The sequence below is a fragment of the Lactuca sativa genome, chromosome 5, assembly GCF_002870075.4.
Source record: "Lactuca sativa cultivar Salinas chromosome 5, Lsat_Salinas_v11, whole genome shotgun sequence".
NCBI classification, from domain to species: domain Eukaryota; kingdom Viridiplantae; phylum Streptophyta; class Magnoliopsida; order Asterales; family Asteraceae; genus Lactuca; species Lactuca sativa.
In genome coordinates, this window is record NC_056627.2 from 355568108 (window position 1) to 355640196 (window position 72089).

Sequence of the window (72089 nt, forward strand, 5' to 3'; positions counted from 1 at the left end):
TTAAATTTGCTTAAGGGCAAGCAAAGCCTAAGTGTAGGGTATTTTGATATTGCCATATTTATACTTATTTTTAGGCAATATTTAAGTACATTTTTATTAATAAAGTGGTAATATGTTTAGAATAATGATACTTATGACTTTCAATTGTTATTTTCAGTCAATATAAAGGATTTTCGAAGAGAGGGACCAAAAATGCCAAAATGTGGAACATGGGAGGCTTGAAAGACAAGAAAAGAATAAATTCACAATAAACACTCAGTTCACGACGTGGCAATGAAGCCCACGACATGGCACGGGTGTTCCAGAAGATAAACATCGCGACGCGGAGGATTTCCTTGAAGGATACGGATTGCTTGAAGCCCACGACGTGGCACCTCTGGCCATGACGTGGCGCGGGTTTTTGAGGATTATATAAGTCCTCCTTATTATTACGAAAGGGAGAGCTTTTTGGCAGAAGAAAAGAGTTCCAGGAGACGATTAAAAACGAAAGAAAGGTTCTGGAAGAGGGTTTTTAACACCAAAAGAAGTAAAGGTTTATTTTTTAGTTAAATAAGAACATGTCTTTCATTAGTTTTAGTTGTTTTGGTTTAGTTGCTATGATGAGCAGCTGAATCTAGCTACTCTTGTTTAGCTAGATGAAGCTTTGAACTTATGAATAGTTATATGCTTATGGATTGAGTTTAGTTGGTAAAAAAATTGCTTGTGTTTGATTTGTATAACCTAGCATGCTATTATTTGTTTATCTAATTGCTTGATTGCATGTTCTGTGTAGCTTGGTGACCATTAAACTGCATGAACCTGTTTACCTAATAATTTAGTGAACATTGAATCGTTAGAGCTAGGATTGACTAATCTTAGTTAGTAATTAGAATAAATAAAGCTTAGCTGTGCTAGAGAACGTGTATTGTGACCATAATTGCGTTTATACAACAAATCTTACATAGCATATTTACATTCATAATTAGTTTTGTGTTTAATTATGTGTGAACATACATGGTTTGACATGAATTAGTTAATAATTGGTAAGATAGAACTAAATTACTAATACAACTAAAAACCCAACTTAATAATCCGTAATCATTAGCTAGCCATAAGGGAGAAATGGATTCAAAACTAAACAAGAGTGTGTTTTTATTTATTGAATTTGAATTAAGTTCATATGATCTTGTAAAACCAGATAAAACCCCTTATTAAACTTGTTAATAAATTAGGTTAATTTAATAGTAAGTAAATTAATTAGAACACCGTTCCCTGTGATCGACACCCGACTTACCCACGCTATACTGTAATCCGACTAGGTACACTGCCTATAAGTGCATAGTTAGTTAAGTTTGTTAGGTTATAAATATTAAAATTAGTAAGTACTTTTGTGCACATCAGGTTTCTTCCCCAAAACCCCTATCACCTGCTCAGTCTCTGCTTTCCTCTTCCTGACGTGCTCCAAATCGAGCTCCCTCTCCCGCGCCCTGGAAATCATAGACTCTAGGGTCGGACAGGCTGAATAGCTGACATGCTCTCGAATATTAGCCCTCAACATATCATGATAGTGGGTCTTCCGCATCTCCTCATCTCCCGCATACTGGGGTACCAACAATGCCCTCTCTCGGAACTTGGCGGTGATCTCCGTCACAGTCTCCGTAGTCTGCCTCATATCCAAAAATTCTCTAGCCAGCTGTTGAAGCTCCACAGTCGGCACAAACTCAGCCCTGAATTTGGTCACGAAATCTGGCCACGTCATAGCCTCGACGGCTGGAGCTCCCAACGAGTCACCAACCGACTCCCACCGGTCTCTAGCTCTGTCCCTCAAACATCCCGTAGCAAAGCGGACCTTCAACCCTTCCGGGCAGAAGCTCGTCAACTGCATAGACTCAATGTCTACGATCCATTTCCTGGCAGCAATGGGGTCCTTAACACCATGAAAACCCGGCGCACCATTCCCTCTGAAGTCCTTAAAGGACAGTGTGCGCGTACCCGCTTTGCCAGACGCCAAGTCACTCCTGAATGATGTGAGGCGATCCTCCATCAACTCAATAATTTGTAACGCCCGCAGATCCGGGCTAGTCAATTTAGAGGCAATAAGTGTCGAAAATGACTTTTCGACAAATGATTATTTAGAATAAATAATCTTAACCAAGTTGTAGAATATGTCTCAAGGTTTCCGTACGTATAAAGAACGCCGAAATCCGAGTTATAACGAAGAAGTTATGACATGTTGAAGTTTCGCGACGGAACCGGCACGACACCGGGGAGCGTAAATAGTGAATTTACGATAGAGCGAGATTTAGCCTTAGCAATATAAACGAAAGTCGTAGAGTATGTTAAACTAATAACATCGATAAAAAGAACGCCCAAATCTGACTTCATATGAAGAAGTTATGATTTTTCGAAGTTTCAAATTAGCGGTGTACAGCCCGAAATTCGAATATTAGATCGAGTATTTTTAGCCGACACGACCTAAACGAGAATCGAAGATCTCGATAAGAGTAGCGTAACGAGAAAAAGATGGGCGAAAACGGACGTCGGATGAAGAAGTTATGAGGATTTAACGGACCAATCCTGTCCCGACATGTTAATAATATAAAATTTAAAATCGAGTCAAAATTAGCCGACAAAGTTTAAACAAAAGTTGTAGAGTATGTTCCCACCTTCGCGTGGATATAAAGAACGTCGAAAACGGAGCTCGTATGCGAAAGTTACGAATTTTTAAAGTTTATGATCGAATTTGCGAAGGTTGATAAGGACTCGATGACGTGGCGCAATCTGGACCCTCCATCGCTGACCTTAGTACCCGCCTCGGATGCATGACACGCAACCCCTCGCATACGCCCAACGTTAGCATCCGACGCCTCGCGTACGAGGTTCGGAACGCCCTGCGTACGAGGTTCGGAACGCCCCGCGTACGAGGTTCGGAACGCCCCGCGTAGAAGAACTCTTCCTTGGTCCACAAGCCTCCACGTCTCACCATCCGAAGCTTGCCACGCCTTAGTCTTATCCGAAGCTACGCGCAGCGTAATGCTGTTGTACACCTAGCGTACCTCTGAAGGCCCGCGCCTATAAATAGGCTGCGAGGGTTGCCGAGCAAAACACACCAATTTCTTTCTCTCTCTAAGGGTTTTAACCCTCCCCTAAGCCTAGGTGATCCCCTAGCACCCTAAGGAAGCCCCGAGGCTCCCGGAGTCCCGAGAAAAAGAGTCTTTCGGTTTCGAAACGCTGCTCTGAATAAAGTTCCGATTTTCGATAAAATTCGCTGTAAGTGAGCTACGCTTACGCAATTTTTAATATAGCTTTCAAATAATTATAAGAATGTTATTAGGTCCTTAAAATAATTATTTGGGCTATTATTATGAGTTATATTGAGTTTTATTTAACACTTATATAATAACAATAATAGCCATGCTATTAATTTGTCGCGGTTATCGTTAGACTAAACCCTAGTGATATCGATACTAGGTTTTATCGAAGGAAAATTGTTTTGAGGGTATCGAAGTGTTGTTCGAGTGCTGAGTCACCACCTTTCAGGTGAGTGCATAGTTACTTTCAGCTTACACATGTATATGAAGTATTTTATATAAATTACGTGTTGTGCGTGCATGTTATATGTATACTTGTTATCTATGCTGGATGAATGATTTTATACACGTTTTAAATGATTTAAACTGTATATGTATTTTATATCTACGAAAATGTTGGGGTAAAACATGGTTAGATGTAATAGTTGTTGTGTGATAAAATAAAATAATGAGAGGCCTCGTTATAGATGTTATTGATGATCCAGTCATCTAGCGGAGTATAGATGACGACCACGGACTATTCTAGACAGTCCAGTGGAACACTAGCAGGCTCGCAACCTGTAGGTGTTTATTCGAACCGTGTGTTTACTTGAACTGTGTGCTCACCAGGTGTACTCCATCCCCCACATTGTTTCCTTTAGGATATTGATTGCTGAGGAATCCCCCTAGCAGTAGTGTCCATCCCGATGATAATCCTTAGACTAGGTCCCTTGTGTTAGATGTTTTAGGGACGTAATGTGAGGATAACGGGAATGGGTAATTGGGTTGATTGTTTGATGTTTAAACATAATAATTATATTATTGTGGGTTGAAAACCCTATGTACTCACCAGGTTTCCCAACCTGACCCACTCAGTTTATTTATATCACATGTGTTGATATGAAGTCACATTACACTGAGAGATTAAAGAGATGTAGATCACTAGTGTAAATATATGTAAGTTCTGTTTATGCTTATGTTTCTGTATTGACGATGACATCCCAAACGTTTTGAAATGAATAAAATACGTTCCTTCGAAAATGTTTTAATAACGTATTTATCATGTTTTTCTGGGAACAAATTCCGCAACATTTTATGAAAAGAAGTACTCTGATTTTTACAAAGCATAAACAAAATCGGTCTTTTCTGGCCGTGAAAATGGGGATGTCACATAATCCCCTCCTTGATCGACCCGAAAATAACTGGGGTTGACTCAAGGATACCTCTCGTGATCTCAGACGCAATGAACTCGTGTAGCCTGTCGTCAACCTGCTCGGACCCTGCACCCGAGCCAGAGCCCGATCCAGAACCTCCTACTCCATGTCGTGTAACCACCATACTGAAAATAAACACGCAATCATCAGGATCATACATACTCTCGAGAGGTCTCACACACTCTCCAAGTTTCCTGGTTCCATCTCGGCCCTCCCTGACTCGAGTACGGATCCTCTGCTTCCAGTAGTACGCGCCGATACTGCCTTCCACATCTATCTGTACTTTCTGCAAGGATTGCCTCAACATCGCCAAGTCCCTCAACCAATATCCCTTTCCAACTAATCTCATCCTAGGCTTTCCTAGGGCACTCTCCGACCTACTCTCTGCCATCAGCTACACTAGGAGTCCCTACCACCCTTCCTTAACTAGCTTGTGGATACTGTTACATATCCTCCCACTAGTTAGTTAAAGTTAGTCAGGACCCCTATAGCACAAAGCAAGCAGCATTCGTGCATTGAGTAACCGCATCAAGCATAGCCTAACCAGGCTATCCTACTGTTGACTAGATTGTCCTAGCATACAACTCATGTAACAGGCATTCAAGGCATCCTCCTAGATCCTTAGCCCTAGTCTAGCATGCGGTTCTTAGAATCATATATCAGGCATACAAGGCATCCTCCTAGATCCTTAGTCCTAGTCTAGCATGTAATTCTCATAATCATATATCACATGACATAACATAACAAGTATGGGTATCTTGGGGAAAACTTACTTGAGCTCGTCCGGTCGCACGCATCACACATCTTGTTCTTTCTCAATTCCTTAACTTGAATTTTAGAAAACCGTTTTCTTTGTGAAAAATCTTTTAATCCCTCGGTTTGAGTCCAGACACCCCTGAGGGTGTGTCTGAATCCCTCAAACCAGGGCTCTGATACCAACTTGTAACATCCCAAATTTTGAAGCCAAAACTTTCATTTTAAATTAAGTATTTCACAACTCAGTTTACCAAAACATTTCCCATGCCATGTCATTGTATAAATAAACATAACAAAGTGTCTGAAAATCATATCGTCAAAAGTAAAATAAATCAGAGTACATTCCCAGAAAACTCTATGTGGAAACCATGTGTATGTGTGATGCGCTGATACACCGCCGACTCCTTCCCCTTGGACGAAGAGGTACCTGAAACCAAAACTGAAATTGTAAGCACAAAGCTTAGTGAGTTCCCCCATCATACCACATACCATACAAACACATAGCGTACATATTGTCGGGCAATTATGGGGTGCCCGACCTACCCGGTGCGGCCATTCTGGGGTGCCAACCTACCCGGTACGACCATTATGCGGCGCCAACCAACCCGTGTCAAGACATACTGGGGTGCTGACCTACCCGTGTCAAGCCATTCTAGGGTGCTGACCTACCCGTCGGTCCTAACAACCGACCCTCGGGGACTATTCCACCCTTTACTGCTACTATCACATATATCATAACACAAACATACAATCAGACATATCTGGGGTATCCGAACTACCCTTTGGTCCTAACAACCGAGCTTGGGGACTATTCCCCTCCTACTACCACTATCGCATATAACATATCATGCCATCATATAAACATATCATCACATACTGTTAGACATAACTGGGGTGTCTGACCTACCCTTCGGTCCTAACAACCGAACTCTACTTCTATCACATATAACATATCATGCCAGCATATAACATATAAGGTAGTAGCAAACCTAGATGATATCACAAAGACAATCATCTAACATACAACTCCTACTGGTGGGCCGACATTGTGGCCGTAGACCCACCGCTACTGGAATGTAACTCACCTCGATGTCGTGTAGTGTCTGAACTGTCCTCGGCGTGAAGGTCGGCTCTCCTAGACTCCTCAATCCCTACACGACAACCTTCAAGTCATCAACCGAACATATAACCCAACAAGGGTTAATACCAAAACCAGACAAAGTCAACATTGGTCAAAGTCAACATCCAGTTGACCTTACTCGGCGAGTTGGTCTACCAACTCGTCGAGTCCATGCTCCACTAACCCGATCCAACCCTGACACCACTCGTCGAGTCTAGCGAGAACATGACGAGCTTTCCTTCATTCAAATCGTCGGGGCCATCTTCATCTGACTCGCCGGGTTCTTCCTTCAACTCGACGAGTTCATCCCCCTCATAAGAACGTGTCCAGTCTATGACTTGCCGAGTTGTATGAACAACTCGTCGAGCCCATCTTCAAAGGTTGGGAGATTGTCTTGGACTCGCCGAGTCTGTTCATACACTAGTCGAGTCCCATGATTCCCAGGTCCCTTTACGAGTCTAAACATTTACGGGACTTCCTTCCCGAACCATTGGTCCAGCCACAGAAGGGATTTAGTGGTCATTACACACCGACTCGCCGAGTTCCAGGAACAACTCGTCGAGTCCCTTCTTGAACCTTACTATACAGTCGATTTAAATGGGTCTTAACATGTCAAAACCATAGATTTGGCCTCCTAATGTCCATTTTATACGTAAAGTTCCAAACTTGGTGTACATGCATGGGGTTTTTGGCTCAAAAATCCATAAAAGGTGTTCTACAATGTGCATGGGGCTCTCATGACCATAGAGTTGGCACCTTTATGCCATGAGACCCCTCCAATGACTCAGATCTGAAAGTAGAACCCCATGAATCGCTTCCTAAATCCGAAAATGGCTTAGAAAGCCCTAAATGCATCCAAAATCTAAGCCCTAAAGATGAACAACCAAATGGAAGACCAAAACAGGGGGCATTTACCTTGATTGAGTTGAATATGGAATAAGATCTCTGGATCTACAACCCCAACTCGAATTCCCAAGCTTCTTCCTTCCTTTCAAGCTTCACAAACAACCCAAAAGCACCAAAAATGGCCTTAGATCACTAAAAGCGGCTATGGTTTCGACATGAGGTGTTATGGGAGCATAAGGGACAATGACGGCTTCAATAAGACGTTTAAATAGGGTGCAAACCCTCAAATTTAGGATTTCACTCAAACGGCACCTACTCGCGGAGTCAGCCTCCGACTCGTCTAGTATGTCACTTAAACTTCCCGCGGATCCGGTCTCTACTCGACGAGTTGTGCCACCAACTCGTCGAGTCCCAGAGAAAAAAATACATAAGATTCTTGAATTAAACACGTACTAGGAATCAGGTGTTACAAGTTCTTTTTGTTTTTAAGAGGTAAAAGGTTTTTAGTGTGTGGACTACATCTGCAGAATAAAAAGTTTACCGAACTTCTATAGCCTACAAGAAGAAGACTGCTTGTTTTTTTAAATCTGCATGCTGCTAAAAAATAACTTATTTTTTTAAAAAGTAACAAGACTTCAAAAACGTATTAATGAACAACATTTGACAATTTCCATTGTATTATCGAGTAATTAAAATGTTATATTTCGAACACAATAATTAACAAAATTTAACGATCTACATAGAATCAAAGTAACAAACAACATGGTCATCTTAATTAAAGATGGTAATAATAAAAACCAAAGTTAGAACAATATGACCAATTAATTTTGCTATTATACATTACATTACGTAATCACATAAAAATCCTTAAAAATGTATTCGAACAACAACTAAATGTAAAACTGACTTTAATCATCGATGTTTTATCTTATAACACTGTAATGTCCTTTTTCCTGTTTTGATCAGTTGGAGATTTAAGGATGCCAAATATAAGGTTTTGGGGAAAAACCTTATGACACGACATGATAGGTTGATGGTCTCAATGTGGTCATGCCACTTAAATGAAGAACGTGCCTAGTTGGTCACCACGACGTGGCGAGATGGTGATCGCAACGTGGTTGTTGTTGCAACCCAAGCCTAAGATTTTGGGTTTTTTTTCCATATTCAAAGGAACCAACTCTTGTGTTAGTTCATTTCCTTCGACATCCACCCTCCCAACTTGAAACCCTAACCTCATGCTTGATGAATAAGCTTGTTCCCTTGGTTTTGAGATTATCGTCTTGGTTTTTGTGACGCTTTAGGAAGAATTAACTCCATCTTGGTGCATGGAAGCATAAAGTTATCTTAGATCCATCGTCTTCTTTGAATTTCTGAGTCATTTGAGGTATAAAGTTGTAACACCCGGAATCCGGAAGACCAGGAAAGTGAAGGGGTAAAGCCTAACGTTAAAGAGTCAACTCGCCGAGTCTAGGGAGGAACTCGACGAGTCGAAGCGGGCTCCGTGTTGCATCTTAAGTGACTGACTCGGCGAGTCGGGTGAGTAACTTGGCGAGTCTGGTATGGGTTGGAAAACCCTAAAATCGGGTCCTTGTGCCCTATTTAAGGATCTTATTCCCCTTTTCTCAGCCTCATTCGTAGCCCCCATTGTCCATAAGCCATCCCACGAAACCCTAGTGCTCTCTTTGAGTGTGTGAGCCATTATTGAAGGATTTTGAGTGTTCTTGGAGTCTAAAAAAAGAAGGAGGAGTTGAGGGTTCAAGAGGAAGGTTGTGGATCCAGAAGATTCATCTCATCTGCTGCTCATTTTGGTAATCAAGTTCCTTCCTTGCCTTGTTATTTGTTAGATCTCTTCTTGTCCCTCTTTATGAAATATTGGACCATGATTGATGCTTTGTGGGATTTGGACGTCCCCAGGCTGGATCCCTTCAGATCTAGAGGTTTTTAGAGAAGGGAAAGCATAAAGGTGGGAGCTTTATGTCTCTAAGACTCCCCATGCAAGGTTTAAGGGGTTGTTTTGGCCTTTTGAGCAAAAAGGGCTATGCATGGGTGCAAAGATGGTGACTTTGTGTGATATCCTAACCCCCAGAGGCTAGATCTGGATCTTGGATGCATTGATCTTGTCTGAAATCATCTGAATAGGGTTGGACATAGAGGGACTCGGCGATTCGGACTAGTTTCTTGCCCCGAAACCCTTCTGCTAAGGGTGTGAGTTGGGTTGGTTAGAGACTCAGCTAGCTTGAGTCCATAATGGTTTTGATGATCATCGTACTTGACGAGTTCAAGGAGAAAATCGGCGAGTCCGGGGCAATCTCCTTAGTTATGAAGGCGGACTCGACGAGTTGTTCATACAACTCGGCGAGTCATGGTCTAGACATTCATGGGATGATGATGAACTCGGCGAGTCGGTTGAAGTTAGTCCCGAGTGTGTGGTTGAAGGAGGACTCGTTGAGTTGTTGCTAGACTCGACGTGTAGAGTCGGGGTTGTTTTTGAATTGGAGGACTAAGGACTCGACGAGTTGGTAGGACAACTCGGCGAGTCGAGTCAACTGGAAGTTGACCTTGACCGTTGACTTTGACCAAGTTTTACTAGGGTTGACTTTTGGATTATTGTGGTCTAAATGTTGTTTTGGGTATTGATAGTTTGGGAAGCCGAGGGATCAGCGGTTCAGAAGTGCCGGTTAACAGTCAGAAGTGTTCAGCAAGTCTTCAGCAGTGCAAGGTGAGTTTCCCTTTGTGTGAATGGGTCTACGGCCACAATGCCGACCCATGTAGTTATGAGTAGGAAGACCCGGGGGTTAGCCCTAGACACAATATGCTAGTATGACATTCGGGACTAAGGTCCAATGTTAGCGGGCGGGTGCCCAAGGAATGGTTTATATGATAGTTATACTTGTTGTCTGTGTGATACATGTATGTGCCTGGTAGGGAGGTGAGTGTGGGCGAGGTCCCGTATCTCACCAATAGCAGAGTGTGGATGGTGTTCCATACCTCATTAGCAGCAGAGCAGGAGCGAGGCCCAAGTTAGGAAAAGAGTGAGAGTGGGTTGGGCCCGTATCTCACTATCCGTAGGAGCGTGGACGGGGTTCCATGATTCATCAGTAGCAGGACAGGGGCGAGGCCCAAGATAGGCGAGGCCTTAGCACAGTAATCCAATAAAGTATGTTAGTTATGTGTTGTGATATGATTGTATGTTAGTATATGTTAGCAGGAGGGGCCCAGAGATAAGCGGGGCCTAAGGAAAACAGATCTGTACGCCGAGCGAGGCTCGAAGCCAGGCGGGGCCTGGTGACGGACGGGGTCTGATAGCGGGCGAGGCCCAATGCAGCGGGCGGGAGCCTAGTATGTGGTTATGTGCTCAGTATTATGTATGGCATGTATGGATCAATAGATATGTATGATATGTGGTAGGTTGGGGAACTCACTAAGCTTCGTGCTTACGGTTTTCAGTTTTGGTTTCAGGTATTCAGTTTTCGGAAGAGGAGCTCGGGAGGATTGTAGTGCACACACCATGATAAGTTAGCCTGGGATGTTTACTCTGATAATTAAACCCTTTTAGTATGTTTAAATGACTTAACGCTATGAATTATTCATGTTTTTAAAATAAATTTTTGGACCCGATTTTTGGGATGTTACAAAAGTTTATACCTTGACCTTTGTTCTTTTAGATTCAAGATTATGCTCATTTTGGTTGGTTTTAGTCTATTTTATGGATGTTCTTGGAGTTGAGGAACTACAGAGTTTGTTCTGGCACTTCCATGGCATTTGGATCCCTCTTAAGTAAGAAAGGTCCATGCTTTGGGTTAACTTGAGTTCATGCACAAGTCCACTTGCCTGTTAGAAAACTTAATGGACTTAGGATTTTAGATCGTGTTTTGTGGTTGTGTCTAATTGGATAACGTTGGAAACTTTATCCATTAAGTCAATAAGAAGAACCAAATATGAGTTTAAGAACTTTGATTTGCAACGATTAAGCTCTTAATGAAGAAATGACATTCTGATTGAAACCACGACATGGCCAAGGAAGGCTCACGACATGGCGGCGTGTTGCATCACAATTGTTTTGTCTAGACTTGGCCACGATGCGGTCAAGGACTCACCACGACACAATGGTCGTTGACCTGGTTGACTTATGATTTCCGTTGACCGTTAATGATGTTAGTCATAAGGATCATTTGTGTACAATGTTTGCTCCAAATGGACTATCTATGCAATAATAATAATAATAATAATAATAATAATAAACTAGACGTGTGCCCGCGCAAAGCGGCGGCGACAAATAGTGTCCGAATGGTGATTAATTTGTTTCGGTGAATAGTTCCATTGCGGCTATCGGATCAAACCATAAAACCTTTAAGTATAACTAAGTTAATCTTCAAACATTGAAAAATCCATTTATGTGTCACTTCTTTGTAAATTGCAATTAATCACTCATTCGTAATGTTAACTTCTAATAACCGTAACATCTTAACTTGTTTCACAACTTTGACCGGTTTGCTGGGTTGTAAATTCAATTCGTTTTTTTTTCAATCTATTTTATGTTGTTTTTTGTAGTCCTGAAACCATTTTAATTTATAAATTTAACACAAATGTTCACCTATTTATTTGTTTATTATAGCATTTTACTTTTATTTTTTAACAATGTATTTTTCAATTTTTTTATCATTACCTCTCTGAAAAATCCTATGGTGTGAAGAAAACCACCGGAACGTATCTCATCTGTATTTAAGATTTTTAACCTACTAAATATACAAACACCATGATATAACAATTATAGATTTGATACCAATTAAGATTTTCAACCTACTAAATATACAAATGTAATATGTGTATTGAATGGTAAGCATAAGTTGATTGTAAATGATGTAGTAGGTTTGGTACCTCTTAAATTTCAAATTTCAAGAAATGTTTAAAATGCTTTATACTTTATATAATACTAAAGATAAGTAAATAATCATAAGAACTATTTTAGGGAAAATTTGAAAAAAAGGACCATTTGTGAAATTTTGTCTAAAAAATCATAAAAAATCACGTCAAGATCTCCAGCTCTTCTCCGGCACTCCCTCGCATCTCCGGCGCACCTCTCGTTCTCTGGCGCACATCTTGTTCTCCGACGTCAGTGTAGTTATCCGGTACTCCGGATCGAACAAGGGCTTCATTCCCCCTGCACCAGTCATTTCGGGCAGCTGCTTCGTCACTATCATCTACGGCCAGTATCCTCTCCATCGTGTCATCTCTTTTTCTACGGTACTGATTCTTGCTTTCTAGTTGGTCCTCACTCTCCTCTTCCGGTATTGATTCGAGATTTGTAGTTGGTCCACTCCTTTTTTTCCAGTACCGATTCGCGATTTCCATTTGGTGACGTTGTGAAAATTGGTTTAGGGTTTGTGAAATATCTGTTAGTGTGAAAATTGTTTAAATCATTGCTGTAAAAATTGTTTCGATTATAATTTGTCTTCTCTGCACCGTTTGCTTTTTTACTCTGTGATTAATCTGTCTTCTCCAACACCATTTGAAAATTACAAAGATTTATTGATTTCTGAAAATGGGTGTTTATTGCTTAATCCTCTTTTCAAATCGAAGTGGACAGATGCTCTACTGCAAATTGCTGATGATATGCTGAAATCAATAGGCAGTAGATGTAATCTGCTATCTATCACATGAACTAATGATTTTGAAAACAACAGATCTTGAAGAAGATGACGAATCGAAAGAGAGACAACTTTTTCAGCAGATTCATATTAACAATAACAGCGATTATGATATCACTTTCATGTTCATGTGTGAATTTCTCACATGCTGCTTCCTCGACTTCTTCTTCTTCTTCTTCAGTGCACACCAACAACTGGGCAGTCTTGGTCTGCACCTCACGCTTCTGGTATTTTTCCTTTTTGTTTTTTGATTCTTCAGTCATTTTGATTTCTGATTACATGGTTAGGTCATGGTTTGGGACTGATTAAGTTTTAAGTTTGGTCTTCCTGTTTATAATACCTGATAGGAAGGTTCCTTTGTAGCACTCTTGACCTTTTTTGAATTAACAAAGTGTGATTATCTTTCAGGTTTAATTATCGGCATATGGCAAACACTTTATCCTTGTATAGGTATATGGTGCTTCATCATAATCTTATATTTGTGTAGACTTATTTATAGTTCACACCCTATTGACATTTCTCTGTCATTCTTTCACTTAATCATCTTGTATAGGACTGTGAAACGACTAGGGATACCTGATGAGAGGATCATTCTTATGTTAGCAGATGACATGGCTTGCAATTCCCGAAACAAATACCCTGCACAAGTTTTCAACAATGAAAACCATAGGCTTAACTTGTATGGAGATAACGTTGAGGTCAACTTTTGTGTCCAATTAATTCCTTATTTGCATAGCTGTTTTTTTTAGAGAAGATGTGCTGATTTTAGTAAAGTGATCTGTCAGGTAGATTATCGAGGTTATGAAGTGACAGTTGAGAACTTTTTGAGAGTTTTAACAGGTCGCCATGAAAATGCTGTTCCAAGATCCAAACGTCTTTTGAGTGATGAAGGAAGCCATATACTGTTATATATGACAGGACATGGAGGAGATGAGTTTCTGAAATTTCAAGACTCTGATGAACTTCAGAGTCATGATTTGGCTGATGCAGTCAAACAAATGAAAGAAAAGCGTAGGTCAGAAGTACCCATTTGAGTTTTATGTTATTTCTTTTGTCATTGGTTGTAGATTGGTAACTTTATGTGTTCATGTTTTTAGGTTCAAGGAACTGTTGATTATGGTAGATACATGTCAAGCTGCTACCCTCTTTTCCCAGGTATGGGTCCTTTTTTTCACCTAAAGTATTAAGTATGGAAATAAATGAAAACATAACTTTATTATTTTCTTTATTTTCAGCTCCATTCACCTGGTGTTTTGGCTATTGGGAGTAGCATGAAAGGGGAAAACTCATATTCACATCACTTAGATTCTGATGTGAGTATTATCTTGGATTCTATCAAGTTGAAAATTTTGTAATTTGATATACAGAAATACTCCATGATTTTTAACATCTCTTGCTAATTCTGTGTGATACATATAGGTTGGTGTCTCTGTTGTGGATCGATTCACATTTTATACGTTAGCTTTCTTTGAGAGGCTCAACATGTATGACAACGCATCATTAATCAGGTATGAAAAAATGTTGCATTTTGAAAATCTGTTTAAGTTTTCTCGGCCTATTTTACTTCATTTTTCTTTGTTGTTTTGCAGTCTTTTTGGCTCATTTAATCCAAATTTACTGCTGTCAACTGCATATTATCGGACAGATTTATACCAACAAGAATTGGAGAAGGTATATGCCATTTTTCATCACACCTCACCCTTCCTGAAAAGGGAATTTCTGTTTTTTAAGGTCTAGGCATTCATACCACTGTTTCTTTCTAGACTAAATTACAAAAGTAGTCCCTGTGGTATATTGGTTTCTATGGATATGTTCTATCACTTTCATCGGTTGTCTTTTTTCGTCCTTAAACCATTAAGTTGACCGTTTTGCCCTCATTTTCTCCATCTCGTTCATCTCTTTCTTCAAAACCCTAAAAAATTAGAACCCAAGAATCAAATTCCCCAAAAATTAATAGCACTTTTTTTTTTTTTTTTGCAAAATGATATTTGGTGGTTTTGATTTATTGAGTTTGAGTTGTGTGTGTTTGTTGTTTAGGTACCCGTGACAAATTTCTTTGGTTCAGTGATGAAAACAATCCACACTGGTTCTGCTTACAGAGTTAAACCCAAATCTGATGTGTCATCAGATCCAACTCCAAGAATAACAACTACCACTTCACATTCTGAGAAACAAGTTGATCATCTGGAGACAAATGTAAGGATCTTTAATTCCACTTACGAATCCATCTAAGCTAGTTATAACTAAATTACGTATACAGCAGAGTCAAAACTATAATTTGTATTTACATATGAAATTTATTCCATTCCTACATGAGCATGGAATGTAATTACTAATTACTCATATCATTCTTCATTCCTGATTCCATTCCATCCAACACCAAACTCTCGCTTATATTGATCTTAAGTTTGTGTTCCTTCTTCCTGTTATGTAAATGTTATCCAATGAAGGAAGGAGTGACAAGTGTATGGTGGTGGTGCAGGTGGTGAAAGTGAAACATGGAAATGGAAGTTGTCCTCATGCAGAATTATGGGATATGATGGTTGACAAGCTTCAAACTTTCAAAAATGTTGACACCATTGTCAATTACGGTTTGCTTGGATTGTTGACCCTTGTGGCACTTTCCACCTGGCAATCATCATCATCATCATCATCATCATAGATAGATATAAAGGTCAGAAATAAAGTGTCGTATTTCAAAAGTTTAAAATCAAATATCGTTTAATGTAAAATGCGCAAGTAGTAACAGGCTAAATATTTTGCATATTTTAGTCTTAAAATGAAACATCATTGCATATTTATGGATAATTAGTTTCAAAATTTTCCTATTTTATATGCCAATGTTTCATTTTAGCTCTAAAAAATGTGAAAGTAGTAACAGGAACAATTATTACATGTTACTAATTAGATGCTTATTTGAACAACAATGTTTCACCTTTTACCAGATTATGCCTATATCGTATATATAAAAAAAAAACAATTTGTTGTTGCATAAATGGGAAAAATGTGAAACGCTATGCGCATTTTAAACATATCATTATTATGCCCTTTTCTGATTCAAGTTTCAGTTTAAATGACAGTGTCATTTTACTGGTTACAATTCCAGGTGTTAATGAGAAAAATTGAGACGCTTAGAACATCCTGTTATATATGCAACTCTCAAGTAAATGCAAGCAAGCTTGGGCCTTGGGTGTGTCTTTACATCACATGGATGGATTCCTAATTACACAATTTATTTTTGTAACAATCATCATGAAACTTTTGGGGTTACAAATTTCCAATTTCTAATATGAATCAGTTTAACATAATCTACTCAAGAAGCTTGGTGCATATGTTTGTAGCGGTAATCGTATAATCTGTATATTATAGAAAGGATCATCTATAACTCTACATGATATAAAATCTTCTGACATATCTAGTTTTGTTTAGTACATTCTTTTCTTTTTGGTTGTTCATTGTTCAAGCATGTAGGTAGGTATTCATAATCTACATCAACATAAGTTAGTTTGTCACATAAAGAATCTACCCACCCAAGTCTTACCTCATGACCACCTACCAAGTAACCATCTCAAAGATTTCTGCCACAAACAATATTCCTCTCTTCGAACTATAATATATTTACAGGCATGTATCCATTCTTAGAGAAACTCAGAAAACATCGTCTTTGTGAGGATGGATATTAACGAGGATTTGATCGATTAGCAAGTTTTATGAAAACATGTGAAATCATCGATTTTTATGTACCCTGTGCATCACTATATGCTTACTATTATTATGAATAAGAGTAAATTACACGGATGGTCCCTGTGGTTTAGTGTAATTTGCGCATTTGGCCCCTAACTTATTTTTTTAACTCGGACCATCCCTGTAGTTTGATTCTGTTGCATCTTTGGTCCCTATCACACTTAGAATGACTATTTTACCCTTAATAATATATTTTTTTTGTTAAATCCTTTTTTTATTATTTCAGTTATTTTCAAATAATGTAAACTATTAATATATTGTTGAAAATGGGACCCACCGATCCATCCCACGTTAATCCTCTTCCTGTCCCGGCACCACATCCGGTCACCATCTCCGGCCCATAGATCCAGTTCCTGGCACCAACTCTGGTCATCATCTCAGGCTACAGATCCAGTACCATATAAATCATCCTAAACTACACACAAATCCAACAATAATGTAAAGTTCAACAGCAAATCTGAAATACATCTAAAATCGAACCTGGACTTCAAATACAAAACCAAAATCGTAGATACAAAAATCTCGAATACAATCCAGGTGAATCGACACAAGAGAACATTTTATGTCATTGAGACTCAACAGATTGATCAGTAATTGGAAAAATTGTTACAGACAGATTTGCGATTTAACGATATAACGGAGGGCACTCTCGATTCAATGCACCTGCATCCAATATTCTCCCTATGGGTTTGTCGTTTGTTTGGATTGGAGGGGTCTAACTTGAAGCTTCCAGCTGTTCCCCATCCTCCACCCTATAACGATTCGACATTGATACGGTTTGACATTTCAAACCTTAGATTAAACCTGTGGTGAAGAAATCGAAATCCAAAAATCGTTGGATGATTTGGTCGTAGGATGCTGGGTCTCGCATAATAGGTTGCTTCTTCTTGTTGGCTCCGGTGACATGGACTTGAGGTGGGTTGTGGGCATCGCCGGTTAAGATGAGAAGGCGACATACTATGTTTTGATGGTTTGTTGATTTAGGGTAAAAGAGGGAAGATGATCGGAAGGAGGAATGAGCAACCTACCTCCACTGAACACAATCGACAGACAACAAGACAGCAGTGTGAAGGTTTTCTTCATCGGCAACGTCGATTTCAATGGCATAGTGGAGGTGGCGCCGGAGAGAAGGGAGAAGGAAGAAGGCGGATCGGTGGTTTAGGTTTCCTTTTCATTCTTAAGAATATTAGAGAGTAGGGCCACATCTAATATAAACATTCTTTTATAATTTTATTTAATAAGTTAATAAAACAAAACAATTAAAATAATAGATAAGGGTATATCGGTCATTTTAAGTCGTCTAGGGACCAACAACGTAACCAAATCAAACTATAAGGACCGTTCGAGTTAAAAAAATAAGTTAGGGACTAAACACGCAAATTACCCCGGACCACAGAGACCATTCGTGTAATTTACTCTATGAATAAAGGGGCATATGTTTCTCTCAATATGGTGCCTTATGATGGGACAAAGGACATTCTAAAGGTTCTAGCTATGTTCATGAAACTTAAAGCTATAAGTAACTAAGCCATATGACTCTTTTGTGCCAACACCATGAGACATTTACCTAAACATATACCAAATTCAACACTTCACTCAAATGATCTAATAACCTACGTATATAGGATGAACATGTATGTGGTCATTGTGATGAAAGAGAGTGACACAATCCACACATATAACCTCCAAAGTATAATTATATTTGGAAGTCTGTTGAAGAATCATGACAAATCTAAAACCTAGCTATCCACTTGCATCAATGGATAAGTTGAATGATATTCAAGACATGACTACAACTCCAACTCTTGTCTCAACAAACCAATCATCTGACGCACCTTTTATTGTCAATAAACCATAATCTAATGAAAATGTTTAAGATTGCCTAGATAATTATGGAAAGTAGTATGAAAGACTTTTAGCTTAGACAACAATGTTTTAAAGGACGCACAAAGATTCAAGAGATACGGGAACAATGCAAGGGAACATCATGTGACAAAAGGAGCATGCATATCTGATGGAGAAAAGAAAGACAGATGATTTAATGGCTTTTGAAGAGGACAGGAGTTTCGAGCAGCCATACATGAAAAATCTCGGTAATAGTATTGCAATTGATTGAGATCTATTCACCATGTATCATGTCAAATCTAAAACTTTGTTAATTACTTTGAAAATGAAAAATCTACAATGTTTGACTATTTGCATATGTGTTAATTTACAAATTGATCATTTAAAACTTTGTTAAATTAAAGGCTAAATATGCAAAACTAGATAAAGAACTCCTTGCTATTGCAACTAGGGGCGAGCATAGCGGATACCCGCCTATTATTGGTCCTGGATTCCAGGAACAACTTACACCGGTTTCTAGAAATCTGGAACTGCTCCTGGAACCCCAAGACCGGTTCCGGGTACCCAATTTCTTGAATTTTATCTTTAAAACTTCTTACTTTATAAGTTAGATAAATTAACTATCATAAGTAAAAAATCAAAACGGTATAAATATGAATTATAGAGTATATTCTATAGATATTAGATATAAAACCAAAACAATTATAAAAACTTATATCTTTTAAATAATCAACTATTAAAAACATCTCCCATCAAATAGAATTTAACAAGTGCAGGTACAAATCGACAAATTACAAACTTCAAATATCATCCCCGCTATTGCCAAAAAAAAAAAGCAATAGCAAACACAAGCAACTACAGCACCAAGCAGTAAAAACACCAACAAGCAGCAAAAAAAGCAACATACAGCAACAAGGTTTCCTGTTTAATATTTGATATTAGAAGGAATAAAATTTGACAAAAAAAAAGCCATCATTTCAGACGCAGCAACAGACAAAAAAAAAACTAATATTACATCATTTATTGTGGTGTACCTCACAAAGCAATTACTTATTCCCTCCAAATGTATCGTCCATATTGCGACCTGATTTCTATAATTGAAATTAAACATAAAAAGTAAAATTAGGATAATAAGTAGTATTATACAAAAAGGCGAAATCTTATCTAAGTTCAAGTGATGAAACAAGCACATACAAGTCAAAAAGTTTATCTAAGTGATCAAATTTCCATTAATGGTTGTAAGCGAACCAAACGATCAAGGAACCTTTCGTGAACCGTTCAGCATAAAGGATTTGGTGATTATCCGGTTATTAGATTAGCATGGTTTATTTAGTTCTTATCTTTACTGAGATAGATATCCTATTTGTTAGTAATTGGTAGTTATCCTTTTGTGATCAGACTATATATGTAGTCTTCGTTTGTAACCTGAGATTATCATGATGAATACCAATTAAAGTAAGCTTATACCAATTCTTTGTGGTATCAGAGCGGGTCGTTTTCAGGGGACGATAACAATCTCCGGCGAGCATGGCGGGAGATATACCAGAAGGATCCGGCAAGAAAAGCGATGAGGGAATTGATATCACTTCGTCATTCTACATTCATCCATCAGATTATCCCAAACAAGTTCAAGTGAATGACTTGTTGAACGACAACAATTACAACGAATGGAAACAGGAGATGACAAATTTTCTCTTGGCGAAAAACAAGATGGGATTAATAGATGGAACGGTAAAGAAGCCCGAGTCAACATCACCCACGTACAAGGCATGGGTTCGAGCCGATGCTATGATAAAAAGGTGGTTAGCCACAACGATGGAGATGGAGATAAGAACAAGTGTTCGATATGCGAACACCTCCTTTGAGATCTGGTCAGACCTTGAAGAGCGATTCGAAAAAGAGGGTGCACCTCGTGCTTACGAGCTAAAACAAACACTCCATGTAACGAGACAAGATGGGAGCTCGGTGTCGAATTACTACACTAAACTAAGATCAATTTGGGATGAATTGCAGATGGTACTTCCCACGCCACGATGTACCTGTGAAGGTTGTGATTGTGGAATTGGAAAACAACTGAATGAGTTGAGAGAGAAAGAAAGGACTTACGAGTTCTTGATGGGTTTGGACGAAGATTTCGCAGTCATCAGAACACAAGTACTTGCTATGAAGCCAACATCATCCATCGGAACGGTTTACCATTTGTTAGCAGAAGACGAGCAACAAAGGGCAATCACGGGTGGAGTGAAAAGAACTGGGACTGAGGCATCAACATTTCAAGCTAACTATAGTTCTCAGCGGGGACAGCGACAACCATTGTCAAAGCAAGCCACTCAATCGGTGAATAAAGTGGCACAAAAATTCTCGAAATCAGATAATGACAATAAGATTCGATGTTCTCACTGTCAGCGAGATGGACACAACAAGGATGGGTGTTTCAAACTTATTGGGTACCCTGAATGGTGGCCCGGTAAGAAAGATAAACCCAAGGCAGCTTGTGTGGAGCTGGGCCCAAGTCCGATCCCCGGGCTTTCAGACGAGCAATACCGACTCTTTGTTGAACACTTCAAGGAAGGAACGAATATAACAAAACAGTTAATGGCAAACATGGTAGGTAGAAATGGAATCTATGATGGGTGGATTGTCGACTCGGGAGCCACCGAGCACATGACACACATAAGTGATTTTTTGATTAATAAAACCCAAAACCCAAAAGACTCACCTGTTGTTATCCCTAATAGAGACAAGGTTCAGGTCATGGGGGAGGGTGAACAAACTTTGCCAGGAGGTTTAAAATTAAAAGGAGTATTATTTGTACCAAACTTTAATTACAATCTTCTTTCAGTTGGTAAACTTGCAGATGATCTAAACTGTGCTGTTACTTTTTTCCCTGGTTTCTTTGTGATGCAGGAGTTGGGGACGAATGTCACACCCCAAAACCGAAACGGCGAAAACGTTCTGGGGTGGATGACGTCATGTCAAGTATCACAACATATGCAGTATAGTGATCAAAGTATAACAACCATTGCATTAATAGTAATATTTTTACATAAGTTACATTAAATAGAGACATCAAAGTAATACAGAACTACTATAAATGCAGCTCGGTTCTAGGTTGACTTCACAAACGCTCCTGGGTGTACCTGTCTATTGCTGACCTGAGAATACAAGTTATTTTGAAAGCGAGTATCAGTATTTTTATAAATGCTGGTGAGTTCATAAGTATTTAGTGTCATTTGTGTAAGTAAACACTTTATTCAAAATAACTTTATGAAAAGTAATAGTTTAGAATCTACAGTGTATTAGCGTCCTTTCTAGAAAATCCTATATTTTCTAAATAAAAGCAGTCTTCTACCAAGACTCGACAGAGTTATGTTGTAAAAAGTAATTTTCCCTTAAACACTATCATTACCAAAATACGGTATTTGACTTTAAAGAGAGTAGGGGAGTATCACTAGTAGAATACTAGGGGAAAATAACATATGCCTCGGCAGAAATACTGCTGACTAAGGCAAAAGAAATCATAGACTCCGGGAGAGTATCGAATGAATGATACGTCTGACTCAGTCTAACAAAAGGAAACACAAACCCCAGACGGTATCAAATGTACGATCCGACTAGCAAGGTCTAAAACAAAGAAACACAGACCCCAGACAGTATCAAATGAAAGATACAGCTAGCAAGGTCTAAAACGGAGAAACACAGACCCCAGACAGTATCAAATGAAAGATACAGCTAGCAAGGTCTAAAATGGAGAAACACAGACCCCAGACAGTATCAAATGAAAGATACAGCTAGCAAGGTCTAAAACAAGGAAAAAGTCCTAAGTGGGTTGTTTCAAGAATACAATGTTAGATTCTCGTTACCTTAGGGCCATGAATTATAAGGTAAACATGGAGATACTCGTAACCATATTGATCGACACTAGAGTACATGACGCCCTGCAAGCGTCGAAATAAATGTGACATTTGTCACCCCTTGGCTTGGTAGGCCGTGGACTGTAGCTAGAAGTCAGGGTGCGGGAGTGTCAGTCCCGTATAGATCTATACACACAATGTCCGCTCTCCCTACAGGAGACTCTGGTTACCAACTCAACGACGGGGAGATCCGTGTCTTGAAGATGCATCTCGTATTCTGAGTACTAATAGAGGCGCTGGAGAAATGACATAGACTCGCGTATGAACCGACTCCTGTGGAATTCTCGTACTAGAAAGAGTGAATAAAACCTCCTAACTATTCCTATAATAGTTACTAGTGTCTCTAATCTATGAGCGATGAACGGAAGGATGCCCTTGCTACCCAAGGCGATGTAATGGTCGAGAGCGAGAGAGAGAGAAAGAGAGAGAGAGAGAGCGAGAGAGAGAGAGAGAGAGAGCTTTTATGTCCATATATGTATACATGATATATAACTAATGTTTAAACGACCTTCGGACGGGTATCCGATACCCACCAGACCACATCCAAATGAGGAAAAGGAAATAGGGCGAACTAGCCATCCTAAGTCCTTTAAACATTATTTATATAACTATACAAGTACAAACATGCATTTAACGAAGTAGAAGCATATAAGCGTGGAAGAAAACTTTGACGAAAACTTTGGAAAACCTTTACACTTAAGAAAATTGTGACTTGATATCCTTTTTGTAAAATAAGTTTAAAGACCTTTAGAAATCCTTGAAAATCTTTCATAAACAAGTTTTGAATATAACTTTGATAAAACAATATAAGTAAAGAAAAACCTTTGTTTAACATACTGCTGTAACTGGTTTTGAAGTACAACATACAGCGCAAGAGACAATTTGAGAAAGACTTAAACAAGTAAAGACGTTTTGGAAAACCATTTATAGTATCATACTTGGTAAAACAACTGAAAGTGTAATAAATCCTTGTGCATGCGGGTTATTAATCACATATGATTGATATTATAACTAGCATGTTTTAACTTGTATTACCCCCATAAAAGCATGTGAAAACATTTAAAAGGTTAATTCAGGGGTATGAACTCACCTGTTGTAAGTGGATCGGGCGGAGGTGCCAGTTGGGTGCTCGGTGTCAAGTAAAGACTTGAACACGCTTAGTAACCTATTAACATATGATGACATATGTTTACATACAATTAGTAATTATAATACTAATTAAACACATATACGCATCCTAATGAGCGGAAAACACTTTGGTCAAGTGCTAGGAGTGTCCCGGGTAACATCTAAGGGAGTGTATGGCCCAATTAGGGAGTTTACTCTTCAAGAGTAAACTCTTTATATAGTTTACGGCCCTATGACCATATCCCCATGAGTTTACGACCGTAAACTCATGGGTGGTGTGCTCTTGGATGCATTAAGGCCTTATAACACTGGTGAAACTAGGCTAGGTTCAATTCTAGGGCATAGGAAGGGCTTAAGGCCTCATATGGACCATTTTAGGGAGTTTACGGTTCATGACCACTCCTTGAGGAGTTTACGGCCGTAAACACATTTCTTTTGTTGTTTGGTGGTTCTAACTCATGCACGCAAGGTTCTAGTCACTTATATGAGCATAGGAAGGTGTTAAAGGCACTTAAACACCTTGGAAAGGTGTTTACGGTCTATAAAGATGTTCTTGAGGAGTTTACTACCTTAAACACATGAGTTTACGACAGTAAACTCATGTTAGTCCATGAATCATGTTTTTGGTGCATCAACGAAGGATTACAAGGCTCTAGACACTCATGGAAGCTTTTGGAGGTGTTTGAGGGGCAGTTTAACACTTAAATAAGTGTTTATGGTCCATGAAGATGGGTTTACGGTCTAAGGATGTTCTTAGACCGTAAACTCATGTTTACTCCCCATTTGTTCCGATTTTTGTGTTCTAAGTCCTTTCATGTAAGCCCATAAGTCATAACTAAGCTCCATAAGTGGTTTGGAAGGGTTTTTGAGCATTAAAACCCCATCTATGAGTGTTTACGGTCTAAGAAGGTGTTCTTGGACCGTAAACTCATGTTCTTGAGGGTTTTGGGTAATTTAAACACGAATTTGTAAGTTAAATGAGCTAAACAACAAGTTAGGGTAGATCACTTACTAGTTTGGGGCTTGAAAGAGGCGATTTTGGAGCAAACCCGATTTGTAGAGAGAGAGTGTGTCTGTCTAAGGTGGGAAAAATGTGGGAATGAAACCCACTAAACCCTTATATAGGGTGTAGTTTATGCCCTGGTTGGGGGTTCACCCAACACCAACCGCGAACGGGGTTTTTCACGTCTACCGTTAAACACAACAACATTTTAAAATTATACCTCCTTAATTTTGGTTCGCTTGATGAATATTATTTAAAATATTCCAACAGGTTTAAATCCGATCAAAAATATTTTCGGGATAAATTTGGTTAATTTTTTTTTGACGTAATTAATTTCGACGTTAAAAGTAACGGAAATTTTTGGGTTTTCACAACGAAGCACTTGATTGGAGCGGGTAGTCGCAATGGAGGATTGTATCGGATGAGGGGTATGAAGATGAAGACAAATGAAGCTTTAATGTCGACTTTTGAGGTTTGGCACAAAAGGCTTGGGCACCCATCAATCAAGAAGATCTCGAGTTTAGATTTTGTTAGTGTTTCAAATAAAGAACAAATTAATAAATGTGATGCTTGCTTTAAAGCAAAACACACTAGACTTCCATTTACTGCTAGTGAAATAAAAACTTCTTCTTGTTTTGATCTGATACATTGTGATGTGTGGGGTAGGTATAGGACTCCTCTTAGCAATGCATCTTATTTTTTTGACAATTGTAGATGACTTTAGTAGAGCAGTTTGGACCTTTCTGATTAAACATAAGTATGAGGCTAGCACATGTCTCAGAATTTCACAAGATGGTTCAAACTCAATTTGGAAAGAAAATCAAGCGAGTAAGGTGTGACAACGGGGGTGAGTTTGTGTCTAATAAAATGCGTGATTTTTATGCGCAAGAAGGAATTGTTTTAGAGACATCTTGTCCTCATACACCACAACAGAATGGTGTGGTTGAACGCAAGCATAGGCACTTGTTAGAAACTGCACATGCTCTTCGTTTTCAAGCAAACCTACCAAAGCTTTTTTGGGGTGAGTGTGTTTTGACAGCTACATATGTGATAAACCAAATGCCAACCAAAGTTTTGCAAGGTATCACACCATACGAGATACTTTTCGGTCACAAACCTACTTATGATCACATGCGGGTGTTTGGCTGTTTGGCTTATTATCGAAGTACAGAGACTAAGGGTGACAAATTTGAGGCTAGGGGCAAACCAGGTTTGTTTGTTGGGTATCCTCAAGGTACAAAAGGATATCGAATATATGATTTAGAAAACAGAAAAATAATTGTTTCTAGGGATGTTCGATTTCTAGAAGATCAGTTTCCAATGGGATCAGATTTAATAAATAAGAATATGCAACAAGAAGAACTTTTTGAGCTAGACAACAATGCAAGTGAAACTCATGTTGCCCCATGTGGTGAAGTTGTTTCTCACGCAGAGTCTCACGAAGATGATCTCACCATTGACCAAGAGGTGACTCCCACTTCTAATGATGATAGTAATAATGCATCTCCTATATCCACCAGCTTTAGCAATGAAAATTATTCCACGCACACTGAATCTGAAGATATTCATTTAGCGAGGGCTACACGAGCTCGAACACAACCCCTTCGGTTTAATGACTATGAGGTTGAATTATGGTATCAGTGCAAGATATCTTGTTCGGTTAGTTAAACGAACAAACACAAACAACATTCTCCTTCGTTCATTTATGTTTGTGAATGTTTGTTTACGTTCATTAATCTATGTTCGTTTGTTTAATTTATTATAGATAGATTTTTTATGTACACACATGTTTGTATGTGTTTGTTCGTTTAAGTTAACATATATTTGTTTGTTTATGTTCTTTAGTGTCCAATTATGTACATTTAAGTACGTTTGAGTTTGTTTATGCTCATTTGATAATGTTTATCAGTTAAACGAATGGACATAAAATTATGTTCATTTAAGTCTTCGTGTTCGCTCATTTATAGTTTAAAGTTAAAACGAACGAGCAAGAAAAAGCATCCATTAGTGTTCATTTACAACCTTAGGCGTTTGGGATTGAGTTTGAAAAATATTTATTGACTTATTTGCTTTTCATTAGCCAATAAGCTTAAAAAAGTGTTTGGGAAATAGAAAAGTTCTTTTACAAAATAGTTTTTTACTACCCTTAAAAAGACTTTTTTAAAAGTCGCACACTCATGATTTTAAAAAAAAAAAAAAAAAAAAAAAAAAAACTTAAAAGGTTGTTTGGTACTTGAGAAATTAAGATACATGCTCTTAGTTTTTCATATTAAGTATGTTTCGTTGCCTTGAACCCCATTCCATGTCGTCTATGTTTTCCATAACTTAAGAGGTTGTTTGGTACTCTCTCCCCATAGTGCTTCTTAACATGTGTTCTTCCTAAATGCCATAAATAATTCTTCATGAATATTGCATTTCCTTATGAAATTATGGAATGCGAAACAAGCAACGACTATGCACTGAAAAACAATGAGGACTCATTTGCTTTAGGATTGAAAATCTCAGCTTCAAAACACCATAGGCGCTCAAAATACCATTTCTTTAGTTGACGCAAGTCATCGTTGAAAATTGGATAACCAATACCTCATGTTACGGTAAGAAGTCATAAATTCTCTTTCTCTATAACGAGTATGTTGATCAATAGGTACGCTGCATGCGCACGAGTTCCATCTAATGCACCTATTGCTCCTGTAAATATTTCTTTTAGCCTATTATGACGTTTTGAAGAATTTACAATTTCCACTATAATTTCTTTTGCAAAAATCATCATTGCTTGTAGAACCTCATTAAAGCATCTATGAATAGTTTCTATGGAGTGTTGAAATCTTCATTTGATCATCCTAAATCGTTCATTATGTACAATAATTGTAAAAAACATAGCCATTTTTTTCAACACTTATATGCCTATTATTTACAACCAATTGTTTCGTCTAAATTGATTGCATAAAAGTACATACGCTTCACGTGAAAGACGCATCATCTCATGACATTATGTAGAAGTTCCATATAACAATTCTTACGTATATGCATGACCACTTAATTCTGAATCGTTATTAATTGCTTTTCCAAGTCTCACAAATATGTAGATCAATGGTTAACAAAACGTCTCTTATCCGCACATAAAATACAAAAATAGATGTAGTGCATCTCGGATCAAATATTTCTTATCTTAGCACCTAGAATTGAAGAAAATGGCTATCTACAAATATCTTAACAACGTTAAGATATCTACAAATATCTTAACAACGTTAACAGTATCTTCCCCAATTTCTAGGATTATTGAATTCGATGTACTCTTTACTCTTTGTCGTACATTCGTATTTTTCCGTTTTTTGATTGAGTGGAGGAATTCTCACTGACACGTACAGGTTCTTTTTTAATGTAATCAATGTCACCAAAGTCATTTAAACTACAATGGGTTCTTTTTGGCCCCCCAACTGTCAATGCTTGTCGAAGTCGTGCCTTCAAACAATCGTGTGCAAAGGTTGGTGTAGGGTAGCAGTGAGTCTCAAATTACCTCTTATTTTTTAAACATGATAATATATATATATATATATATATATATATATATATATATATATATATATATATATATATATATATATATATATATATATATTGTCGGTTTCATTTCTTAACTTAAAAAAAACATCAAATTTTGACTTTAGGTAGTCATTGATTCTTCATTTGTTTTTGGTCAAAAATAAAATTATGTTCACTTTTTAATTTTTCAGCAACAATTTTCCAAAAGACTGGTTTTAAACTACTATTTTCCTGTCCATTGGCCGTAACTTCATGTAAACATGCTTCTAAAAAAGTTTTGTATACAACTTCAAACTTCTAACTAATCTTATCCTCTTTTCTCTCATGTCTTTGATCAATTCAACAAAGCAAAAAACCACATCAAATATCAAAAAGAATAAATGTATATTTGGTAGGATTAGATTTCAGCAAATCAACATTACCAAATTTCAAAAAATAAAAATACAAAACAAACAATATTATCATATCAAATTTCAAGTAAAACAAAAAACTCATCAAATTATCAAGCATCATAAAACAACCATCTATTTTGAGGGCAAAAAAAAGAACAAAACAACCATCTATTTCTTGAAATCTAATCCTACCGAATCTACATTTGTTTTTCTAATATTACAATCTAATATTGTTTTTTGATTGCTGAAATGTTTATTGAATTGATCAAGGACATGAGAGAAAATAAGGATATGATTAGTTGATAGTCTGAAGTCGTATACAAAACTTTTTTGAAGTTTGTTTACATAAAGTTACAGTTAATGGACGGGAAAAGAATAGCTTAAAACCAGTCTCCTGAAAAATTATTGCTGAAAAATTAAAAAATGAACATAACTTCATTGTCGACCAAAAGCAAATCAAGAACTGATATGACTACCTAAAGTCACTGTTTGGTGCTTTTTGAAGTCAAGAAACAAAACGACAATGTGTACAATGCAACAACCAACACCTTCCAAAGAAGAATGGGAGCTAAAAACAAATGTATTTTGTTTATTCAAAAAATATATATATATTATGTTTAAATAATAAGATGTAATTTTTTCGAACAGTCAAACAAACATGTTGATTTTTTGAGACGCACTTTGCTATCCTTCACCAACCTTTGCACTCAATTATTTGAAGGCACGACTTTGACAAGCATTGACGATTAGGAGCCAATTACTACATGTACCCCCTCATTCTCAACATTCAACCCATTATAGTTTGAATGACTTTGATGACATTGATTGCACTAAAAAAGAACCCGTACGCACCAGTGAAAAGTCCCTGCTCAAAAAAACGGAAGAGTACAAATACGACAAAGAGTAAAGATACATCGAATTCAAAAATCCTAGAAATTGAAGAAGATATTGCCAAGGTTGCTAAAATATTTATAGATAAGCATGTTTCTTCAAATCTAGGTGCAAATACGGAAAGTTGAACAGACTGGGATAGGGAATATTTGATCAATAATACACTACATCTATTTTGCTTTTTATTGAATGTGAGGATAAAAGACAAGTTTTATTAACCATTAATCCACATATTTGTGAGACTTGGGTATGGCGCATCGGAGTACATTATGAAATATTGTGATGTTTTAGATTGATCTTGATGTTTTTTTTTATTGAACTTTGATGTTTTGGATATATGTTACACGTTATTAGTATAATTATTATCTATTTAAAGATTCACATATTGTTTATGTGATGAAAAAATTGTATTTTTCATTTTATTTTCTTAGTATTGGCCAAGTCTAGCATCCAATAGACTTGGGAGACAATTAAAACCGATTCAGAATTGAGCGGTCATGCATACACACAATAATTGTTACATGGAACTTATACACTTTGTTATGAGCAGATGCGTCTTTCATGCGAAACATACGTACTTTTATACACAATCATTTTAGAAGAAATTATTGGTTGCAAAATGGTAGGCATATAAGCATTGAAAAAAAAGATGGTTATGTTCTTCACAATTATAAGACATCCAACACTCCTAAAAAACTTTTCATAGATATTTTCATGAGGTTCGAAATGCAATGATGATTTTTTGCAAAAAGAAATATTTCCTGGAGTAATAGGTACGTTAGATGGAAGTTGTATACGTAATCATGCCTTGCTGATTAACAGGCTTGTTACAAAGGAAGTGGATTTATTACTCCTTACCGCAACATGAGGTATTGATTCTCTGATTATCGACGACAACGTGCGTCAACTGAGGAAAGATTCAATCATGCACACGTACAATCTAGTAATGATATTTTAAGCGAGCTTATCGTATTTTGAACGAGAGATTCTCAATCCTAAAGCAAGTGACTCCTTATAGTTTTTTTAGGTGCAAATAGACATAGTCATTGCTTATTTCGCAGCCTATAATTTCATAAGGAAATGCAGTGATGATCAATTATTTATGGCGTTCGTGGAGAACACAGGTTGAGCACAAGAAGGAGAGAGTGGCGGCCAAAACATACACGACATGGAACAGGGTTCACAATGCAACGAATACATGACTAGTTTGTGTGACTAGATTGTGAATCAATTATTTTTAAATGCTTCAAATTAAATTTGAAGGATTTATTTGGATTTTAGTATGATTTTGTGGATTTGAAAATATTTATGTTTGATTTGGATTTGTGTTTGCTTATATGATTTATGTTTAATTTGGATTTTGTACGGTGTTTATATATGTTTTTTATAATTATTCAAGAAGTTGGTTCGGTTATTTTATAAACATAAATATTGAATTAAGCAAAAAATAATACATAAGGATAAAATGGTCATTTTTATCAACACAACTATTCAGAGGTTCCAACCAAACAACCAACCAATATGTTAAAAATTCAGACCTTCTTAGAACTTCATACCTCCTAAAAATTCAGATTATGCCAAATAGCTCCTATGACTTCTTCACTTAAAATGACTATAATACCTCCATAAGCTAATCTTAACACTCTAAAAAAACTTATTAACTTACAGCTTCTTGGCACCACATAAGCTAATCAAAACACCTTTTTAGGGAAAAAAAAATTGTCACCTCATAAGCTAATAAACACTTTATCAAAAATTGCTTATTAAGTTCAATAATTAATTAAGTTTGTACTGCTTTACTAGCAAGAGGGTCCCATTTTTTTAATGGCTTTGATTAGAAGTATTAGAAGTAATAGACAAGCTACTCATACCAAGGCTCTCATGTAATTTATTAAGTTGGAATGGACAATAGATGTATAAGAGTAAAAAATAGAGGAAACCTTGGTGCAAATATAGATCAATGATACTAACTTTCCCAAACAATAATCACCATGGAAGTTTGCTGAGCTTTGGCTCTTTTCAAAAAAAAAAAAAAACAATAATCACCATGGAAACAGTTTGTAGTATATACTTATTTTGACATTTCTAGATTGTTATTGCCGGTGTATTTTGATTAAAAGAGTAGATTTTTGTAAAATTTTCATGCCCATTAATTATTATATTTATGTTAATGACAATCTTGATTGGCATAGGTTAAGCTAGGAGATCCGAATGTGGTTTCAAATCCTAAAACACATGTAGTAAAAAACGATATTAAATGAAGGAAAACAACATATTTGACATTGAAAGTCAAAATTCATCCCATGAACTTTGAACATTGATCCTATAAGATAGGGTATACTGTATACTTCAGAAGCCACCAGCAAAACAGTAACCAACTTTGAGCTTAGTAAAACACCAAACTGTAATTAATGGCAACCAACTTTGAGAGACTAAGTACAATGATTATAAAATATCAGATTGTAACAATATATGAACTTTTAAGATTACTCAACAGAAGGTTAAACTTTCCAATAAAAAAACTACATAAAATGCTGTTAACTAACTCCATTTTAAGACATATTTTGTCCCAATTAATGCAAGGCGTATAATGTATACATCATTAGAAGAAGGAAAAGGAAAAAGGTCCAAAGCAATGTTGATTGTTCATGTTACAAATAATAAAACAAGTTGATGGTTTAAGAAAAAGATTAAGCACAAGTCATAAACCTAATTCGTCTTAAAATGGATTCAATTGCAAAAATCAACACAAGTCATAATCAAAGGCATAACAAGAAAGCTGTAAGAATAAAATTGAAAAAGATGGAAGTGGGGGTTTAGATGATTTTGAGGACAATGTTACAACGGAAGCATCAGGCCAAGTCCAAGAGTAAGAAGGGTTCGCACCTTAGACAATCAATAGTGTGCCGGTTGTTGTTGTGCTCTGATAAGTCAATTCATAAGCCACCGTTTCCCGCTGTTAGTTTACAGGTCTGGATGGAAACAGATATTCTAGTGGCTCGCTCTTCAAGAGGTCGCTGCCACCAACGCACGGTGGCTATAACTCGGTCCCCCAAACTCTCAGTTATTTATCCCGTGGATCCTAACCGACACCGTTCAAAGGCTGAAAACCGTCGTGCAAATAAATGCACCGACGCGAAACTTTAGAGCCCCGACTTGACCTTCTTTCAAGATAGATTGTTCTTGAAGAACCTCCATATAGCCTGTGTCCCCCTTTCAACATCCCTTCGACTCGCGTAACCAACTCCGGCGACTTTGAAGTTCGATCAGTGTTTATAAAACCCTAAATAAGCTCTTCTCCCTAGGAGCTACGGGACGAAAAATTAGGGATAAGCAAAGAACCGCCCCGGCCCGGGAACCGAAGTTGGTCGAACCAAACCAAACCGCTGGTTCCGATTTCTGGTTCTTGCCGTGTCTTTAATGTTGGAACCGGTCCTCGAGAAATAGCAACATTCGGTACCGGTTTTTCCCGGTTTCCGGTTCCAAAAATCCACAAGAATATCATCTCGGTCCCGACCCAATCGGTTCTATCCGGTTCCAGTTTTCCGGTCAAAATGTTCAATCCTAATCGAAAGGTTTTCCTTTTTCTATTCAAACATTATATATTACAAAATTGATAGATTAATCGCTTTCTAACCAAATTTTTCAAAAGACAACTTAAAAAATCTATTTTTTTCAAAAATAATAATCTAATCCACAAAAAGTTTTTGTAGACTCAGACATTACTTTTGATATTTTTTCATGTGTTGTAGTATATTTTTACGGAAAAAGATTAGTCTTTGCAAATTTCTGTAGTAAAAAACAATATAAATAATTGTATTTTTTTTAGAAATCTGCAAAAAAAAGTTATATTTTGACTTGCAAATTTTTGTAGTAAAAAACAATATAAATAACTGTATTTTTTTAGAAATCTGTAAAAAAAAGTTATATTTTGACTTCATTGACAAAAAAGTCATTCTTGATTTTTTTTACAATCTAACCACTGGAACCGGCAATTTGGCTCAATTTGCAGGTTACCGCAAACAGTAACATGTTTCGATGGTTAAATTGTAAACAAATATCAATGATGATTTTTATGTCAATATGCCAAAATATAAGTAATTTTTTTCGATGCATAATAACTTTTAACCCCAAGTCTTATATATTTTAAGATTAAGAGTGTGTTTAAGATTTCTTTTTGAACCTTAAAATGATATTTTAGGCAAAATGACTCGGTAGTGAGAGAAAGAATTTTTTAAAAGACAAAATTGCAAAAATGATCAATGTGGTTGGCAAAATTTTGTGCTTTTGGTCCAAAACGAAATGTTGGTGTACCACTGGTTCAATTTTGAATACTTTGTGTGGTTTTGGTCCCCATATTTCACATTTTAATGTGGTTTTGGTCCATACCCCACATGAAATAACGAATATACCCTTATATAAGCTTTTTAATTTTTTTTAATTGTTTTCTTATTATTTTAATTAAAAATAAATACAAAAAAAGAAAAATCCAACCCACTCCAACCCCTCCTAAGTCACACCCACCCCAACCCCTACATCTCTCACTCCTTACATTGACTCCATTTCCCTCTCACACTTCATTTCTTGACACCACTACTGCCAACGGACCACCACCTTCTACATGTCACCGGACCACCACCACCGTCGGATCTGCCCCTTTTTACCCATAAACCACCACCGTCACCAGTAATGTTGCCCTTTGTCTTCGTTTTCTCAGTAGAAAACCAACACCAGATCTACTTTTTTTTAGCTAGAAACCACCACCATCTCTGGTAGCACGTCCCTTTTGTTGGATTAGTGTCTAAGTCCATAACTATTTTGGTATGTACTTGACCCGATTATGAGCATGGTCCTTTTGGGTTGCCTTCACCATAGCAATATGTAGGATGAATTAAGGAGAGAGAGGTTTATATATGATTTATTAATATATTATGAGAATAATATATTAAAGGATAAATCATATTGTTTAATTAATATTAGTCAATAATTAATTATGAATTAATTTTGTGGCTAAAAGAGATTAATTAAATTTAGGGGACTGGACTGCAATTATTGGATAATTGAGTTATTGGGCTAAGGAATGCTAAAGGAATAAGGGGTGAACGAAATTATGATGGAAGCCCATCATATTTTCGTCCATGGCCTTATCCAGAAGGTTCCATGGGCTGCTTAGAGTTTAAGCTGTCCATTAGGGTTTTGACTGAAACCCTAGCAGCCCACACAAGTATATAAAGGACCCCTTAGGCCCCAAAAACGTGTGGAACTGATTCTCTAGGGTTTCTAGTCGTTTTTGGGCAGCCTCCTTCTTCTCCTGTTCATCCAAGTTGTATATGGTGTTTGTGACTCCATTAGAGGTGCATCATTTGAGGCACTAAGCTTTTTAAAGCCAATCCAAGCAAGGGATTGATTGTTATTGCAAATAACAATCAAAGGTAATTCTATAAACCCTAATTCAGTTTATAATATGTTAGATCTAAGTTTATTAGTCTTGGATTCAAAGCATGTACAATAGAGAAACCTAGATCCAAGCATTAGGGTTTGTATGAGCACATAGGACTGTTTCTTATGCATAAAACCCATTAGTGGTATCAGAGCCTTGATTGGTTTCAGTTGTATGTGATGCTTAACTGCTTTATTTAATGAAAATCGAGTTTTTGGCCCCTGCCCGACTCAACTCGGCGAGTCAGTATCTGGACTCGGCGAGTCAGTTCGTCAGGCAGAGGGATTTTCGGGTTTTGGCTACTGTTTTGACTTGGATTTGATGCCTAATTTGTTTTTTGAAGTTAAAATCCGATTTTTATCTTAAATTAGTAATTTTCCTTGCCAAAACAATAGATAATTTCAAATCTTTTTAAATATTGGTTGTTTATATGATAAATATGGATTATTTCAAATTATTTGGTAATTATCTAGTGACTAAGATAAGATTAGGTCAAATATAGATAATTAAGAAATTAATTGTTTAATTTGAATTATTTGTTATTTGATCCATTATGTTTTGAAATGTTTCAAAACTTGCCCTCAAGTTTTGGAATTTAAAATTTGACTAAAAGTTTAATTTTGAAATGTTAAATTCTAAAACCCTAGTAATTTGAAAAGTTCAAATCACACCCTTATGGTTTTATTAATTAATTAAAGTGTATAATTAAAAGTGATTTAATAAACCCATAAAGTTTTGGTTTGCATTTAATTAAATTAAAAGTATAATTTTACTAAATTAAACCACCTAGTATTTTAAAAGTGTAAAATACACCCTATATTATATATAACATTAAAAGTCTAGTATTATATATGAGTAACTAGTCAGTCTTACCGTTAGTAGGCCTCATTCACGAAGCTGGTCTATAAGGGGTGTTTAAGGAAATTGCCTATAAAATGGCGATTGAATGGGTATCCACTCTTACCCACCGCACTCTTGACTAGTGGAGGGTCGTTAGCCGAACGGGTAGGATAGGACAGAAACCTTCCATTATAAGTATAATGAAGTACAAAGTAACTAAATGCCTTTTCAAATTCCAAATCATAGTTACTTTAGGAAAAATGTGAAATTGTATGTTAATCCATAGAATTACACTTCGTACCCCTGTCAAACGTTAGTGGAGCGTGTGTAGTTAACTGGCACACTAATTTGGGGATGACATTGGTAGCGAAGGGTGACTCGATGTTTGTCATAGATCAATGGAGCGTGTGTGGCTAACTGGCACATTGATTAGGTGATTGTAGCATTGGGTGCACCACGTGATTCGTATGGTTATTCACACCTTGTTTGTGATCCTCGGCATCCCAGTCACAAATAGTAGGGCATAATCGAGATTAAACATGCCATTGAAAAGTTCAATGAATCTCAAAAGATCTAGGAGTTTCAATTCATTTAAAACTTAATCTTCCTTTTCGTTTTTCATGGTGGAAATTGGTAAATCGTCATTTACCTACCTTCAAATATTGTGCAACTAGATTACGACATCCCTTTTCTAGGTTGTAGAATATTGTGTTGGATCCTAGCTTGATGTTTCATTTGGGTGTTACATCAAGAACTCTAATCAACATAACTTGAATTTTCTCCCGTTTTGTAGATGTCTGAATCTTACAATGGTCTTCCCAAATCCTTTGGAACAAGCTTTCCAAATGAAGATGACATTCCGAGATAGATCAAGGAAATGAGAGTCATGCTTCACTTCCTCCACCTCCTCCAATCGTTCTCCCTGACCCACAAGTTCAAAGGCTTGAAAAGTTCAAGCTCACTCAAGCCCTTTTGGCAAGTAAACACGAAGATGGGAAACCTGTGTGTGCACACGTCTTAGAGATGAAGTCGCACATTGATAGGTTAAGCATGATGGGTGTCGAGATTTCAAGCGAGTTGGCTACTGACTGGGTTCTTCAGTCACTTCCTGAATCATATAGTGAGTTCGTCAGAGAGTACTATATGATGGATCACGATGTGACCCTCATTAATCTCACTTATTTGCTTATAGCTGCTGAATCAGCAATGATTTGGCGTGCTGGTCAAGCAAACTTGTCTGGTGAATCAAACTCCCAAACTTCAATGGACACTGGCAACATTGGAAGTGCAGAAAGAACTAAGTATGTGATTGTCCGATGTGTTGTGCCAAAGGAGTCCATTTGCTTTTATTGCCAAGAGAAGGGGCATTGGAGACGAAGCTGCCCTAACTAACTGAGAGATCTAAGAGATCGGAGAGTCAAGACGTATGGCTCTGCTTCAGGTAAAATCCATTATCTAAGTCTTTTGAGTTCCTATTCTAGATTCTTAATACATGATGTGATAAGATTACATTTTGATGTTTTGTAGGATCGAAGAAAAGAGAGGAAGCTTGAGGGAAGAAGTGAGCTGAATCTAATCATGAAGAAATGGATTTCGATCGCATTACTTGAAGAATGGATTCTTAAGCTACTACTTGGAGTTAGAATAGATTGTTAAGAAATATGTAATAACATAGTTTTTCAGTTGAATTGCATTGTAAGGACAAATTTTTTTTCCGCAATAAAATGAATTTTGATTTTGTCTTATTTATTTATCCTTACGATGGCATGTATAAAAAAAATTGATGTTTGAATGTTTCTATTATTAGCAACAATGAATTTGATTCTAAATTATGTTATTTGTGGACATATCAAAAGTTTACCAAATAAGGAGAGTTTCTCATCACCCAAGTTTCAATTGGACAGAAACTTGGAATCATGCAACGTGTATTGTATGATGAATGAAAAACTTTCACATTTGGGAAATTAAGACTAATTCTTTGACAAAGTGTCAATTGAAGGACGAGGAGATCGAGTACACTAGGTCGTACATTGATCAAGTCTACCACAAGAGTAACAAAGATATTTGTCATGATTTACTAAAGTTTAGTAAATATGGTTATACTTATAAGATTGAGTATAATTCTGAGTTAACTGAAATAGTTTCAATCAATAGCAGAACGAATAAGAAGAATCAAGAAGGCAGAAAGATAAAAGTTTCTCCATTCTAAGAAGAAGGGAGAGTACCTTTTATTGTGTTTTATGATGAAGTCTTAATGATTAAGAACCATATCTCAATTGATCCTCTAAGTGAGTCTTAGTGCATTTGCATGTCTAAGAAGAGGAATCGAGAATTGTAGAAATGGTTAAATCAAAGAGTCAATCATGCTTCGTTCCAATATCAAGTCTTAGAGTCATACTCCAAGATTGTGACATTGAGTGACAAGTCTTAAGTAGGTTTATAACACTCATCAAATGTGGAATTTGGAAAAGTTTTCTTATTCTTGCACATTAGAAATTGGTAAGTTGTGATGTCTTGGATAAGACAAAGACCAACTAGGACCAATTTGTGAAGTGTTTTGTCTTGATAAGAACTACACTAACTCTTGAATATTTGCTTTGTCAAGAAATGTTTCTTGACAAGAGAATCTTATCAAGGAGTCAGTGGGAGTCTCAATGGTCTTGAAAGGTTTCAAGAACAAATCAAGAATATACCTTATCGATCATCACTAGCACACGACTTGAGGTTTGCAACCTATCGTGCTGACATTATTTTGTTTTTGTGCCATTCCAATTGAGTTAATTGCGTATGTGAGTTCTATGAGTTCTCATTTGAATGCATACTAGAGCCTTAGTCGATGGAAAGTACATTGATATGTAAAGACAAGTTACTAAACTACTTTGAAGACATGGTGGGCACTCGTGTTACCATAAGGCAAGAAATCAAGATTAAGAAAGTTCAGTCCATATGAGTTTGGATTTGTCGCAAACCTTGGTTTTGGCAAATTCACATGGATAGGAACTCATACACCATAAAATCTAAGTGTCATAAGATTCCCTCCTTCATGAAAATGACTGTGAGGAAATGCTTTCACTAAAAGAGATTTTAAGAAGATAGCGATTGTGAAAATTGTATCCTCAAAATTCGATTATGGTTACGGCATCCCTTTCCATAGTTCGAATTATGAGATTTGGCAATTAGTTTCAACATTTGGAACTTAGTAACATAAGTTCTGAATTGTTTAAACACACATATGAGCTATCTAAGACAAAAGTGTATAAGGTTAAGAAGCCTAGATAAAGGCTAATCGAAGCATCTGGTATTAGAAATATGAATTTCAGAAATTCAATAGGCATTGTTTTCTGAAAGTTCATTTGTTTTCTGAATACATGTCAAAGCTAGTGGGAGCATAAGTGTTATGCTTATATGATAATAATCATCATGATAGTGGGAGCATAAGTGTTATGCTTGTATGATTATTATGGCGAGTATTGCAAGTTAGCAATATTAATTATAGAAAAACAAAGATTCAATTTGCAAAGTTGCATGGGTTGAAAAGTTGTTTTAATATAATTAAGGGAGAGAATATTATACTTCGTTTCAAAATCTAAAGCTTAGATTGAGAAATTTTAATATTTTCAGTAAAAGGATACATTGTGTGTTCTTAAAATTCGATTATGATTACGGCATCCCTCTTCATAGTTCAAATTGTGAGAACATGACACATAAAATATTATGGCAAAAGATTGGTAAAGTATCATATCTTTATGTAAGACATTATGCATCGTGTCCCATACGCTTCGGGTATAGGATCGATTGCAAATGTTATAACATTTTACCATTCTAAAATTTTATAAATGTCTAGCGCATTAAGAGGGAAAAAGGACTAGAATTGGTTTCGACTAAAATAATTAAACAACTATCAAAGGATGATCCAAAGTTCGCTGAGGATTGGTCGCTTGTGAGTAGTTGGAAGTATGGTATTGGATGGACCATATCGACATTATTATGAATATATAAGATTCTATTCATAATGAGTTGTCATATGGAAAATGTGGAAATGTTTCCATATTGGGAGTTGGATATTGAGATTCTATGCCTAGATTAGAAACTTTTATGCAGGAAGGATGTTCAAATGAATGTACTTTGAATGTGAGACTTCTTGTCTATGGAATTGTCTTGCAACAATTTCTGAGAGAGTACTTTGTAATTTCATTAGCCAAGTCTTGGTGACTTTTGTGCTATGACTTTACGAAAGGATCGTTGCGTAAAATGTTAGAATCTAGCATATTCTAGTAGTGGAAGAACCTTGTGTTCTTACACTAATAATGGGGATTGAGGAATTGTGAAATGAGAATCATTGGAAAAGTTTTCAATTGTTCTATTTCACAAAGCATGGACCATAGGAAACAAAGTGTGCATGCTTAGAGCATGGGACAAATGTTGTTGTAATTCAAGTAATGAGTTGATTATCCGAAACATTAAATGATAAATAATGAGTGATCAATATGGTGGATAAATAGAAGTGTTTTATTTACTCTCACAAGTTTGGGGCCATATAGGATTAAGTATTATTGTCATGTTTCAGTTTGCATGTTTTGACTTCCAGAATAACTAGGTTATTCAAACATCCACAGTCGGTCATACGTTGGGAGTAGGTATGAATAAAGACTGTCATGAATCCGTCTGTAGATTGTCTGAAGTGTTTAGACATGGCACAAGTTTGCTGCAGAGTTCATGAGTGCTTTGATAAGATTAGAGTATTGGATTAAACCCACGCTCACTTGGATCACTTCATAGTTTTATCACGAGTGATTAGTGAGACGATAATATTGTATATTCTTGAAACCGAGACGTGTGAGTTGTTATTTGTTGGTCGGTTACACATTGATAATAAGTAAACGCACCAGTAACTTGGTGTTATAAAACTTATTGTTGTGTGTGATTCGATCAGTAAATGCAAGCGAACATTTGAGTCAAAGTTTATCCATTCCTTTTACCCAAAGTGGGATAAAAGCGATATCATTGGGCCTCTCGATGATTTAGTAATGACACCTAAGCGCTTGGCCAAGCCGAGACTAAGTTGATGTGTTCAATTGTAGTCTGTTATCAGTCGTCATAAATCGGAAGTCGGGAAACAATATAGAGAGAATGATTGAAATTCATGTCTTTTGTCTATACGATATCTTGAGAATGGAGGAATATATAATCCCTTATCTAGAGGACACGCTATCTGATAAGATCAGAGTTGACAGCGGCTTTTGAAAGCTACGATTGCTGATCAGGTTCTGAAGTCATACGGAAAATAGTTATTAGACTTATCCAAGTGGGAGACTGTTGGATTAGTGTCTAAGTCCATAACTATTTTGGTATGTACTTGACCCGATTATGAGCATGGTCCTTTTGGGTTGCCTTCACCATAGCAATATGTAGGATAAATTAAGGAGAGAGAGGTTTATATATGATTTATTAATATATTATGAGAATAATATATTAAAGGATAAATCATATTGTTTAATTAATATTAGTCAATAATTAATTATGAATTAATTTTGTGGCTAAAAGAGATTAATTAAATTTAGGGGACTGGACTGCAATTATTGGATAATTGAGTTATTGGGCTAAGGAATGCTAAAGGAATAAGGGGTGAACGAAATTATGATGGAAGCCCATCATATTTTCGTCCATGGCCTTATCCAGAAGGTTCCATGGGCTGCTTAGAGTTTAAGCTGTCCATTAGGGTTTTGACTGAAACCCTAGCAGCCCACACAAGTATATAAAGGACCCCTTAGGCCCCAAAAACGTGTGGAACTGATTCTCTAGGGTTTCTAGTCGTTTTTGGGCAGCCTCCTTCTTCTCCTGTTCATCCAAGTTGTATATGGTGTTTGTGACTCCATTAGAAGTGCAGCATTTGAGGCACTAAGCTTTTTAAAGCCAATCCAAGCAAGGGATTGATTGTTATTGCTATATAACAATCAAAGGTAATTCTATAAACCTTAATTCAATTTATAATATGTTAGATCTAAGTTTATTAGTCTTGGATTCAAAGCATGTACAATAGAGAAACCTAGATCCAAGCATTAGGGTTTGTATGAGCACATAGGACTGTTTCTTATGCATAAAACCCATCACCTTCGTCTTCGTCTTCTTCATAGAAAACCTTATCTTCTTTTGGAAAACTCTAACAATCATACCAGTAGAAGAGGGAGAAAGAGTGGTCGAGAAACCCATAGTGTCGCAGTCCAGATTTATAGCTCGAGTCGTATTCTCTGGTGAAGGTGGTTTGACAGTGGTTTTCAGATTCGACATAGATAGAGAGGGAGAGGCTGCAAATGACAACCGGGAGGGCGAGCCTTTTGAAAATCCTATTTCCGATGAGAAGGGAGGTGGCTATGACGGTCCAGATCTGTAACACCATCCGATGTTCAGATGGCGTCGTTGAAGGTGGTTAGGGTATGGATGGCTCAGATGGTTTCTAACGGTGGTTCCCAACAAATGTGACAGCGGTTTTCGATCTAAGCATGTTTTTCCAACGTAGGGAGATAGGGTGTGTGGGCGAACGACAAATGATGGTGGTTGGCGGTGCATAGTGGTAACAGTCGTTGATAGTGACAACAAGTGATGGAATTCGATGGTGATGGTGGCAACTATGGGTGTGTTCCCTTCAGTGTGTGTGTGTGTGTGAATAAAACCAGATAGAGACAAGAGGGGGGGATGCCATTTTTTAATTTTTAATTAATTAAAAATATTATGATAAATATAAAAAAATAAAAAAACAAATCTAAGGGGTATAATAGTCTTTTTAAGTTGATAGGGACCAAAACCAATAAAAAGATCTAATTTTGGACCAGTGGTGCACCAACGTTTCGTTTTTGACCAAAAGCACATAAATTTGTCAACCACATGGACCATTTTTGAAATTTTGTCTTTTTAAAAAATGTTTGAATTAGCTTTTGTGGTGGAGATAGTTAATAAGTCAATGAGTTGCTTTTTTTAAGTGTTTGTCTTATACATGTTTTAATGGGTATTTGAATTTTACAACCCAAAAAGTTATAGAAAGTTTTGAAAAGTAAAAAGCCCTATCTTGATATCTTTTTTTTTTTAAACACTCACTAAATTATATTATATTTTTGTTGAAACAAAAATCATAATTTGTTTGATTTTTAATATATGGTAGAGTAAATTACACGAATGGTCCCAATGGTTTGGGGTAATTTGCACGTTTGGCCCCTAACCTATTTTTTTAACTCGAAAAAGTCCCTATTGTTTGTTTTTGTTATGCGTTTGGCCCATATTGTTTGTTTTTGTTACGTGTTTTGTCCCTATCTTACCTAAAAAGACTATTATTTAAATAGGAAAAAAAGTAGGGTAGATAAGGTAAGGTGAGAGGGATGAGGTTGGGGTGTGTTTATTTAAATAAATTAAAAAAATCAATGGCAAAATAGTTTTTTTAGGTAAGACAAGGACCAAGCGCGCAACAAAAACAAACAGCAAGGACCTTCGGAGTTAAAAAAAATAAGTTATTGACCAAACGTGCAAATTACCCTAAAGCATATGGACCATTCGTGTAATTTACTCTATATGATAATAACTAAATTATACTTCTATTTAATAAAATTTAAAACCAATTAAAATGTAAATAATATATTGTTATGAAATGTATCTTGTTGCTTTTTGATGATGAAACCAAATCAAAAGTTGATACGAAATATACATCCGCATATTAAGTACTTGGTTGAAAATAATGTATTAATTCATCCATAGATCGATAGAGAATATGCAAAACACTTTCGTACGCATGACATGGAAGCCCTATTATTGTGATAACCGAGCCATAATTATTATTAATTTATATATAATATAGATTACAGTATACTACAATGATACCATTATGTCTACGATTTTAAAAAAATCAAACAATAAACGTTATACTCTCTTTTTTCTCTTTTGGATTTTTATAATGGTTACCAATGTCAACAATGGTTTCATAATTGTCTAAAAAACTATTTATGCAACTAACAAAGAAATTCATTTGCGACCATCTTCATTTTAATTGTGTTTTTTATACACATCAATCCACATGAAGATTTTTCAACTAAATACTTGGTATGTGGATGTCTTTTTTTTTTTATCAAATTTAATTTAGTTTCATTATAAATAACTAACCATATATTTCATAACAATATATTTTTACATTTTAATCAACTTTTATAGTTTATTAAATAAAAATATATTTAAAAAATTATAAACGTATAATAATCTATTCTCTATGTGATAAAAAAATCAATGATTAAGATTACAATCCATTACATCTATGTTAGAACAACAAGCTTATATTTTTTAGAACAAACTTATATTAAGAAACACACAACAAAATTTGATTGTCTAATCAATAGATCAATGGCTAAGATTAGAAGTAGTTACATTCTTTTCAGAACAACAAGCTTATATTCAAGTGCAAAAATATGAAAATGTCATATTCCGCAATGCTTAGAGTTTTATGGTTTGTAGTCATTTTCACAGTAGAATATGTGGATAAAATTAATGATTTGATTATATACTAACATGTTAATATATTACAAATAAATTGAAGAAAAATATAGAAAATAACATATCATGCCATCACAATCTCTATTCTAATAAATGAATAGTTTTAATATCTTTTTGCCAAGTGTCACTTTAGTACAACTCTTCATTAATATTATGTCATGTGTCATGTAGATATATTAGGCAACTCATTTCAAAATTCAGATTTACATTTTCTAATTATATATTAAATTGGAAGTTATAATAACTTTAAAATTTTGATATATTTCTTAATTAATAATTTATTTAAAATGACTTATTTAAAATAATTGATTAATAATTATAAATTTTTATTATAAAAGTTTAATTAATTTTATAACCGTAATTTCTACAGGCTATAACCTAGTATGGTTATTGAATTTTGTTTGGGTTTCACAATACAATATGTGAGCAATAATCAGCTTGTTCGGTTATGTAGAAATATTACCATATTGACCCAACATGTTCTTATTCTAATAAAAGAATAAGTTTACTTTCATTTTGTCATGTGTCATCTTATTAGGCTTATTAATTAATGTCATGTCACCTGTCAATCTTGATGTTTCATTTCAAATTTCAAATTTCAAATTTCAAATTTTAAATTTTAAAATTTTCATTCTAATTACATTAGAATAAAAAATAAAATAAATTATTAAAGATTATAAGATCACGTATTATTTAAATCAATAATATTGGTAAAAATTATAGAAATGTTAATACTTTAGAACTTTAGAAGAGTTTCTATGATGGTTATAGATTATTTATTCAAATCATTTGCCAAAAGAACCATAAATCATTTATGTATTCAAAATAACAACAAACAAAATTGAATTACTCACAACCATTTTATATTTAATATTGAAAGTACTTAAAATTTATTTGTACATAACCATTTTTATTTATATATAATAATTTGTGTTTTAAAATATTAGATCGTATAATTTTATAAAACATTGAAAAAATTGTCATTAAAGTTAACTTCTCATGTTAAAATGATGATAAATCACCTTTGGTATTTTTGGGATTAAAGCCAAGATAAAAACCCTAAAAAAGATCTATTGTGATTTTAGCCACCAAAATAAGAACACCACCTTGAAAGCGTAGTATTTACAAAAGTCCCTAAGCGGCAAACACTCTGTTTAACAGTGAAAATGAATGTGTATTCATGGTTTCGACTTAGCAAAAAGGGATCTTCATCGCAATCAGCAACGACAACGGCAACAAGCAATCAAAACGATGAAGAACAGTTGTATGGAATCACTGAGGAGTTGATTGATCTCATCAAGTCGTTCACTCTTGAAACATTCAAGAGCTTCAATCTCCAAGGTACTCCCTTCGTCATTCGTACATCGTGGTTTTTATATGTTATTATTTTATGATGATTAATGAGTTGGGGCCTTCTTAGATGAACAAGGAGCCAATGATGGAGCTGAATCAACTTCTGGGAATATACAAAAGGATTTGTCTGATTGGCAAGAGAAACATGCCGTCCTTGTCCTATCAAGGTCCAAGGTTAGGATTTCTTTTTACTTTGTAATTAGGTTTTAGGGTTTTATTTGGTTTATTGAATCCACCTCTTGTTCTTATGCCATTGTCGTAGCCCTAGCGATGAACAATATCTAACCATATGACTAGTAAATTAGGGGGTGTTTGGATTTGCGGATTAAAGTGATTATTGTTGCTTCAAGTATTGGAATCAAATAATTAGATAATCAGATGCAAGAAGAACTTGAGAATAAAGTGTTGAAGTTGGCTCGTTATCAAGTATCTATTTTTATAGAAAATTGAAAGAATTAAGAATCCATGGAGCTTTTCAAGTTAAAATGGATAGAGTAGTAGTATTATAGAGCAGACATTCCTTTGGTGTTTAGTTTGAACATTCTAGGTGTAGTTTTCTTTGCCATTTTAACCTTAAGAAATGGTCAGAGGTGCTCTTATAAATATCAGATTAAAATTGAATCTCCCATTGATGAATTCTATGTGGTGGATTTTCTCTTTATGTTCTTATAATAAATCCAATATTTGTATTCCTGATGAGACAATTTGGGGGAATAGCAACATACTTTACTTTTTTGCTACTAATATGAGCAATGCAGTTTATTTTTTTACTTATATTTACAACATACATATACTTTTACCAATAATAGTAAAAGTAAAAGTAAAAAAATAATTTTGTCATTTACACTACATATAATGGTTTCTCTGACAGGAACTATCACAACTTAGGTTTAGATTATGTCCTCGCTACTTGAAAGAAGGACAATTTTGGAGAATTTATTTTATCCTTGTGAAGAACTATGTTGCAAAGTAAGAAAATCTTTTTTTTTTTTTTAATTTCTAATTCATTTGCAAAGCGATAGAGGTAAGTTGATTGGTATTTTGATAATCAGATATGAGTTACATGCCATACGAATGGAGAAACTTAAACAGATTGCATCAGAGAATAAGAAAAAAGACTCAAATACAAATGGATATGAAGTTGAAATGTTGGAATCAAGAAAGCCTACACATCCGGATCCTACAACTTCCCTTAAATAGAAGGTGAATCATTCCAAAAATCAAAACGGAAACAAGTTCAACGTAGTTGTTAGTTGTTCTTCCATATTCATGAAACATGATTTTTTATGTATTTTTTTTCTTTTGTATATACTTTTTAAGGTTACATCCTCTTGAAAGCATCGTGGTATCTCCCTATGGTTAGCTTTATAAATCATGAAAACTAAACTATACAAGAAGATGGGGACAAAATGGTCATTTTTATGGATTTTAACAGAGCCCAGGGACTAAAATTGCAATAAAAAATGGTCTTAGGGATGGAAAAAGCAAAAAAAAAAAAAAAAAAAAAAACGAAACTATTGAATTGTATTGTATCCATCAAAAGTGTTAAAGTGATTAAACACCAACCACATGGACACAGTTTTTTGTAATTTAGTCAATTTATTCTTCTTTTGTCCCAAACCATGTGTTTTCAATTCTCATCATACCATTAACATTACCATACTATGTATCAACTGTCAAGTTAAGGTTACACTTTTTTCTTTTAAAATAAAGGGGACATCATTTATTATATTTAATATTGATGTTGTATATCACTAGAGCTAATTTATTATCTAAATAAAATATCCTAAAATACAGAGTGTACTAATACTAACAAAAGAAAATAAAAACCAGAAATATACTTTCATAAAGAAAACCTAAATAATCGACTTGAATGGTTATGAACATACAACTTTTATTGCACAAGGTACAAACCATTGTACATGAGAAAGAAAAAAAAAACATTTAATTTTCAGAGGTGGGTTCTTCATCTTCATGATTGAAGTTATCTCAACAATGGAATCTGTAAGTTTTTGGGCATGACATGCAATTGATTTATGGGGGCTATTTTGATTCTCATATGATATAGGGGTTTGAAAAGTTGCACTGAAAGCCAAAGATCGCAGTAAAAGTGTAAAACACTTGTAAAATCATAGTGCAAGTGGTCAGTCAAGTCAGTTTTAATATTTACCACTAAGATTTTAACTTTATCTGCAGCAGTTCATTTCACATGTTTACCTCATCATCACAATCTACATAATAAAATCAAAATTGTGTTTTTTATTTTTGAGGTAACATACTTTCTTTTAATCAGTTAATAACGATTCTTGTGAAATTTTTTTTATATATAGAAACATGCTAATAGTAAAAGATGACAAGTTTTGGATATTATATTCTATAAGAAAATGAATTATATAAGCGGAAGATGTGAACATATTTTGCAGATTGATAGGAAGCATGTCAGAAAATATAAATATTAGAAAGTGAGTATGTGGATGTGATTTAAAATGTTAATAAATTTGAATAGCACATTGATGAATGGACTGTCTACGAAGTCAGAACTGACCGACCATAGGCTTCAGTACCAATAACATCGACACTAGAAGCCCTAAAGTCTAAAGTCTAAACAAAAACACACCGAAAACTGGGCTGTTTCTCGTTTTTTTTTCTTCTGTTAAATATATGTAGTTGATCACATACTTTAGTCGATGTCAAAGAAAAAAAAAAGGTATCCCAGTATGTAAAATAATTTTCTTTTCTATTAAATGGAAGTAACAGAATACATTGTTTAACATACATTATACAGATTTTGACGATTTTTGTGGCGTAAACAATATGTGAAACTATAGATTTTTTTTTTTGTCGATTTTTGTGGTTTAAACAATATATAAAAGCCACCCAAGTTTGATATATTTTTCATATTGACCGTTTTGAGCTGCTAAAGTGGTCACAAATTAAAAACATTGTGAAAATTTAATAGTTTTAGTGAAATATTATTGTAGTCCAAAAACTTCAATAAAGCCGCTCAATTTTTGATAACTTCTTTGTATTGATTTGTGGTAAATCAAAGTGGTCGACCTGAAAAAAAAAAAAAAACTAATGACTTAAAAGTTGGTACATATTTTACGGGTGAATTTTTTTTATATGATTTATCAATAATCATTTAACTTTGTTCACGAAATATCACTAATACTTTAATTTTGGTTAAAAAATTCCACTATTTTTTTGTATATATTTTACCACATATTTTGCCATTGAACTTTTTTATACACATTATACCAATAATCTTACAAAGAACTAAAATAAATGACTATGCTTGGTTTCAAACCCGTGACCTTAAGGGAGGCATTGACTCTACCATTGAACCAATGCGCGATTTAACTCTTTAAGTTTTAAAAGGTTATCAAACTTTTAGTATATAATGTATATAATGTAAATTTCAGATATGTATTTTAGTATCTGTTAGTATTCATTTATTGGTCACTTAATTTTTGGTTTTGTGCTTATTTAATCATTTAACTCTTTTTAAGTTTTAAAAGGTTATCAAACTTTTGGCTTTGTGCTCATTTAGTTATTTAACTTTTGGTTTGGTCACATTTAGTCACCTAACTTTTAAAATTGTGCTCATTTAGTCACTAAACTTTTAAAAAATTTAAAAGTTTTTAAAAGTTAGGTGACTAAATAAGCACAAATCTAAAAGTTAAGTGATCAAACCAAAAATTAAGTGACTAAATGAGCACAAAGTCAAAAGTTTGATGACCTTTTAAAACTTAAAAATAGTTAAGTGACCAAATAGGCACAAAACAAAAAGTTAAGTGATAAAAAATGACCTAAACCCATGTAAATATATAATATTAAATATAAAAAAAAAAATACATATTTATATGTAACAATATGGTTTTAAATGTATAAAAATATGCATTTATGCATAACAATACAATGAAAATTAACTTATTGCTAAATGATACCTTATTTACTGAGTTCTTATAAACTTATACAATAAGCCTTAAATGTTGAATATATATATATATATATATATATATATATATATATATATATATATATATATATATATATATATATATATATATATATAGGGTTAGGTTATTTTGTTTTCACTATCTATTGTGTGCATCTATGATTGATTCTGGACCAATCATTTTACTATTTTAAGAAAGTAATTAATGCATATTACATGTTGAATATATAATGAATATTAATTACATCTTTAGCATTTAATATGCATTAATTATTTTCTTAAAATAGCTAAAATGATTGGTCCAGAATTAATCATATATACACACAATAAATAGTGAAAACATTTGAACCTAACTCTCTCTCTCTCTCTCTCTCTCTCTCTCTCTATATATATATATATATATATATATATATATATATATATATATATATATATATATATATATATATATATATGTGTGTGTGTGTGTGTTATGTAAAATTGTACTTTTCTACATGCAGAAACATATGATTAATGGGTATACGGGCCTACCCTACCATAGGGTGATAACACATGAAGCATATACAACAGTATCAGGTCATTATGATTTTAAAAAAGGACACAATTTATGAAATCACATGTGATTTATTGTTCTGATTTTCACAGGTTCCCATTTTCATCAAGCAAGACAAGAGCTAAACCTGGGTATGCCAGTACATCCCTTTAAATATTACACCGTGAAACGAAAATAACAAGAATTTATCCTTCTTTTCATGTGAATATTTGGTTGTAACAATAATAATGTATACCCCAATTAAAAATTCTTGTAATAATACATACCCTCATAAAAAAAAAAATCTTTTAATAAATACATTACCATTACCTTAAATCTTTAATAGTAGTACATTACCTAACAAAATCTTCTTTTTGAATCAATAGTGTTTTGTAAAAAGAATAGTTGACATTAACCCTTAAAAATCTTGTCACAATACATACTCTGATCGAAATTTTGTTTATATATTGTATTTGATTATAGCAAAAGGGTACACATCTTTAATTCATTTAGTACCCATTGGTGCAAAATACTCTCACATGAGCTTTAAAGAAATCTTGAAAAATAACAACATGAAACTCTGGCAATTATTTATTATTACTTGCAAATCTAGACAAACATGGAACAATTAAGCCTAAAAAGTTACAATTTTTCTTCTTCCCATTCTACCCTAAAGGTTAGTGTGTAATTCAATCATTAAACTACACAACTTTTCAATTTTTTCCTTTACATTTCACTAGCAAACCAAAGGGTATAAGCGGAATTACACCAATGCCCTCTAATATATATCCATCCTCCTTCCTTATTGGGATTGTACTTGTACCCACTCATATCGTCCTCCAAGCGGCTTTTCATTCACTATGTCAAAGTTGTACCTTCATAAACATCAGAACAAAAAAAAATTATAGCCAATAAATAAAGAACTAAATGCATAAAATAGCAACTTACTTTATTTATTTTTGAAAGTATGTTGCTATTTCTTGCATTTAAAAATTAGGGTTAAGAAGATGATGTGTACTTGTCAGCAAACCGTCTTTGTTGTTCCTGGTCATGACGGGTAAAGAACTCCTCAATCTCCTGTGCCAAAGGCATTGAATTCTGGGATGTTCTAGAAGCTTCTAGATTCATGGATCGTGTGCTAGAACCAGGGGTATAAATGTCATATATGTCCTTTATCAAGCTACAAGGAGTGCTTTCTCGGGTGCTCCTGTAATTGGTAAAACAAACCATCATTTTTCAAAGCAAAAAATTTAACACCGTGTTTGACTATTTGTCAAATATAGCATCCATTTGACCATTTGTTGTAATAAAGATAATGGGCAAATTTGTAATATAAGCTAGATATTATTTCTAAAAATGGCAAGTCATGGATTTTGCATGGATTTGAAAGGACCAATTTATGCACTAATATGACAAAATGAATTCATGGGATACATTTAAAAAACTTTTACTTTTTATTTTATTATTTTCTTACATTACTACAAAAAATAAATTCAGGGTATGGAAAGTGGACCATGTAGGCTGGTTTTTTCAACAAGATTACAATTTTAATTGGGGGTGGGTGGGGGGGTCACATACCATATCTATGATGAAGAAGTTTTATTTTATTTTTTATAAAAAAAATATATATATATGACAGTGGAAGTTAAAGATCCAAATATCCAATTATTGTCCTTTGTTTCTGTACTATTCACTAACATATGAAAAAAAAAAAAAAAACAACTTATGTGGCCCCCTCCTTCATGAATGCTATTAAAGTCGATGTTTGTGTATGCCTCTAAAGTCTAAACTAGTAAACCAAAAGTTGGACAAAAACCGGTTACTATTTTTGTTCATGGAAGTAAATAAGAAGTTTTTATAACTTATAAATACTATTTATTACCTGAACTTAAAACAGCTGATTATCTGATTCTCTGATTATTCAAGTCACAATAATCACTTGAAAAAAAATACATAAATCCAAACACCCATAAAACAGCATAAATGGCACATTCTAATCTTAAAAAAGACTGAATCTTTCCTAATAACACACAAGAACTAGACCTATCAAAGAAGATAGCTTGATATGGAAAGAGAAAACAGTTGATAATAAATGGGACCATGTGGGTCTCATAATATCTGAGTAACGCCTCTGATTATTTAATACAGGGTAACATTTCTGATTTCACCACCTATTTATAAAAAATAAAATAAATAAAAAAAAGAAGCTAGAGGCCTATTGAAGGAAGTCTTTTTCACCACTCACTATCCAATTTTGTAGTTTTGTGTAGTGTAAAGTTAAAGATTTTAATAGAAAACAATAATGGGTGTGGTTATCCTATGTTGGAAAACATGGGTCCACTCCACTACTGTAATAAGTGATTGTGATCGGTTATCATTTATCATCATTAGTGATTTTGGTTTAATGTTCATATTATAAAAAGAAACAACGTCAAATCTTGGCTTTATTGATAATGAATAAAAATAGATAAGGGATGATGAGAAAACATCTTATCTGTCTATAGGCCCACTAAATCAAAATTCAAAGCTTAGATCATTTCACTTTTGTATTTTACCTTATCAATTATTTTAGCATGTTTTTCACCAAGATTTTCGACTTATATTTGAGAAAAGAAAAAAAAATTCAAGAAACACAAATTGAAAAGAAGTCGTGTTATGGAAAATACATAGGGTGGTCATGAAGACACGTTTACTAGCATATTTGTCTTGGATGAAAGAAAGGAAAGTGGTACCCCACATGATGAAATGGAAAAGGGAAGAAGCCCTTTCTCAACATAAGAACATGAAAGTGTCTCCAAATGGATTAATTTTACAAATATCTACTCCAAAAGAGAAGAAAGAACCCTAATAATTCCAAAATAAATCAAGCACATTGAAACTTAGAGTGAAAACAACCCCTATTTCTTATTTTTGTCAAGCATGTACCAAATTAAGACTAGAAAACAATCATATAGCAATTATACAAACACATATAGCGAAATATATAAACTAATTGCTATCCCCACATTGGTTCTTTCACTGCAAACAATATATAAATCTAGTGTGCTTCATATGATAAAAAAAAAACTAGCAAGTTAAAGGAAAAAAAAAAGGAAGTAAAATGAAGGTTGAAATTCCATATATTTGTTCATATAATCAAGAAATAACAAAATTAAGTATCAGTTATTGCAAAAGCCAGAGCATTTTCGTGTAAAAGGAAGTTGTAATTTTGATATAAAGTTGAAGGAAGTATACCTTTCTCTGCCATCAAAATCAATATTATTTTCTCCAAAATGACAAGACTCCTCTGTTTCTTCACCTGCTTTAATTTGAGTGTCTAATGAACCCGACCCGACAGAACCAGAAACACCTGAAGAAATCGTGAGAAGATTAGGGTTAGGGTTTTGTTGCCTGCAGCATGTTAGTTGTTGAAACGGTGGTTTCTCTAGCCGCCGGCTGCGTAGCTGGAGATAAGACAATTCACTGTCTTGTTCCGCCGCTGGCGACTCTGGCGGTGTAGCAGTTGATTTCGTAGCTCGAAGTTTCTGCAACGCTAGGGTTTTGGCTCGCGTTCGGACGCCAAGAGACGACTGCGAAACATCCATTACGGCCACCACGTCTCCGGTCAAATTAGCTTTCCTCATGTACCTTCCCATCACTTAATTCTCACTTCACTGATGCTCTATTTTTATTACCATAAAACACAACCTCGTAAATTCTTCACGGCGTTGAATATGGAGAGAGGTGAAGAAAAAGATGGTGTTTGAGAGAGAGAGAGAGAGAGAGAGAGAGAGAGAGAGGTTTGAAATGGGGGGAAAGATTTGTATGTATAAAGTTAGGGTTGGCGTCAAGATGAACAGCAACTTTGAGAGTATTTGTAGTACACCTTTTTCTTTATATTCTGTTCCAAATTTATTTTTTGTTTTTTCACTTGTTATTATATTTTAAAAAATGTTTTATTATGAGGTGCTTGGTCGGTTAATGACGTGTTAATTTTGCATTTTTCTTATTTTATATCTAGCCCTAAATATTTATGCAAGTATTTGCATTTAGCTTCATTATTTTTTATTTTATTTCTTATTTGTCATTATTTTTTGAAAAAATTTCATTTTAGTTGTTGGCTAATCACAAATAGATATTTTAAAACGTAATAATTTAAAATGAAAAACGAAAAAAAAAAAACGAAGCAAGAGTCGTAACTACGACTTATCCTTGATTGGCGTGGCGTGTTAGCCAATTAACCAATGACTCTCATTTTTCTATTATCAGTGTTTGTTGTATTTAATTTACGCATGTATTTTAAAATGAAGAAAAAAATACTTAGTGTAAGTTTCGAGTCCGAGACATCTAATAAATGATGTGACATGTTAATATTTGAGCAACAAAAAAACCATTTCTTTGGTTTCTCAATAAATATGTCATTATAAATATTTGGTTTCTCAACAAATATATCACCATAATTAACCAATTGTTTCTTAGATGAGTTACAAATCAATTAACAATTTTGATTTGCTTAAATATTAGCATGTCATATTGTATATTAGATGTCACAGACTCAAGACTTAAACTAGTTTTTTTCCCTCCATTTTAAAATGCAATTGTATATTAAATACAACAAACACTGATAATGCAATCAAGGATAATTCGTATTTACGATTCTTACCTTCGTTTTTTTGTAACATCTCGATATTGAGGTATTTTCTTTTTAAACCCTAAGTATGAGAATTTATTTCATTTTAGACCTTGGATGTGAATTAATTGTTAAATTGGACCCAAATGGTATTTTCATAATTTTTGGGAGCTGGGCACAAACGTTGGGCGTAAGTGGCTAGAGTGCAAACCCTATTATTTAGGGTTTGGACCCTATTTAAGCATCATTATGGACCCAAGACCTTTCCTTTTCATCAACCTCCATACCCTAGAAGATATCCCACGAAACCCTAGCCCTCTTTTGAGTGTTGTTGAGCCTTATAGTGATCTTTTGGTGCTTTTAGGTGGTTTTTCGTGGTGAAGGGAGTTCCTTAAAGATAGAGTGGCCCATTCAAGTCCTTGGATCCAGATTTTGCACCTTCTTTTGTATCTATAGGATGTATCAAGTTCACACCCTGAAGGTCTTTGTTCTAGATCTCAATATGTCCATGTTTATTCACTTTTTGTACCAAAACCTTGGTCTTATGGAGTATGGACTACTCCATACCATTTGAGCTGTCCTTTTGGGCATTTACGAGTGTATGAAGTCATAAAAATAAGATCTTGGGGGTTGAGGTTCACCAATGCTTGAGTTGTTGGCCTTTTTATGTAGTTTTGGACCTAGGGTTTAGTATTGGGTCCTTTTTAGCCATGCAAGTGAGTAAAGTTGTCAGCTTTATGGTTTAAGACCTTATTTAGTAGTAGATCTGAGGTTTAGACGTTAAGGTATTAAGGGATTAAGACCCTAGGTTAGCTTTTGGGACTCTGGCCAATACGTCGGGCGCACTCCTTAGTACGTTGTGCGAACTAGATCAGCAGCCTGCTTCTGGGTCAACGTGCATACGCGGGGCGTATGTGTTGGGTACGCGGGGCGTACGCCAAGTTGTTGGCCTCCTTTGATTGTGGGTCACTTTTGGGCTATAGGATTTTGGGCCTTGAATATCTTATGGACTTGGGCCATTTTAGAGCCTTAAGTGCTACTTAGTTTGGGACATTTGAGGAAGGGTAAAATGGTCTTTTACCCTTGGAGTCGATAATTGTGAATTAAAGTCTCGGTTATGGTTTATGACCTAAATATTAACTAGGGCTTTATTTGGTCATATTTAGTGTAGAGATCTCCTCCTAGTGATTGGCGGGTCGAAGGCACCAATGTCGGTCCATGGATCATTGTTATTTGTATGCCAGTTGTCTGTGTGACTCTTGCATGTGTTGTATGTGTTTGTATGTATACAAACACGTACAACACATGTTAATGATAAGGCCTGATGAGTATGTTGGGCGGGGCCCTTCACATGTTACTGACAGATCTGTATCGGGCGAGGCCCAATAAATATCAGGTGATGCCCGATGCCAAGCGGGGGCCTGATAAATGACGGGTAAGGCCCAATATATGCTTGAAATGTATGGTATGTTGTATTTTGAGGAACTCACTAAACTTTGTGCTTGTGGTTTTCAATTTATGTTTCAGGTACCTCCGAATCGAATGAGAAGAGCTCAGGATGATCGCATTGCACACACCATGATTTTTCTACTTATTGACTCTAATGTACTTTTGGGATGTTATATGGTTTACTCTGAATATTTTATGGTTTTGACAAACATGTTTGATTAATGGTTTATTTACTATAAAAACAAAAAAAAATTGGTTATGAGTTTTGGGACGTTACAAGTTAGTATCAGAGCCTTGGTTTGAGGGATTCGGGCATACTCTTGAACGTGCCTGAACTCAAACTAAGGATTTGGTAGATTTGTCATAAAAGAAATGTTTAACTAAAGTATTCTTTAATAAAAGAAAAGGCCATGGTTGTAACGCCCGTAGATCTGGGCTAGTCAATTTAGAGGCAATAGGGGTTGAAAACGACTTTTTGACAAAAGATTATTTAGAATAAATAATCTTAACCAAGTTGTGGAATATGTCACAAGGTTTCCGTACATATAAGTAACGCCGAAATCTGAGTTATAACGAAGAAGTTACGGCCCGTCGAAGTTTTACGGCAAAACCGGCACGACACCAGGAATCGTAAATAGTGAATTTATGATAGAGCGAGATTTAGCCTTAGCAATCTAAACAAAAGTTGTAGAATATGTTAAACTAAGAGCGTCGATAAAAAGAACGCCCAAATCTGACTTCGTATGAGGAAGTTATGATTTTTCTAAGATTCGGCTTAGCAGTGCACGGCCCGAAACCCGAATTTTAGTTCGAGCGGTTTTTGGCTTACGCGACCTAAATGAGAGTTGAAGATCTCATTAATAGGAACTCAACGGTAAAAAGATGGATGAAAACGGAGTTCGTATGAAGGAGTTACGAATTCTTCGCGGTCATTTAACAGTCTAAACGCCTCCTACTGTTAAATTTGAGATCGGTCGAGAATTAGCCGATGAAGTCTAAATGAAAGTTGTAGATCTTGTTTTTACCTACGCGTGGAAAAAAGAACGTTGAAAACGGAGCTCGTATGCGAAAGTTACGGGGTTTAGAAGTCGGCAGGGTGCTGCTGCAAAAGGGGTGACGTGGCTGAATATGGGCCAAGGCTTTCTCCCCAAGGAAAGCCATCAGATGATGACACGTGGCACTGACTCGGCGAGTCAGTGAACCGAATCGGCGAGTCCGTCAGGATTTCACCCTATAAATAGAAGAGTCAGGTCCTCTCATTTCTCACACCTTTCCCCACTTCTTTCTCTCTCTACACTCTCTCTAGCCTATCCTAACCCCCCAAAGCCTAGGGTAACTCCCTAGCACGAGGCGGAAGCCCCGGAGCGCCCGACGGCTCCGAGAAAAGAGCCTTTCGGCTCGGGAACGCTGCTCCAGCGAAGCCCGGTTTTCGAGAAAACTCGCTGTAAGTGAGCTACGCCTAACCCATATTTAGTATAGCTTATGTTTTAATATAGTAACATTATTAGGAACTTATAATGAGTATTTGGGCTATTATTATGAGTTATATTGAGTGTTATTTAACGCTTATATAATAATAATAATAGTCAGACTATTAGTTTGTCGCAGTTATCGTTGGACTAAACCCTAGTGGTATTGATACCAGGTTTTATCGAAGGAAATTGTTTTGAGAGTATCGAAGCGCTGTTCGAGTGTTGAGTCACCACCTACTCAAGTGAGTGCATAGTCCCTTTCATCTTACACATAGATATGAAGTATTTTATATAAACTACGTGCTATGTGTGCATATTATCTGAATACTTGTTGTCTATGCTGGTTGAACATTTTATACATGTTTTAAAGAATTTAAACTGTATACGTATTTTATATATACGAATATGTTGGGTATGAGATGGGTAGATGAATGATGAGAGATAGAAGATGACGTGAGTATACATTGACAACTATAGACTTAGTGCCTATGGGACAAACACCGGTAGCTATGGAATTAGTACCTTTTAGACGTTGGTAGCTATGGATTTAGTACCTGTTGGGAATTGGTAGCTATGGACTTAGTACCTATTAGTTAGACATTGGTAGCTAAGGATTTAGTACCTATAGGAATTGGTAGCTATGGACTTAGTACCTGTTGAACATTGGTAGCTATGGACTTAGTACCTATTAAATAAAGACTGGTAGCTATGGATTTAGTACCCGATGAATAGACTATAGCAGCTATGGAATTAGTGCTTTATGTACGAACATTGGCAGCTATGGATTTAGTGCCAGTCCTATAACCCTGGAAGTAAGGGACTTCGGAATAAACGAATGCAGGATAGATGACTCTTAGGTTAAATCCTTAAAGAGTAAAGAAGATAATGGGGATGGGTAATTGGGTTGATTGTTTGATTGAACATAATAATTATATTATTGTGGGTTGAAAACCCTATGTACTCACCAGGTTTCCCAACCTGACCCACTCAGTTTATGTATATCACAGGTGACGAAGTGAAGTGACATTACACTGAGAGATTTAAAAGAGATGTAGATCACTAGTGTAAATCATTGTAAGTTCTGTTTATGCTTATGTTTCGGTATTAACGATGACATCCCAAACATTTTAAAATGAAATAAATACGTTTCTTCGAAAATGTTTTAATAACGTATTTACCATGTTTTTCTGGGAACAAATTCCGCAACCTTTTTATAAAACGAAGTACTATGATTTTTATAAAGCATAAACAAAATCAGTCTTTTCTGGCCGTGATTTTGGGGATGTCACAATGGTGCATGTAATCGACCAAGCCCAAGTAAGTTTTCCCAAAATACTTATACACGTTCTTGTGATATGCTTTGAATTGTTAATATATGAATCACATGCTAGATTAGGGCTAAGGATATGCTCAGGCTTGCATGATAGAGTGCTAGGAGAGATGCATTTATATGCCCACTGTATAAGCGAATACGCTAAGTTACATATAACTTAGATTAGATAATTTTAGAAGGTTAGGTTTAACCCTATTGCACAGTTCTTGTTTGAGTCCAACCGTTGTCGTTTGAGACATTTCATTCAAAGATTTATCTGGTGTCGGTGGTGATATGGGCATATTTAGTTATAAAATCCATGCATTATCTTAATACTTTATGTTGATTTTATCTTAAATAATGAACCAAAGGTGCTTAATTAGCTTAAATATTTCATTTTCAGCAACAAAGACATGCTCGGATGGAAAAGGAATCATAACTGGCGATTGGACGCTTGGATCTTGGATTTTGAAGAAAGAAGGACGTTGCTGGACAGCTTGACCCCTTGTCAGTGTTTTGGCCATATCTCATAAACCGTAACTCCGAATGACGAGATTCAAAATGTTATGAAAAGTAGACACAATTTCGGATGAATTTCATGTTTTGAGAGAATGCTGATTCGAAACGTACTCGGCGAGTAGGGTCGATTACTCGGCGAGTTGTATCGAACTTTCGCGATTCTGGACGCGCTGACTTGCCGTACACGGGTTTTAAGTGATGTACTCGGCGAGTAGGTCACTGGACTCACCGAGTAGCCTTTTTTTTGTGAAAATCTATATAAAGGGACTTTCAGATCGACACCCTAGCATGGAGAGAAACCCTAGGAGGCTGAGAAACGATTGGAAGTGCTGCTAGGTCGTGAGGAACTGAAGAATCAACCCTACATTCAGTTGTGAAGAGAATCAAGACAATTTTGGTTTATTCTTAGTAACTTTTTGATTTGAATCATGTTTACATACTTTGATTTCGTTTTTGAGTTTATGTTTACTGCAATCATGAGCTAAAAACTTATTCTTCTGTGAGGGTAGACAATTTTGTGAACATGGATTGATTATTTGAGTATGATTAATTTTAATTGGTAATTATGTTTAGTTGAGCTTGTTAAAGAACTTTATGTGTTGACAATAACTATTCTTCTGTTAATAAATCAGTAATTAAGTTGTATGAACATCTCTTAGTTATTAATTTCATATGATTTATTGTGACCACATAGTTGTATGTCTAGGAATAACGAACGTGAAACTAGAATTAACTAGAACATAGGTAAGTTAATGTGTAAGCTTGTTGGATGAACATCGACAAGAGGTTAATTGAAGGGCCAATTTAGTTAACCACTACAAGTCTTACTTAACCCGAATCAATAATCTAGGAAACCCGTTAATTTAGACAACTGGCCATTGCTTGAGTTAATTTGTTTTCTAAGAATTAGGAATAGCGAACGTGAACCTAATTATCTTAATCGGTAACCAATGAAGAATTAATCCGATACATTAAAATCATCCATGGGAACAAATGAGTCGTACCTAAACAGAAGTCCTCTTTACTATTGAATTTAGTTAGTATTTAATTGTTTTAGTTGCTAGTTAGGTAATTTGTGTGTTGGTTATTCTAATTAAGTTTCTAGTCTTGTAAAACTAGAGAAAACCCCCTTTTTGTTATTTGTTTTATTTAGATAATATTAGCATTTATTTTAATTGTTTACCGTTCCCTGTGTTCGATACCCTACTTGCTTGAACTATATTACTAATCGATAGGTACACTGCCTTTCGTGTTTTTATTTTGTGTCTAAGTTAGTAGGATTAAAACTAGTTGGTTTTACACACATCAGTGGTATGTAATTGTACTCGTAAGCTAGTTAGTGGGTGTTAGGGGGAGTTCCTTCTGTAGCTGATAGCAGGGGTGGTGTGGTGGTAGCCCTAGGAAAACCTAAGAGGTAATTTGGTGCCAAGAGCCTTGTTTTGATAGGGATTGTTTGGATTGATATGGAAGTAACTTGGTGGATTCGGGGCGATCCTTAAGGAAAGTATGGATATATGTGGAAAGTAGTATAGGCTCGTACTACTGGAAGCAGAGGATCCGTACTTGAGTCAAGGAAACTCACAATGATACAATAGGGTCCTTCACCCCGTAGAAGTCTGGTGCCCCGCATCCCCTGAAATCCTTGAAGGAGAGCGTACAAGTCCCATATTGGCTAGGTGTCATGTCACTCTTGAATGCCCTAAGGCGGTCCTCGATCATCTCAATGATGCCTTCCTTGATCGACCCGAAAATAATCGGGGTCACTTCAAGGATGCCTCTCGTAATCTCGGATGCAATGAATTCGCACAATCCATCATCAATCGGCTCGGAACCCGTACCCAAAACAGACCCAAACCCTGATCCCCCTGCTCCATGACGTTTCATCACCATTCTAAAACAAACCACACAATCTTCAGAGTCATACATAATATCGAGAGACCTCATGCACACTACAAATTCCCTGGTTTAATCTTAGCTCTCCTTGAATCGAGTACGGATCCTCTGCTTTCAGTAGTATGGGCCTATACTACCTTCCACATCTATCCCTACTTTCCTTAAGGATTGCCTTGACTTCACTAAGTCCCTTTCACTATTACTGCTCTCCACACTAATCTTATCCTAGGCTTGCCCTAGGGTAATCTCCGACCCACTCTCCGCCATCAGCTGCATAAGAAGTCCCTGTTATCTCTCCCTAAATAGCTCGCAAATACCATTACAGATTACTAAGACCAGATAATTCTTCGAATGAGAGGTCCTAACCTACAACGGTTGGACTCAAACAAGAGCTGCGAAATAGGGCTAGACCTAACCTCCTGAAATTATTTAGTCCTTGTAATATGTAACTTAATGTATTCATTTACTAGTTAATTAAAGATAACTAGAACTCATATAAGCACAAAGCAAGCAACATTCGAGCATTGAGTAACCAAAACCAAGCATATCCCAAATAGGCCATCATATCACTGAATAATCGGTACTAGCATGCAATTCAATAAGCACATACAGTAGGCATACAAGGCATCCTTCCTAGATCCTTAGCTGTAACATCCCAAATTTCAAGACCAAAAATTTTGTTTTTTTTTTAATTAAGTAACTTAGAAAACAGTTTACTGAAAAGCATCATCGATTCATTTCATAAAACCATAGTCATGTGTTTCAAAACCATGTCATCAAGTTATAATAATGTCCGAGTACAATCCCAAGAATCTCATAAAGTGGAAATCATGTGTGTGTGATGCGATGCTACCATGTCGACTCCTTCCCCTTCGAAGAAGAGGTACCTGAAAACAAAACTGAAAACTGTAAGCACAAAGCTTAGTGAGTTCCCCCATCATACCACATACCATATAACAAACATACTGTCGGGCAATTCTGGGGTGCCCACCCTACCCTGTCTGGCAATTCTGGGGTGCCGACGTACCCTGTTTGGCAATTTTTGGGTGCCGACCTACCCCGTCTAGCAATTATGGGGTGCCGACCTACCCTCCGATTCATCTCAACCGGCTACGGGGACTATTTCACCACTACCCCTACCACATAATAACATAGCATAAACATAATGTCAAGCATATCTGGGGTGCTGTCTACCCATTCGGTATCTCTCGACCAGTAACTGGGGGCTGTTCCCCTTGCTATCTACTATCACCTAACATCATATCATGGTAGTGATGGGTTTTGGTCATAAGACATCCTATATGCTCATACAAACCCTAATGCTTGGATCTAGGTTTCTCTATTGTACATGCTTTGAATCCAAGACTATAAACCCTAATTCTAGCATATGGAAATCAATATTAACATATAATTAGGTTTAAGATATTACCTTGATTGTTATGTAGTAATAACAATCCCAATTCCTCCTTGAATTGACTTTGGAAGGCTTAGAGTCACAAGTGTCACTCCTCTAATGGCTTACAAACACCAAGAGCAAATGGAGAAGGTATAAAGAGATATGAGAGAGGTAGGAATTCGTCCTTAGGACTTCTTGGGAAGGCTTAGACGAATTCATGAGCCTTAGGGGGTTTATATAGGTGTAAAGATTAGGGTTTTAGTCCTTATCCTTATCTAGTTGCTTGCCCACCAAGCAACCATAAGATAAGTCTTAGAAACCCTTATCCTAGTCGAATTCTAAGGCATTATCTCCTTAAATTCGTTCACCCTATATTTAAGATAATCCTTACCTTATTTTGTAACTATCACATAATTACAATTCAGCCCCTCTCGTTTAATTAATCACACTTGATCACAAAATTAATTGTTAATTAATTATTGACCAATATTAAGTAAACAAATATGATTTCTCCTTTAATATATTATTCTTATAACATATTAATAAATCATAATAACCTCTCTCTCTATTTATTTCTCCAATCAAGTTGCTTTGGTGAAGGCAACCAAAAGGACTATGCACCATCGAGTCAAGTACATACCAAAATAGTTATGGACTTAGACACTAATCCAACAGGTAGCACATAATCATAATAGAGAACAACATACCAGATAATTATCACAAAGACAATTATCTCTACTATAACTCTTACTAGTGGGCCGACCTTGGTGCCTTAGACCCACTTCTACTGGAAGGTAACTCGCCTCAATGTCATGAAGTGTCTGAACGGTCCTCGTTGTCGGGATCAACTCCTCTCGATTCCTACACATAACAATCTTCCTTAATTACCATTTCATGGTCAACTCTTGTCAAAGTCAAAGTCAAGGTCAACACCTTGGTCAAATTCAACTATGGGTTAAAGTCAACATCTGGTTGACTCAACTCGTCGGGTTGACACACCAACTCGCCGAGTCTTTCAAGAACTCACCGAGTTCTCCTTCATACAAGGTCGAGACTTTCTACCACTGACTCACCGAGTTCATCCTTGAACTCGTAGTCCTTCTTCATGCAAGAAGGAACGTCTAGTCTTGGACTTGTCGAGTTCCTTATGAACTCATCGAGTTCGTCTTCATGCAGGTTGGACTTAGTCTCGAACTCACTGAGTTTTGTTCTTGAACTCGCCGAGTTCCATGATCTTCAAGCCCACAATGAACCCAACGGGCTGAGTGTTCTTCCAGCTCAACACATTTCCCAATATCAGAAGAGGTTTGGGGGAAACTACAACCCAACTCACCGAGTCACATGAGTGACTCGCCGAGTCCTTCTATGTCCAAAACTATTCAGTCGACTTCAGTCGGGCTTAATGCATTCAAAACATAGATCTGACCTCCTAGGGTCCATATTACATGTAAAGTTACAAACTTGACGTTCGTGCATGGAGTATTTGGCTCAAATGGTCCTAAAAAGAGGTTTATATGGTTCAGGGGACTCTTTTAGCAATAAAGTTGGCACCTTTATGCCATGAGAACCCTCCAAGGTCAAGATCTGAAGTCAACACTCTACGTTACGCTCTAAACCCGAAGGTGACTTAGAAATGCCCCAAAAATGACAAGATTCAAACCCTAAAGAAGATCTAACAAATGGGAACTCAAAGTTGAAGCTTTTTACCTCAGACAAGCTGGAAATGCAACCAAGACTCTGGATCTACTGCCTTCTTCTTGAACCTCCAATCCTTTTCCTTCCTTCTCTAAACTTCAAATCACAAAAATGGCACCAAAATAGCTCAAGAACACTCACAACTTATTAGGGTTTGGAGAATGGTGTATGAGGTTGATGGAGGCTGGAGTAGAGGCCACTTAATGTGTTTAAATAGGGTGCAAACCCTCAAATTTAGGGTTTCATCCAGACAGGTCTACTCGTCGAGTCAGAGCTTCCGACTCGGCTAGTAGATTCTTCCACCTGCGTCCAAGTTTAGCCTCCACTCGACGAGTTGGGGCCTCCAACTCGTCGAGTCCCAGAGTAAAAGTGCAAAAATTCTTATTGAAAATACATACCGAGAACCGGGCATTACAAATCTCCCCCGCTTATTTTATATTTCGTCCTCGAAGTCTGTTGTTGTATCTGGAAAAAGCTCGGGGTAGTGCTCTCTCATCTCGTCCTCCGGCTCCCAAGTCCATTTTGAGCCCTTGCGGTGCTGCCATTGCACCTTCACCAGCTCAACCCTCTTGTTCCTCAGATCCTTCGTCTTCCTGTCGAGGATAGCTACTGGTCGCTCAATGCAGTTCAAGCTGTCGTCCAACTGAATATCCTCTAGAGGCACCACTGCAGAGTCGTCTACCAAGCAATTCCGCGGCTAGGAGACGTGGAAGGTATTGTGAATCTGAGTAAGCTCGGCTGGGAACCCGGGCTGTAACCCTGAAAGGACCGATATACCAGGGCCCAACTTGCCCCGTTTCCTGAACCGGATGACACCTTTCCAAGGTGACACCTTCAGGAGAACCATATCCTTGACCTGGAACTCCAGGTTCGAATGATGCTTGTCAGCGTAAATTTTTTTGCCAACACTGAGCAGTCTGAAGCCTGCTTTAGACCTGCTGAATCCTCTCCGTCGTCTTGAGTACCACTTTGGTACTCCTCATGAATCTCTGCCCAACCTCTCCCCAACAAATTGGGGTTCTTCACTTCCTCCCGTATAACATCTCGAAGAGAGGACGATCGAAACTCGCATGGTAGCTGTTGTTGTAGGAGAACTCAACCAATGGAAGATAGGTATCCCAGCTACCACCGAAGTCTAAGACACATGTCTGCAACATATCCTCCAAGGTCTGGATGCTCCGCTCACTCTGACCATCCGTCTGTGGATGAAAAGCGGTGCTATGCAGACGGGTACCCAACTCGTCGTGAAACTTCTTCCAGAACCTGGAAGTGAACCGCACGTATCTGTCAGAAATCACGGAGACTAGCACTCCGTGTCGAGATACTACCTCTCGGATGTAGATATTGGCCAGCTTCTCGGTCGAGATGCTCTCCTGGATCGGTATGAAATGGGCACTCTAGGTCAACCGATCCACGATGGCCCAAATCGCATTCACTCCTCGTGCAGTCCTAGGAAGCTTCGTGATGAAATCCATAGTAATATTGTCCTATTTCCACATAGGGATATCCAATGGTTGTGTCTTTCCGTGAGGCCTCTGGTACTCAACCTTGACCTTCCTGTTGGTCAGGCATCTCTCAACGTACCAAGCTACATCACGCTTCATGCAGGGCCACCAATAATCAAGACGAATATTTTTGTACATCTTCGTCTCCCAGGGATGAATAGAAAACCTAGATTTGTGCACCTCCTCCATTAGCACTTGACGCACACCTCCATGATACGGAACCCACAGCCTACAGTGTAGTGTCAACAACCCACGACTATCATAGTTAAAGGAGGAAACTTGCCCCACAATACGCTCACTCTTCCGATGTTTCTCCTTTATAGCCTCATGTTGGGCCTCTCATATCTGCTCTAATAGTGGAGTCACTATTGTCATCCGTAAGCAAATATCTCTGATCGGTGCAGCCTTGCGGCTAAGAGCATCGACCACAACATTGGCCTTCCACGGGTGGTAGAAGATCTCACAATCGTAATCCTTCACCACATCTAGCCACCGGCGCTGCCTCATGTTCAGATTTGGCTGATCCATGAGGTACCTCAAACTCTTGTGGTCCATGTAAATGGTACATCAGACCCCATAGAGGTAGTGTCGCCAAATCTTGAGGGCAAAGACAACCTCCCTTACTCCAAATCGTGCGTCGGGTAGTTCGCCTCATGATGCTTCAGCTGCCTCGAGGCGTAGGCGATAACATGCCCCCTCTGCATCAATATCATGCTCAACCCAGTGATGGACGCATCACAGTATACCAAAAAATTCTTCACGCCCTCTGGTAGGGCTTGAATCGGTGCCTTGCATAATCTCTGTCTCAATGTCTCGAACACTTCCTACTGCTCAGGCCCCCAGCGAAAGACCACGACTTTCTTCGTCGACTGGGTTAAGGGCGCGACTATCTTGGAGAAGTCCTGAATGAATATCTGGTAATAGCCTGCGAATCCCAGGAAACCCCGAATCTCAAATGGAGACTTCGGAACCTCCCATCTCATCACGACCTCTACTTAGGCCGGGTTGACCAGAATACCGTTCTGGTTGACAAGGTGCCTAAGAAACTGCACCTCGCGCAACCAGAACTCACACTTGGAGAACTTAGCGTACAAGCTCTCCCTCCTCAGGGTATCCAACACCTCTCGCAAGTGCTCCTCATGCTGCTCCTGCGTCTTGGAATAAACCAAGATGTCATCGATGAAAACTATCACAGATCGATCCAGCATCGGTTTGCATACGCGGTTCATGAGGTCCATGAACGCGGCAGGAGCATTGGTGAGCCCGAAGGGCATCACCACGAACTCGTAGTGACCGTAACGAGTCTGGAACGTCGTCTTCTGTACATCCTCGTCTCTGACCCTCATCTGGTGTTAGCTCGAACGTAAATCTATCTTGGAAAACCAAGATGCCCCCTATAGCTGATCGAAAAGATCATTAATCCTAGGGAGTGGGTAATGGTTCTTTACCGTTACCTTGTTTAGCTCCCGGTAATCTATACACATCTGATGCGACCCGTCCTTCTTCTTCACGAACTGAATCGGGGTTCCCCAGGGTGAACTGTTCGGTCTGATGAATCCCTTGTCTAACAGCTCTTGCAGTTGTATAGACAACTCCTACGTCTCGAGAGGAGCCGAACGATACAGTGCCTTGGCTATCAGAGTTACACTAGGGACCAGGTCGATCCTGCACTCTACCTGTCTCTCTGGAGGTATCCCAAGCAGCTCCCCTGGGAATACATCCGCGTACTCTCGAACCACTGGTACATCACTCACCGTCACCCTACCCGCCTCCCGGGTATCCATAACATAAGAGACATACCCTGCTCAGCCCTGCTGAAGGTAACACCTAGCCCTCGTTGTTGAGCATAAATTTGGTCCACGTTGTGGCCTCTCGCCCTGAATCACCAGCTCTCCCCCACTTGGAGTCCTGACCCGTACCAACTGTTGCGCGCAGTCGATCACTGCCCCATTGGGGCTCAACCAATCCATGCCTATAATAAACTTGTTCCCACGCAACGAAATGGGAACCAAGTCTACCAGGTAGCGCTCCTCATACAGTCTCATAACACAATCTCTAAAAACCTCTGATGCTCGTACTGACCGGTCGTCAGCAATCTTGACCTCTAAAGGGCAATCCAACATGCCCGAAGACTCAGGGAACCTCTTGCTAAGTGCAAGAGAGACAAATGATTGGGTAGCAACCGAATCGAACAACACCTGAACTGGAATATCGTTCACATGGAACGGTCCTAAACAAAACACATAATATGGCACATAAATATCATAAACAACATATAAATTAAGCTCGGGAGGAGAAATCATACCCGTCACCACATCGGGTGGAGCGCATACCTCATCGGTAGTCAACTGGAAGGCGCGACTCCTCACTACTAGAGCCTCTGAGTTGCCCTGCCGGCCATCAGTGATCCGCAGGGTCGCTACGGCTGGCACCGCCACTGGCGCGGCTGCTGTTGTCAATCTTGGGCAATCGACCTTTTTGTGGCCCTTCTGATTGCAATGGAAGAAAATCAGGTCTGATGTCTGGAATATGGGGGTAGGGGCAGTATAATCCCTGCTGAAGTGCCCCGTCTTGCCGCACTTGTAGCATCTTGATGATCCCAATCTACAAGCTCCCTCATGCGGCCTGCTGCATTTCCTGCAGCGGCTCTGGCTCGGCTGGCCCTTCGACCTAGTGTCGGATCCTTTAGGTTTCTTCCCCAAAACCCCAGTAATCTTCTCCGTCTCTGCCTTCCTCTTCCTGAGGTGCTCTAAATCAATCTCCCTCTCCCTCGCCCTGGAAATCATGAAATCCAGGGTCGGGCATGTTGACTAGCTGGCATGCTCCCGGATATCAGCTCTCAACATATCATGATAGCAGGTCTTCCGCATCTCCTCATCTCCTGCTTATTGAGGCACCAATAAGGCCCTCTCCCGAAACTTGGCAGTAATCTCTGCCACCGTCTCAGTAGTCTGTCTCTTGTCGAGAAACTCCATGGCCAGCTGCTGAAGCTCCACAGCCGGCGCAAACTCAGCCCTAAACCTGGTCACAAAGTCAGACCAGGTCATAGCCTCAATGGTTGAGGCTCCCAAAGAACCACCAACTTGTTGGATTTAGTGTCTAAGCCCATAATTATAGTTGGTGTGTACTTGAACCGATAGTAGCATGGTCCATTTGGGTTGCATGGCACCGGAACAATTTGTAAGGATGGACTTATGAGGAGAGGATATTCATGATTTGTTACTATATTTTAAGTTCTAATATACTAATGTGAAATCATATTATTTAATTAATATTGATCAAAAGTTGCACCAAAATCTAGATCCAAGGGTTCTAATACAGCAAATGACTCAGTGGTCCATAAAATTGCCAACTTTATGGAATTCATGCATGGTAACCCAAGATCCCATGCAAAGAAGGCAACCATAACCTAGATCTAGCAAGCTTAACTAAAAAAGATAGGATCTTTATGACTTACATAAGTTCACAAGCTCAGAAAATCCACAAGGAGGGGTTTATCTCGCCAAAAGGAACCACCATAAGAGCTTCTTCTTCTTCTTTGAGGAAATCAAAACACCAATAACACACCAATATCACCAACAAAAGATCAAGGGATCAAGAGGGCCGAATCTAGTGTTTTTCAGTGACTTGGGAGTAAAAGAGGCTAGGGATGGGTGACCCTAGCATCCTCATTCTGTTTTATACTCGATTTTTATGGTTTGGAACTATCATGCCTGACTCACGTCGTGAAATCTTATGCCTCACGTCGTGAGGTTCGAGAACACAGTTCAAACGGTCAATGGTCCTTCTCACGACGTGAATACTATGGCTCACGTCGTGAGCCTCTTCTAAATGCAGAAATTAATTTTTTTAATACCTCAGAGTCTGGATGCTACACAGATGAGTTACGAATGAATTAACAATTTTAATTTTCTTAAATATTAGCATGTCATATTGTATATTAGATGTCACAGACTCAAGACTTCAACTAGGTTTTTTTTCCTTCATTTTAAAATGCATGTGTATATTAAATACAACAAACATGATAATACAATCAAAGATAAGTCGTATTTACAAATCTTACCTTCGTTTTTTGTACATCTCGATATTGAGGTATTTTCTTTTTAAACCTTAACTGTTAGAGCCAAGATCCTTACAATTTTCAGGATCCTCAAAAGACTGGATGGAGTCTGGTGCCGGGTGTTGAGATTCATAAGGCTTGAAGAGGATAGAGAGATCTAGAAGAGAAGCAACCCTTTGGATCAATATGAGAACCTCAACAGGAAGGCCGAATCCTCAACTAATAGATCCTACAAATCGAAGCCCTATTCCAAACCAGATCATCACAGGGTTAATGCCCTTGAAGATGCAGGAGAAGAAGAAGAGCTTCCTAAAATAACTGACTATTGTTTTTCTGTGGACGTTTCACGTGTAATTCATGTTATGCCGGATCTTGGAGATAAAGCAAGATGGCCAAAGAGAGACAACAAATCCACCGCTTGGAAAGACAAAAGTCCAAATGGTGTGCTTACCACGAAGACTTTGGCCACATGATGGAGGATTGCATAGCCCTACGAAAATAAATCAGCTACCTCCTTAGCAAAGGACACCTCAAAGAGATCCTAGGGAGAAAAAGAGAAAAATCCAAGGAGAACAACCAAGATGATGACAGGATCCCAGAGAAACCGGGATCTCCTCCCTCTGACGCTAAGATAATTAACATTATCTCAGGCGGATCTAACATCTACGGTACCACTTATTATCTGGATAAAAGACATGCCAATGTCTCCAAAATAGAAAAGGAGGATAGACCATGAAAGAATACCATGGTCAGTAGTGAAAAATAAATCACATTCGACGAGACCGACATGGAAGGAATTCAGGATCCCCACCATGACGGACTCGTGATAACACAGTACATGGCTAACCATTTCGTCAAAAGTACCCTCGTTAAAGGAGGATCCTTGGTCAATATCATACTCCTAGACGCGCTGAAGAGAATGAACATACCAGAATCGGAGATAGTTAGAAGATCCTCAGTCCTCATAGGATTTAGCAGGGAAACAAAACACATAGTGGGAGAAATAAAGCTACCGATATACATAGAAGGGGTAAACTCCATACAAATTTGCTATGTTATTGACACCCTGTTTTCTTATAATGTGATACTTAGTAGACCATGGATCCACGAGATGAAAGCGGTCCCATCAATATACCATCAGTGTGTGAAGTTGCCCGCTGCTTGGGGGACAACGAAGATCATGGGAGATCAATAAGAATCGAAAGAATGCTGCAAAACCTCTATGAAACCTACAACCAAACCCCAACAAGCATAGCAATTAAGGCAGGGGAATGACATGTTCTAGAGAAAAAGGAACAAGACGCAAGGGAAGTTCCCCTGGGCATTGAGGATCCTGAAGCTAAAGTCCTCATAGGATCCTCAATGCCTAAGTAGATCGATTAGTATCTATTAAATTTCTTAAGAACCAGAAGCAAGACATTCACATGGAAACACGAAGATATGACAGGTATAGACAAGAGTATTATTACTCATAAACTTAATATTGATCCTTCTTTCAGACCAATACATCAAAAGAGAAGGAATTTTGTGCCCGAAAGTGTAACATCCCATTTAATTATATAAATACATAGATAAAGATTTGTTAAGGGGTAATAGCCCTAAAATAAATAATAATTAGCGGGGTTGGTTTTGGGGAGCTAATTGATATAATTTTGGGTTTTGGGGGTTAATTATGTAAGTTTTGGATTTAATTTGTAAAGATTCCTGAGGGCAGGGGTTATTTGGTAAGTTTTGGACCTAATGGTGATGAATTTATGGAATTAAGGGTTAAAAGGAAAATATACGATTAAAGCTGAAGGAGATATGGGGAAGAGGGGCTGAACGTGTACAAGATGCAAAAGTTACACTCGGTGCTCACTTTTATCGCACTGTTACATTGCCTTCTAACACTAGACGAGTTCAACCGCCACCACCTTGCTTGGAAGACTCCTCAGCGCCGTTTGCAAGAGAATTCTTCCGCCGCCGCCGCTGTAACGCCGACGAAGGGGCGATCGTATTGCCTGCTGCCGGATCGTTGTAGGCTGCCGGGGAACCGCCGGGGACCGAGAATAAAACCTCCTGTGCCATCATTGCGCACGTCAGGAGCCTTCGAGGATGCTGGGTAAGTCGCTGCAACCCATTATTCCTCTTTTTTCTCTCGCTATTATATAGTTGTGGCATTGAAATTGCCTGCCACCGTCGGTGGCCATGAGGGTTGTTGCCTTCGTTTTTCCA

General features: G+C 36.9%; 3 protein-coding genes and 1 long non-coding RNA gene across 5 annotated transcripts; 2 read left to right on the forward strand and 2 right to left on the reverse strand.

Moving 5' to 3' along the window:
• Positions 1-12189: 12189 nt before the first annotated feature.
• Positions 12190-16281, forward strand: LOC111903515 (uncharacterized). The gene is made up of 12 exons (XM_023899282.3): positions 12190-12449; positions 12890-13080; positions 13262-13303; positions 13407-13551; positions 13639-13868; positions 13951-14008; positions 14089-14166; positions 14273-14361; positions 14443-14524; positions 14891-15049; positions 15336-15527; positions 15960-16281. The coding sequence occupies exons 2-11, from the start codon at positions 12902-12904 to the stop codon at positions 15513-15515; spliced, it is 1242 nt and encodes a 413-aa protein (XP_023755050.1). The 5' UTR covers positions 12190-12449; positions 12890-12901; the 3' UTR covers positions 15516-15527; positions 15960-16281.
• A 2234-nt stretch (positions 16282-18515) lies between these two features.
• On the reverse strand, positions 18516-32680 carry LOC111903514 (uncharacterized). 2 transcript variants are annotated; one of them, XR_006183833.2, is made up of 3 exons: positions 32200-32639; positions 19477-19533; positions 18516-19363 (listed from the first exon to the last, which is right to left on the reverse strand). It is a non-coding gene; the product is annotated as an uncharacterized LOC111903514 (long non-coding RNA). The 2 variants fall into 2 exon arrangements; XR_008223816.1 differs by lacking the exons at positions 18516-19363; positions 19477-19533 and adding an exon at positions 21442-21597 and having other exon boundaries at positions 32200-32680.
• Positions 32681-45191: 12511 nt separating this feature from the next.
• On the forward strand, positions 45192-46815 carry LOC111903513 (uncharacterized). Its single transcript, XM_023899280.3, has 4 exons — positions 45192-45463; positions 45543-45649; positions 46347-46444; positions 46528-46815. Exons 1-4 carry the CDS (start codon positions 45289-45291, stop codon positions 46673-46675), a joined length of 528 nt encoding a protein of 175 aa, XP_023755048.1. The 5' UTR covers positions 45192-45288; the 3' UTR covers positions 46676-46815.
• A 3715-nt stretch (positions 46816-50530) lies between these two features.
• On the reverse strand, positions 50531-53794 carry LOC111903512 (cyclin-dependent kinase inhibitor 3). Its single transcript, XM_023899279.3, has 3 exons — positions 53200-53794; positions 50984-51172; positions 50531-50840 (listed from the first exon to the last, which is right to left on the reverse strand). Exons 1-3 carry the CDS (start codon positions 53598-53600, stop codon positions 50768-50770), a joined length of 663 nt encoding a protein of 220 aa, XP_023755047.2. The 5' UTR covers positions 53601-53794; the 3' UTR covers positions 50531-50767.
• Positions 53795-72089: the final 18295 nt, after the last annotated feature.

Excerpts from the sequence above, each read along its gene's own strand:
- LOC111903515 (XM_023899282.3), top strand. The coding sequence starts at position 12,902 with ATGACGAATCGAAAGAGAGACAACTTTTTCAGCAGATTCATATTAACA. Across the intron at positions 13,869-13,950 it reads CAAATGAAAGAAAAGCGTAG|GTTCAAGGAACTGTTGATTA; the intron begins GTCAGAAGTACC and ends TCATGTTTTTAG. Across the intron at positions 14,525-14,890 it reads ACCAACAAGAATTGGAGAAG|GTACCCGTGACAAATTTCTT; the intron begins GTATATGCCATT and ends TTTGTTGTTTAG.
- LOC111903513 (XM_023899280.3), top strand. The coding sequence starts at position 45,289 with ATGAATGTGTATTCATGGTTTCGACTTAGCAAAAAGGGATCTTCATCG. Across the intron at positions 45,650-46,346 it reads TTGTCCTATCAAGGTCCAAG|GAACTATCACAACTTAGGTT; the intron begins GTTAGGATTTCT and ends TTTCTCTGACAG. Across the intron at positions 46,445-46,527 it reads GTGAAGAACTATGTTGCAAA|ATATGAGTTACATGCCATAC; the intron begins GTAAGAAAATCT and ends TTTGATAATCAG.
- LOC111903512 (XM_023899279.3), bottom strand. The coding sequence starts at position 53,600 with ATGGGAAGGTACATGAGGAAAGCTAATTTGACCGGAGACGTGGTGGCC. Across the intron at positions 51,173-53,199 it reads GATTTTGATGGCAGAGAAAG|GAGCACCCGAGAAAGCACTC; the intron begins GTATACTTCCTT and ends TACCAATTACAG. Across the intron at positions 50,841-50,983 it reads CAAAGACGGTTTGCTGACAA|GTACAACTTTGACATAGTGA; the intron begins GTACACATCATC and ends ATGTTTATGAAG.